At 47.7% G+C, this 56,755-nt stretch overlaps 1 protein-coding gene across 2 annotated transcripts; it reads left to right on the top strand.

Moving 5' to 3' along the window:
* Positions 1-12,478: 12,478 nt before the first annotated feature.
* Positions 12,479-45,071, top strand: GDAP1L1 (ganglioside induced differentiation associated protein 1 like 1). 2 transcript variants are annotated; one of them, XM_030825846.1, is made up of 6 exons: positions 12,479-12,777; positions 22,245-22,437; positions 23,457-23,630; positions 28,234-28,331; positions 29,449-29,563; positions 43,655-45,071. In XM_030825846.1, exons 1-6 carry the CDS (start codon positions 12,598-12,600, stop codon positions 43,996-43,998), a joined length of 1,104 nt encoding a protein of 367 aa, XP_030681706.1. In that variant the 5' UTR covers positions 12,479-12,597; the 3' UTR covers positions 43,999-45,071. The 2 variants fall into 2 exon arrangements, with proteins under 2 accessions (XP_030681706.1, XP_030681707.1); XM_030825847.1 differs by having other exon boundaries at positions 12,532-12,777; positions 22,194-22,437.
* The last annotated feature ends 11,684 nt before the right edge of the window (positions 45,072-56,755 follow it).

The following is a 56,755-nucleotide window of genomic DNA, read 5'->3' as shown; positions in this document are numbered from 1 at the left end:
TCTCCTGCCTCAGCCTCCCAAGTAGCTGGGATTACAGCCGCACAGCACCATGCCCAGCTAATTTTGTATTAAGAGACGGGGCTTCGCCATATTGGCCAGGCTTGTATCGAACTCCTGACCTCAGGTGATCCACCCGCCTTGGTCTCCCAAAGTGCTGGGATTACAGGCGGGAGCCACTGCACCCAGTCGAATTTATTAATAAATTTTTAAATGAGCAAATTCACACAAAAATCCGGATTTCCAGGTTCGTGAAAACCCAGAATCACTGGCACCTGGGTTTGCATTCCAGTGGCTGGACGAGGAGCAGCTGTCCTGTTGAGCGGAGCTCGTGCTCTCCAGTTTGCCACAGTCTCCACCACACAGCATTGCTTTATGCCTGGCTTGCCTCACATTCATGACACTTCTCTCATATGCCTACAGCTTCTCGAGTCAGTGAACCCTGATGCAATAGTTGTAGAAGTTACGCGTTAGCTGTTAAGATTTTTCACAGCAAAATTCAAGTGACTTCTTACTCTCAAGAAAGCCATTCTTGCGCAGAATTTGGAAGTAAAATCTTCTGAGTACTCCTTACAGGCTGAAAGATGTTCCCCACCCCGACCCTACCCATATCTGTGGCCATTTCAGCATCTGCTATACGGAGGCAGAGGTAAGAGATGGGACAAGCTCAACTGGATTTGGGGGTCAGATAGACCTGGGTCCCAACGCCAGCTATGCTTGCTTCCTAGCTGGGGATTTGGGGCCAGGCATTTCTTGTTTTCTTGTTTTCCTTCTTTCTCTCTCCCTTTCTTTCTCTCTCTCTTTCTTTTTTTTGAGACGCAGTTTAGCTCTTGTCACCCAGGCTGGAGTGTAATGGCACAATCTCAGCTCACTGTAACCTCTGCCTCCCAGGTTCAAGCAATTCTTCTGCCTCAGCCTCCCAAGTAGCTGGAATTACAGGCACCCACAACCACGCCCAGCTAATTTTTGTATTTTTAGTAGAGACAGGGTTTCACCGTATTGGTCAGGATGGTCTCGGCCTCCTGACCTCCGGTGATTCGCCCGCCTTGGCCTCCTAAAGTGCTGGGATTACAGGTGTGAGTCACAGCCCTGGTCAGCATTTATTGTTTTCTGAGTCTCTGTTTCCATCTGTCAAATGTGGACATTAATGCCCTTTCCATGAGATTTTGGTAAGAGGTCTAGCTCGGAAGGACACTCAGACCATGTGAATTCCCTTCCCTTTTCCTGCAATGTGAGGACCAGGACTGGCTTGCCCTCAGTGGCCACAGGGAAATCAAGCAGTATCTTTTTTTTCTTTTCCTAAGCAACTTGGATTTTAAAAATTAAAAAAGATGGAATAATGCATGTCTACAATGTCAGCTTGGGCTGCCATAACAAAATATCACACCCCAGGTGGCTTACACATCAGAAACTAAATGAAAGAAGTAGACAAAAAAAAAAAAAAAAAAATCAGAAACTCATTTTCTCACCATTGTGGAAGCTGCAAGTCCAAGATCAAGGTGCCAGCAGGGTTGGTTTCTGTTGAGGCCTCCCTTGCTGACTTGCAGATGGCAACCTTCTCACTGTGTCCTCACGGGGCCTTTCTTCTGTGAGCACTCCTGTGTCTCTTCCTCTTAGAAGAACAAGAGTCTTGTTGAATTAGGGCTTCACCCTTATGACCTAATCTAACCTTTATTATGTCCTCAAAGGCCCTATTTTAACCACATTAGGGATTAAACCTAATCCCACATATAACCACATTAGGGATTACTTCATCATATCAATTTTGAGATGCACAATTAAGTCCATAACAGAAGGAAAACCAGAAACTCCAATTAAGAAAAATAAACAACAGGCCAGGTGCAGTGGCTCATGCCTGTAATCCCAGCACTTTTGAAGGCCAAGGAAGGTGGGTCATTTGAGGTCAGGAGTTCAAGACCAGCCTGGCCAACATGGTGAAACCCTGTCTCTACTACAAATACAAAAATTAGTCAGGTGTGGTGACACGTGCTTGTAATCCCAGCTACTTGGGAGGCTGAGGCAGGAGAATTGCTTGAACCTAGGAGGTGGAGGTTGCAGTGAGCTGAGATTGTGCCACTGTACTCCAGCCTGGGTGACAGAGTAAGACTCCATCTCAAAAAAAAAAAAAAAGAAAGAGAAAGAAAGAAAGAAAGAAAGAAAAACAGTAACAAAAAAAATCCACTCATGATATCTTCTTACCCTTGTCTCCACCCATCTCAATATAACCACATGACTACTATTAAACTTTCATTGACTGCCCTTCTATAATTTAGACGTCTTAAAAAATTGATTGTACATACTTTTTTGGTAACCTGCTTTTTTTTCCTGTTTACATTTTAAAGATTATAATAACCTAAGCTAAATAGAATTTTTAAAACACCTTACATAATCAATACCTGTTCTTAAAATTTAAACGTATCAGGAACTCCTTCCTCATATTTAGTGGATATAAATTATTCCATGGCCAGGCATGATGACTCATACCTATAATCCCAACAATTTGGGACACCTAGATGGGCAGATTGCTTGAGCTCAGGAGTTCAAGACCAGCCTGGGCAACATGGTAAAACTCCATCTCTATGAAAAGTACAAAAGTTAGCTGGGCGTGGTGGCACAAGTCTGTTGTCCCAGCTACTCAGGAGGCTGAAGTGGGAGGATCACCTGAGCTTGTGGAGGCCGAGGCTATAGTGAGCCATTATTGCATCACTGCACTCCAGTCTGGGCAACAGAGTGAGACCCTGTCTCAATCGATCAATTCATCCAACCATGTTATAGATATACTCTAATTTTTAAGTCAAATCTCCTATTGTCTGGACACTTCAAAGTCCATTTTCTATGGACTTAGTGTTCATTAGCTCTTGACTTTAGGCTACTAACATTCATATCCAGATGAGTGTCAGTTTCCCGATGTATATTATCAGGATAATAACAATATATACCTCAATTAAGATAACATCTATAAAGTGCTTAACACACTATCTAACACATGGAAACCCTCATCGCTGTTATTATGATTATTATAAATCTGTACAACCTTGTATACCTAGCCAATGGTTTCTATAGGATAAATTCCTAACAGGTAAGTACATTTGATAGATTTTTGTTAAATTTCACCAAATTTTCTTCCTGAAAGGCTAAGCAAATCCACAATCTCTTATCTGAAATGAATTTTTGAATTTGGCTTTTGTGGGATTTTAGAAAGGTAATGTAGCGCTATACTATATATTATGTGAAATTCCCAGTAGGGGCTGGGGCAGCACCTCATAATCAAATACATTAATGTTTCTTTAGAGAGAGATAAATAAAGATCATAGTCTCATATCAGTTTAGTGCAGATGTTGCCACTAAATGAGTTTGTTTTAAATTTGTAACTTGTAGTCGGGATAGAGAAAACTTTTGATTTTATAATGTTGGACTTTAAAATTGCAGTTAGGGAATTATTGGCTTTCATAATTGGCAAGTTTAGTAGGCTGGAGCGGTAGGGTTGCTTAAGATAGCAACTCAGTTATTTCATCCAGAGGCCATTTGCTTCCGCCTCAGTACCCTGTCACTTGGTGTCTGCTTCATTCAAGTCTGGCTCCCTCAAGAATGGCTGCCGGGAGCAGTGGAAGCTACAGGCTTCCTGGCTGATGTCTAGCAGCCACATCTCATGGCCAGGCGCCGTGGCTCACGCCTGTAATCTCAGCACTTTGGGAGGCCAAGGTGGGCAGATCACCTGAGGTCAGGAGTTCAAAACTAGCCTGGCCAACATGGTGTAACACCATCTCTACTAAAAATACAAAAGTTAGCCAGGTGTGGTGGTGCGTGCCTGTAATCCCAGACGCTTGGAGACTGAGGCAGGAGAAACACTTGAACCCAGGAGATGGAGGTTGCAGTGAGTCAAGATCACACCTCTGCACTCTAGCCTGGGCAACAGAGTGAGACTCTGTCTCAAAAAAAAAAAAAAAAAAAGAAAAGAAAAAAGAGCAGACACATCCCACAAGCACTGCACAAAAACCTGAGCTTTGCATTAACAGGACCACCCCTGGACCACCAGCGAAAAGCTCTGGGCTGACTGGCTCACATATTAGAAACAATCACTGGAACAAGGGAGGCTAGGATTAACCTGACTGGCTTTGACCACTGGGACAGGAGTCAAGGTAAGCCCCACCCCACTCCCTTGGCAGCAACATGATGGGGTGGGGTGAAGGGAGGTAGATGTGTGTAGAATGGATGTTGGACAGATAATCACAGTGTCCACTGCAGATTTTAGTATGAATTGCTTGTTTCTAATTTTCACTACTACTTATTGATTTGTAGGAGCTCTTTATATATGATGAATATTATGCCTTGATATGGTTTGGCTGTGTCCCCACCCAACTCTCTTCTTGAATTGTAGCTCCCATAATCCCTACATGTTGTGGGAGGGACCTGGTGGGAGGTCGTTGAATCATGGGGGCGGGTTTTCATGTGCTGTTCTCATGAAAATGAATAAGGCTCATGAGATCTGATGGTTTTATAAAGCGCAGTTTCCCTGCACACACTCTTTTGCCTGCTGCCAAGAGAGTACATGTGAGACATGTCCTTGCTCCTCCTTCACCTTCCACCATGATTGTGAGGCCTCCTCAGCCATTAAACCTCTTTTTCTTTATAAATTATCCAGTCGCAGGTATTTCTTCATAGCAGTATGGAAATGGACTAATACATGTTTTCATGTAAATTGTGAATATTTCTCCCAGTCTATTGCTTATCCTTTAACTTTATTTTATAACTTTCGTGGTACAAAATTTGTTAAGCTTTGTGTATCAAATCTGTCAGCCCTTCCTGTACTCTTTTAGTCCAAGCAGGATTTGAAGTGTTTGGGGCAGAAGGGAAAATGATGGGGAGCAGCAGTGCCCTTCAAGACCTTGGAAATAATGTCATCTCTGGGAATTAAAATGACACTGAGTTAATGTGATTAGTGTTCTGGAAAAGAGAATTGAGAGACGGTGTAAAAGTGTGGAACGGAGACTTCAGGGTCACGGCAAACTTCCGTCAGGCTGACCAGAGGTCATCACCAGGGGCAGGCCAAGGGTCATTCATTGATTGACTTGTTTATTTAATACTGGACACCTACTCTGTGTCGGGCTGTAGGCTGGGAGCTGAAGGCAGAGGTGAACATTACCCATTCCTTACTCTCATGGAGCTTATATCCCTATCAGAGAGATAAATAATAACTGCATGGCAGGCCAGGTGTGGTGGCTCACATTTGCAATCCCAGCACTTTGTGAGGCCGAGGCGGGTGGATCACTTGAGGTCAGGAGTTTGCGACCAGCCTGACCAACATGGAGAAACCCCATCTCTACTAAAAATACAAAATTAGCCGGGCAAGGTGGCACACACCTGTAATCCCAGCTACTTGGGAGGCTGAGGCAGGAGAATCGTTTGATCCTGGGAGGCGGAGATTGCAGTGAGCCAAGATTGAGCCATTGCGCTCCAGCCTGGGTGACAAGAGTGAAACTCTGTCTCAAAACAAACAAACAAAAAAACCCTGCATGGCAGACCCCGTGTTGGTAAGTGCTATGGAGAAAAATAAAGTCACATAAAGGAGTGCAGGGTCCGAGTAGCTACCTCTTTTACATGGGCAGTCAGGAAAGGTTTAGCTAATTCTAAGGTGGCATTCACAAGAGCAGAGATATGAAGGTGGTGAGGGAGAGAGCTTGGGGAAAAAAAAATGAAGAAGAAGAGCATGGCAGGCAGTGGGAACAGCAAGTGAAGAGACCCTCAGCAAAGTTCGGGGCGGCACCCGCTGCCTCTATGGAAGAGTCGGGAGGCCGATGGGCTGGGGCAGCGGGCAAGGGAGGGCGGAAGGAGATGGGGAGGTGTGATGGGGACCAGACGAGGCCAGATCGGGTAGCACCTTTAAGTCATTAGGACTTTGGCTTTCCTCTGTGTGAGATGAGACACCACTGGAGGATTGACTGTGAGTCACTAAACACCCCTGAGATCTTTGTATTAAACCCTGCCTGGAGAAAGACAGGAGACAGAGACAGTCAGTAAAAAAACTTGGAAAGGCGGCCCCAGAGAGCCAGAAGTCAGCCGTGTGTCCTAGCCGTGTTCAGGGAGGAGAGACACTGGCTGGGAAATCCCAGAATGGGCCAACTGAACCATCCATCCCCACATCAAGGTGATAACAGTATCCACTTCATTGAGATAATGACAGTGTGGTGCTTAGCGAGGTATGGAGCACATGGAACATCCTCCTGGCTGTTTTATGTCATGATAACATATGATCATATGTGTAATCAGACATTTTTAATATACAGTCTGCCAGTATAGCTCTGGGCGAGATGTTCCCCAGGCGCCCCATCTCATTGTGCCCTGGGTTCACATTCAATGGCAACCACTTGGTGGCTGAGTCCATTTCTAGGTGTCACGGAAGGAGGGGAGGAGTAGTCCCACCCTGTGAGGAATACGTACTTCAGGCCTTTTGGGATTTCTGACACCCAAATTGGACAATAATTTCACCACTTAAAACTCTCCAGGGGGCCGGGCATGGTGGCTCACACCTGTAATCCCAGCACTTTGGGAGGCCAAGACAGGCGGATCACCTGAGGTCAGGAGTTTAAGACCAGCCTGGCCAACATGGTGAAACCCCATCTCTACTAAAAATACAAAATTAGCCAGGCATGGTGGAGCACGCCTGTAATCCCAGCTATTCGGGAGGTTGAAGCAGGAGAATTGCTTGAACCCAGGAGGTGGAGGTTGCAGTGAACTGAGATGGCACCACTGCACTCCAGCCTAGGTGACAGAGCGAGACTCCATCTCAAAAAAAAAAAAAAAAACACTCTTCAGGGACTCCCCAGTGCCCTCGGCACAATGTGATGACTCCTGCAGGTGGCCTAAGTGGCCTGGCAGTACCATTCAGCCTCACGTCTCCACTCTGCCTCCAGCAAATGAGTGGGCATCAGCCCGTCAAGCACTCCACTCTTGTCCCACCTCTGGGCCTGTGTCTCCACCTGAAGCATGCATCCATTCCACCTCCTTCTCCCCAGCTGGCTATGTCCCCCTCATCCCACAAGCCTCTGCTTCAAGTCCCTGAGCAGACGCTGATGATGCCTGCCTGTACGCCCCACTCTTCCCACTCAGTGCACATCAGCTGACCCCTAGCTGGCAACACCCATGTTTATTGCCCGAGGGCTTTCTGTGCCACTGGGACCCACTCTGCCAACTGCAGAGCAGGCCTGAAGTGCCAGGGAATTAAAACCTGTCTCAAGAAGCAGCCCTCAAACAACGATTGACAGGATTTGGTGTATAAATACCCCAGCTCTCTCCCTCTTTGGGCAGGGTAATGCTGAGGGCCTTCATGCAGCTCTCAGAATTTCCCTTTGGGATTAAGCCCTGGTCACCCACAGTAGTAACTTGATTGGCAATACACCTTATTTGGCTGTCTTTCCTGTCTTCCCCACTTGCCTCCCAGGATGTCCTTTTTTCTCCAAAGTTAATTATGTGCTCTTGAATACTTGTCTCAGGGTCTGCTTGGCAGGAACCCATACTGAGAGCCATTGCCTCTGAAAAGCCTTCCCTGGCATCACCAGTGCTTAGACAGGGGATCCAGATGTCCCCTTCTGGCTCTACCACACCCCTTTCCCATCCCAGTCACAGCACATATCACACAGTCCTATCATTGTACAGGTCCCCATGGAAACACAGATGATTCACTAGGAAAGAAGTTAAGTTGGCTTTTATTTGTTTGTTTGTTTGTTTGTTTGTTTGTTTTGAGACAGGGTCTTACTCCAGTTGCCCAAGCTGGAGTGCAGTAGCACGATCTCAGCTCACTGCAATCCTCCCATCTCAGCCTCCTGAGTAGCTGGGACTACAGGTGCATGACACAACACCCGGCTAATATTTTGTATTTTTACTAGAAACGGGGTTTTGCCAGGTTTCCCAGGCTGGTCTTGAACTCCTGGACTCGAAGAATCCACCCACCTCAGCCTCCAGAAGTGCCGGGATTACAGGTGTGAGCCACCACACCCGGCCTGGTTTTTAAACAGTTAAAGGAATGGTGAACTTCACTCATAAATAATGGAATTCACATAAAGAATGTCAGCTGACAAATGCAAACAAAAGGACAAAATTAGAAAATAACCATTTTCTAACGATAGTAACTGTTTCAGTCAAGGACCATCAATGAATGAGGAACTGGACACCCACAAGGTGCTGGTCAGAAGAGGAGAAATGAATATTTACCTAGAGAGGTGTGGTCACCACCTGAACCCCATGATCAAGCTTGGCATTATTAGTAGTGGGACAGTTAGACATGAAGTGAGGTGAAATGGAGCACATAGCACCACTCGTGAAATATAATTACTTCCTCATCCCCAGAATGTTCCACCTAAATCTAATCCATCCATTGGATCTAAATACTAGTTTTGGGGAAATATAGGAGAGAGTACAGGAAGTTAAAGGACACCACAGTGAAGCAACATGACAGAACATTGTCCAAAACAACTGGCCCAGTCTCTTCATGAGTCAATGCCATTGGGGGTCAAAAAAAAAAAAAGAGTGAGGACCATATTAGATTGAAATAGACTTAAGACTGCAGGAACAAAATCCATTACATGGTCCTTGATTGGATCCTGGTTGAAACTACTTGTAAAAACATTTCTGGCAAAACTGGAGAAATTTGAATATAAATATATTTTTTGAGACAGGGTCTCACTCTGTTGCCCAGGCTGGAGTGCAGTGGCACGATCTCAGCTCACTACAACCTCCACCTCCCAGGCTCAAACGATTCCCCCCGCCTCAGCCTCCTGAGTAGCTGGGACTACAGGCACATGCTACCCCACCTGGCTAATTTTTGTATTTTTTGCAGAGATGGGGCTTCATCATGTCACCCATGGTGGCCTCAAACTCCTGGACTCAAGTGATACACCTGCCTTGGCCTCCCAATGTGCTGGGATTACAGGCGTGAGCCACCATGCCTGGCCTTCATATTGTTAATTTCTTAATATGAAAATTGTATTTTATGTAAGAAAATAACCTATGTTAGATACAAATTATGTTGATACTTTATAAATACTACTGATGTATTTAGTTGGAGAAATATCATGATGCCTATAGTTTATCTCAAAATACTTCACTCCCCAATTAAACAAATATGGCAAATTTTTCACAATGCTTATATCTAGGTGATAGATATATAGATGTTCATTGAGCTACTTTCATATGTTTGAAATTGTTTTGTAATAAGAAGAAAAAAATGAAAGCAAACTAAAGACATACCATTTTCTACCCAAAGATTCACAAAGAAAAATTTTAAAATAGGCTGCATTGGCAAGGGTGTAGGGAAATGGGCACTTTGGTACAACCTCTTTGAAGTGATGTTTAGCAAAGCCATGCCCTTCAATCCAACAATTCCGCTTCTAGGAATTTAGCATACAGAGTATATAGAAATATGGGCAAATATGTATAAATAAGGATATTCACTGCAGCTTTATCTTTATTATAAAAGATTAGAAACAACATATATGTCCATCAGTAGAAGTTGTTAAATAAATTTTTTGTGATCTATTCATATAGTCCTACAGAGTCCTACAAAATATAGGGTAGACCTGTTGTGCTGATAGGAAACTCTTTCCAAGATGTCTTGCTAAGTGAACAAGCCAAAGAGCAGGCCAGTGTCTGTCTGTCTGTCTGTCTGTCTTATTGCTATATCTCTGGTGCACACACCTGGCACACAGTGGGTCCACAGTTAATATTAGTTGAGGGAATGAACACACATCTGAGCATGACTGCTGTGAGTCAGGCACCCTGAAAGCCACCAGTTTCAAGACACTGATAAGGGCCAGATTTTCCACCACCATCAAATTTCCACCCAACAGGACAGCCGCTCCTCGTCCAGCTGCTGGCATGCAAACCCAGGTGCCAGCTATTCTGGGTTTTCTTGAACCTGGAAATCCAGATGTTTGTGCGAAATTGCTCATTTTAAAATTTGTCAATAAAATAAAACTGGGTCAGGCATAACAGAACATATCTGCAGGGTGGGTCCAAGCCAACACATTGTCAGTTTGCAACTTCTGCATTAGCGCATTTAATTTTTGCCACATTCCCGGAGGCAGTATGTTCAGCAACATAGCACTTGTTGCTATAACAGATACAAACCTCAGTGGCTTAACACAATAGAAGTTTATTTTTCACTCGTATAAAGTCCAGTTCGCAGCAGGTGTGGGGAGGAACAAGGAGTTTTATCAACCTTCCCTTGGGGCTTTCAAGTTCCTCCAGGCATTGATATTCAATAGGCAGATGGGAAGAGAGAGTGAAGAATCATGGAGGTTTTATGGGCAGCAGCATTCCTCACTTCTGCCCACATTCATTGGCCACAAGTCAGTCATGTGGTCACCCCACCTCAATGCAAAGTGGAGCAGTCCCTGGTGAGTGGCAGCCACTTTCCAACAACTACTGTGTCCTATGGACTGAAAACACAGATCTCTGGGTGACAGTGATCCATCTCTGCCTCGTGCAGTTATCATCATCTCTATTTCACAGATGATGAGCCAAATCTCAGAGAGGGTAAGTGACTTGTGAGAAGTCGCACAGCCAGGAGCCCTATCTTACTGCCTCCAATCCAGGGATCTTTCCTCTAGCTCAGTGTTCCCCAACTGTGTTAGACCATTCTCACGTTGCGACAAAGAAATACCCGAGACTGGGTAATTTATAAAGAAAAGAGGTTTAATTGGCTCGTGGTTCTGCAGGCTGTACAGGAAGCATGGCACTGGCACCTGCTTGGCTTCTGGTGAGGCCTCAGAAAGCTTCCAATCATGGTGGAAGGCAAAGGGGAAGCCGGCATATCACATGGTGAGAGAGGAAGCAAGACAGAGTAGGGGAAGATGTGCCACATACTCATTTTTTTATTGTTTTTTATTTTTTTGCTTTCTTAATCTGTTCCCTATCACATACTTTTAAACAACCAGCTCTCACAAGAACTCACTGACTATTGCAAGGACAGCACCAAGCCAAGAGGGGTCCACCTCCATGATCCAATCACCTCCTACCAGGCCCCACCTCCAGCACTGTGGACTACATTTCAACATGAAATTTGGTGGAGACACAGATGCAAACAGTATCACCAACCTTGCGTCTCATGAGAATCACCTATGGCACTTGTTAAGCCTACAAGATGTGACCCTGGGAGCATACAGGATTGAATTTTCCTTCAAGACATACCATGCCATTTTTGCAAAATCGAACAGTGAACAACAACAAAAATTTCACAAAACAGTGACAAAAAAAAGTATGCTGAACCAGAGAGGCTAATGTAGCAACTGAGACTTGATAGAAAATGTAGCTACAGGTTTTGTGGCAGCCAAGGCAAAAAGGGAAACCCAGGGACCACAGAGCATCTGTTACCTGGTAGAAGAAGGTTCACTGGTTCCTTATGAGCCAGTCTTACAGCCTGGGGGATGAGGTACCCAGGAGTCCTTAGCAGCATGATGGATGGGGGTGGGCAGTCGGGGGTGAGAGGGAGGACTGAGCTTATCTTCCTAGTATATCTATTTGCATCTGTTGTCCCAGGGTCTGCTTCTGTATTTCCTCAATGGTAAATAAATTAAAACACAGTATTTATAGTAACGGAAGTATAGGTGTATTAAGGAACTTTGCTGAAGTTCTTATGAATGTTTAGGGCAGACTTTGTGACAGCAAAGGCATTATGGGCTTTCTTTGGGCTCATCTGGTTGTGCCTTGGTAGAAGATGCAACCTTGAACAAATGACTTGACATTTCTGAGCCTCGCCTTCCTCATCTGTGAAAAATGATTATTGTGCAGATGAAATGAGATGATGCATGTAAGGGGCTCAGGTTGATAAATGGTTGCTGTGCCATTGTTTATATTCTTACCATATTATCATGACCTTATGGCTAGGAGCATAGACTCTGGAGCCAGACTGCCAGTGTTCACATCAGCTCCACCACCTACCAGCTCGATGACCTTGGGCAAGGTCACTTAGCCTCTCTGTGCCTCAGTTTCCTTCTCTGTAAAATGAAGCTAATAGGACTATTGTGAGAGCTAAATGGGCTGATAGTTGTAAAGCTCTTAGAACAGTGCCTGGGCATACAGTAAGTGCTATGAAAGTGTCTGTTAAATAAATCATAGTCTGTTTCCTCCGCCCTTCGAGGCCCTTCAGGGGAAAAGTTAGAAGATAACAGATTCAAAGCGAGACAAATAATTTCCAGATACTAATTTCTAAAGGAATAGATCTCTAGAATCCCAGTTAAGAAATACTTGCCTCTTAGAAGACTGAGAGGCAGGAAAGCGTTGATGAGGGTGGAATCTTTGGCAGGTGCCTGGCCCAATACACTGTGCTGTTTGGGGGGCACGACCCACTTCCTCGGGCTCCTTCCACCCTTGCAGGGAGCCTGACACTGAGGGCTGGCGGCTTTTCTGGCACGGGCCAGGGGGAGGAGGAGGAAGGAGCTCCCGGGATCCCCTCGCCCCCTCCCCCAACTGCCCGGTGAGTAATGACATTCACGGAGCAGGGAGGGAGGGAGGAGAGGGGCAGGCTCGCGAGGCCATGTGATGCTGGGCGAGAGAGAGCCGCCGCGCCGGAGCCTCCTTCTTTCCTGCCTCTGATTCCGGGCTGTCATGGCGACCCCCAACAATCTGACCCCCACCAACTGCAGCTGGTGGCCCATCTCCGCACTGGAGAGCGATGCGGCCAAGCCGGCCGAGGCCCCCGACGCTCCCGAGGCGGCCAGCCCCGCCCATTGGCCCAGGGAGAGCCTGGTTCTGTACCACTGGACCCAGTCCTTCAGCTCGCAGAAGGTAGAGCCGGGCCGGGAGCCGCCTGCGCCGGTGGCCAGGAGGCTTGGGGAGGGGAGCCCCAGGGCTTGAGGGATCTGAGGGCGGCGAAAGACTGGAGGGGGGAACCTGGGGTTTGGGGGTCCCGGAGGTCGGGGGACGCGGGGGTTCCTTCCAGGGCTGCTCACCTGGGAAGCGACAGGCCCTGTCTGGGCCCCAGGAGCACAGTTCTCAATTTTAGGAGCATCCATTCTGCCTCTTTCCCTCCCAGAAACAGCCGGTCTGTTGGGGTGCGGGGCGGGTGGGGGGGCTGAGAAAAGAGACAAAGGCGAGGGGAAGGGAATGGGCACTGCTGGGAAGGCGACTTGGTGGGGTGGGAGGTGCTACTGTTGCGGGGAGGGAGAAGAAGCCCTTCTTGGGGTCCAGCCTCGGTAGCCCCATCTCAGTCCCTCCCTGCACGCTGCCGTCCCGTACACTGCAGGCCCCCAGGTCACAGCTCCTTTGCCCCTCTGTCTCTGGGCCTTCTTCTGGCTGGGGCTTGGAGGGTCTGTCCCCGGTCGTCGCCCACCCCCCACTCCGTGTCTTGAGCTGAGAAGGAAGGAGTTAAACCATCCCCTCACACCAGCTCGGCTCAGCCCATCAGGTCTGTTTTGCTCTTAAAGGCACAGAGTGGCCCCAGCCCCTAAAATGCTTCTAGGACCTAGGGGAGCTAAGGGGCAGTTGGAAATCCAACTGGATTCTCAGGGTTCCCGCTTCCTGGGGGTGAAGCTGTGAACTGCACCCCTTAGACAGGGGCGCCTCTAGGGGCGCAATCTCCCACCCTGGGCGGTTGTCCCGTCTCTGGGCCACGGATTCAGCACCATGGCCAGGGCCCAGAGGCCGGTCCTGCAGGGGCCGAAGCGGCACCACTACCTGACCCTCTGACTCCTCGTCTTCCTGGAAGATCCTTTTGTTCCATTCGTTCATTTTCCAGATGGAAAAACAGATTCCATGAAGAGAAAGGGCCTTGGAACCCAAAGACATAGATTTAAGTCTTGGTCCAGGCTCATTTCATCATCTGGAAAGCGGGATAGTAATATAACAATAGCTACTTCCAATCCCAACCCCTTCTCAGGGTTGCTGATACGGTTGTTGAAGAAGGGCTATAACTTAGGAACTTAATGTTATAGACTGGGACTACTCAAACTTGAGCGTGTATTAGAATCCATGGATGATCCTGGTTAAAACCCAGACTGCTGGATTCTACCCCAAGGATACTGATTCAGTGGGTCTGGAATGGGGTCCAAGATGCTGCTTTTCCAACAAGCGACCAGGTGATGCTGATGAAGCTGGTCCACCTATCATATTGCCCACTGACTCGCTGTGGAGCTGTGGACAGGTCCCTTTGCCTGTCCAAAGCCTCAGCTTTATAATCTGTAAAATGGGGTGAATGCAGTAACTTCCTCGGAGGGCTATTGTGAGAGTGAAATGTGATATGATGCACAAAAAGTACTGATGATGGCAGTGCCCGGCGAGGGGTCAAGACTCTGTTGATAATGAGTGTTATGATTTTTTTTTTTGAGACAGAGTCTTGCTCTGTTGCCCAGGCTGGAGGGCAGTGGCATGATCTCAGCTCACTGCAACCTCCGCCTCCTGGGTTCAAGTGATTCTCCTGTCTCAGCCTCCTGAGTAGCTGGGACTACAGGCATACGCCACCACACCCGGCTAATTTTTTTATATTTTTGGTAGAGACAGGGTTTCACCATGTTTGCCAGGCTTGTCTTGAACTCCTGATCTCAACTGATCCACCCACTTTGGCCTCCCAAAGTGCTAGTATTACAGGTGTGAGCCACCACACGTGGCCGTTATGATGTTATTAAGGCACTAGGTAAAGGAGGGGCCAGAGTTAATCAAGGTCATACTGGAGTCGTCCACAAATTCTGCACATGCTTGCACATGCCAGGCCTCCTTCAAGGAACCTGGGGATGGGGGCTTTGGAGATGAATCAGACTGCCCTTTAGATTCTAGAACCTCCTCCCTGCTAGAACCTCAGGAAGTGGGCCCCAGCAGCTGGGACCAGACAGGAGGCAAGGAGGTGGCATCTCCCATAACCATATCATGAGGGAGCCTCCTGTTCTTTGCCTCATGAAATATTTCCTATGTAGCCTGAGCTCAGGGCTGAGGTGGCCCCTGAGTCAGGATAAGACCATCTGCTGCAGCCCCACTTTTGACCAAGTCTCTGGCCAAGCTAACCTGGGCATCCTTCTGTCTCCCATACCAGGGCCTTCCCCCTACCCAGGGGCCCATGGTGGATTCTAGAAGCAGTATAGCTTGGCAGAAAGGGCATGGGCTCTGCAGTCATATAGTCCTGGGTTCTATTCTCTTCTTGGCTACTTACTGGCTGAGTGACCTTGGACAAGTCACTTTACCTCTCTGTGCCTCAATGTCCTTATCTGGAAAAGGGGATTTTACATCCTACCCTGCAGAATTCCTTTAAAAGACGTAGGCATATGTTAACTGCCTGGCATGTAGTAGGAGCTTAGCAGGTGAGTTTCCTTCCTTCTCTCCAATCCTGAAGGGCCTTAATTATATAAAGAGGGCAGTCCCCCATTGTCAAGCATCTAAATAGCCTGTCTTTAATGGCACATGAAATATTAATGGAAAAAAATAGCCCACCTCTAGGAGTGATGGTGGCTCCATTGGGCATCTGGAGATCATTCCAGACCCAGAGGGCAACAGGAAAGTGTGTGGGTCCAGGGCCCAGACTCTATGACCAGACTGCCTGGGCTTCCATCTCAGCTCTACCACTGACCAGCTGGGTAATCCCGTGCAAGCTGCTTAACCTCTCATGCCCCAGTTATCCACACCTGTAAATTGAGAATATTAATGGTGCCTCCCCAACAGGGTCGTTGTAAGGATTCAGCAAATGTATCCATGTCAATCACCTAGAATAGCACGTGGCACATAGAAAGTGCTCAGTTAAGTGCTGGGTGCTGTTATAAAGGCATGGATTTTAGAATCAGCCAGACATGCGGTCAAACCCCAACTCTGCCATTCCCAGCTATGTGACTTTGTGCAAGTGTCTTCTTTACCTCTCTAAGGCAGCTTTCTCATATATTTGGGGGAGAGGGTTGAGGAGATTGAGTGATATCATGCATGTTCACACACTTAGCACAATGCCTTAAACAATTGCCTGTTAATAGTGAGCTTTCAAGCACTATCATAGGTAATGGTTCGGGGCCACAGGGTTTGAAGGAGGCTCTAAATGCCTAAGGTCAATGTAAGGATACTTCTGAGGCTGCTCCTGCCCCCAGCCTCCTCCTCCTTTGTGGGGAAGAGTGAGGCCAGGAGGGGCAAAAATGCAGGGAGTCAGGAGACCAAGGTTCTAGTGCTGCCAGTCCCACTAACTGGCTGTGTGACCTGACCCTCTCTGGTCCTCAGTTTTCTCAACAGGGAAATGAACCAGTTGTTTGATACAACCTGCCTCTCTCCTCCTTCCCCAGGCAGGAAGAACTGCCCTACCTCTCAGTGCCCCCTGCCTTTGGGGCATCCATCTGTCCTCACACCTGCCACTTTTCAAAAACCAAGATTGCTACTTCCTAGCTGTGTGACTGGGCAAGTTACTTACAATCTCTGTGCCTGCTTCCTCTTCTTAAAAGTGAGGGTACTGGGAGGTACTAGTACCAATCTCACTGGAATTCATAGGGATTAAGATCTAATGCATGTAAAGCTCTACAACAGTGCCTGGAACAGAGGAGGTGCTAATAAGAGTTGGCTGTTGTTACTGCTGTTATTTCCACCAGAGTGAGTCTCTGAGGGTCGTCTCTGGCTCCCTGCAGCAAGCCTGGTTCATGGTTCCCTTACTGCCTCCTCTCAGGGTCTGCCCTGTCTTGGATGTACCTCTGGAGGGCCCCTGGCCCAGTCTTCAGATCCCAGAGGCAAGAGACCCAAGTCTGGGGCCTGCCAGAGGCCTGTTCAGACACCCAGGCATGGCAGGAGAGAGGCAAGGGGTGAAGGATGAGCTCTCTCTCCCACCCTGCCCTTGCCTTTCAAACTCTTAGGGCTGACCCTCCAACTTGTCCATGCTGCACTTTACCGTGTACCGCCTCCCTTCACCTGAGAGGAGCCCCACACAGGAGAGCTGATGGGGGTAGCAACGAGATGCATCTCCCCACTTCTCTGCTCAGAAGCCTGCAGTGGCTCCCCAGGTCCCTCCAAGGAAAACTCCAGAGTCCTCGCAATGGCCTCAGGCCCTCCTGCAGGGTCCTAACCTTGCTTGAGTCAAGACCTAAGTTGGGGGAAGCGTATGGGCCCTTCTCAGAATAATATTTTTAATTGAATAAAATAAAATATATAGGATTTTTAGATTAGAATGAAAACCAATCGTATTGAAGTACAGCGTTATATAATAATATTTATGTTTCTGTATTAACCCCTTATATAACACGGTCTGGTGGCTGGTCTTATAACAACTGTCATGTTGGAGTCGTGATGAGTGCACATGATATTTTGAGGCAACTGCAACAACTGTGAAGTGATGAAAATATCTGATTCCTAGTGGTGACAATATTGCAGGCACTGCTAAACGCTACCCTACTTTATCGCCTACATTCATAATTGAAGAAAATGCTAACTGTCAGTTTGAGATTACTGAAAATAAACATGTAATTTTCCCATCCTAGTTCAAGGAGTCCCTGAATTAATTCATGGACGCCTTGGCCTGGGAGTGTGGATTAAAAGATCCTGTGCACAACCCGGCCAGGTGTGGTGGCTCACACCTGTAATCCCAGCACTGTGGGAGGCCAAGGCGGGTGGATCACCTGAGGTTAGGAGGTTGAGACCAGCCTGACCAACATGATGAAATCCCGTCTCTACTAAAAATACAAAAATTAGTTGGGCGTGGTGGTGCACACCTGTGATCCCAGCTACTTGGGAGGCGGAGACAAGAGAATCACTTGAACCCAGGAGGCGGAGGTTGCATTGAGCGGAGATTGCACCACTGCACTCCAGCTTGGGTAACAAGAGTGAAACTCCAGCTCAAAACAAACAAACAAACAAACAAAAAACAAAAATTAGCTAGGCATGGTGGCGCATGCCCGTAGTCCCAGCTACTCGGGAGGCTGAGGCAGGAAAATCGCTTGAATCCAGGAGGTAGAGGTTGCAGTGAGCTGAGATTGCACCATTGAACTCCAGCCTGGACAACTGAGTGAGACTCTGTCTCAAAAAAAAAAAAAAAAAAAAGATCCTATGAACAACCTTTTCTGCTCCTAACCTCCTCGTCTATTCCTGACTGCCGTGCTCCAGACACACTGGCTCCCTTGCTGTCTTCTGAGTATGTCCAACATGCTTAGAACCTTAGCACTGGCTATTCTCTCTGACTGAAGCTCTCTTCCCCAGGTCCCTGTGTGGACAACTCCCTCAACTTCTTTCAAGCCTTTGCTCAAGTGCCACCTTCTCGAGAGGCCTGCCCTGATAGATCCCCTTAATTAAAATTGCTACCTCTCTCCCTGACACCCTGGTACCCCGATTCCCCTTCCCTGCTCTATTTTCTTTTTTCTGTAGCATTCACCATCTTTTGACAGACCAAATTGCTTGTCATCTGCCTGCCCCCACTGACATGTCAGTTCCCTGAGGGCAGGGATCATTGTTTTGTTCACTGCTGAGTTTCCAACAAGACCTGGCACATAGTAGGCACTCAATAAACAAGTGGTGAAAAGTGATGGATTTGCAAGCTGTAAGGTGTTATGTTAAAAAGCCATTTGACTCTGTAAATCTAAAACTGCTCTAAAAATAAGGCCTACTAATTTTTTTAAAAAAGAATTTGAAATAAACTGAGGTCAGAGATGCTAAGTGTCTTTTACAAAGTCACACTGCAACTAAATGACTAGGCAGAGATACCAACCCTGCCCATCACATAAACAAGGGCCTGGGTGAGGAGAGGTAGTGCCTGACCCATGACAATGGGTGATTTTCAGGCACCCACAGGGAAGTTCGTTTACCCAGAGATGGTTGATGTCTGATCACACTAAGTGGTGACCACCTAGGTCTGGTCCAGCCTCCAGGGGGCAGAGATGGCAGATGGCCTTGGTAGCTGAATGCCCTTCCCTTAGGCTTGGCTTCCTCTCTGGGTCCCCCTCCCCCACAGGGTGACACATGGCTCTGGCCTGTAGCTCAGCTAAAGGTGAAAGTATCCTTGGCCGCCTGCCAGGGTGACCCCAAAGCAGCTCCAAGCAGGATTATCATGCCTCTAAAGATAGTCCCCTCCCCAAATAGCAGCCCTGACACTTTCACGGGAGACCCAGGGTAGGGCATGGGAGCGGCCCCTGGAGGCAGGTGCCCTGCCAAGATGGAAGGCCAACTGTCTGGCCCTACCAAGGGCAAAGGCCTGGTTTGGGCTCTGTATCCACCCATTCAGAGGTCCCAGCTTGGCCTGGAGGATGGAGGGCCAGGTAAAGACAAGAGAAGGGGGCTTTCTGCTCCAGCCAAACTCCAGTCTCCACTACTCAGGGCTTCTCCAGGGCACAGGCCGCCCATGAGCTCAAATATACACATGCATACATGCTCCCACTCATGCACACTCACACTGACACAGGCAGACACAAGGCACACACTCACATGTGCACACATACACACTCTCACATCCATACACAGTCCTTGAATACTCACACTTACTCATACACTCTTCCATGCACACCCACACTCACACACACGCAGACACGCACACACATTTGCTCACTCATACACACGCACTGACACACTCAGACCCAAACAGATGCTGCCCCCAGCCTGCTCACTCTCTGCAACAGTTTTTCCCCCTCTCTCAGACAGAACCAGAAGCTTCCTCCCACTGCCGAGGAGGGAGGCAGAGCCAGCCCTGTCTCCTGCCTCCTGCAAGGTTGTGAGTGTAGTAGTGTCAGCTTGCAGCAGGGCTGTGGGGCACTCTGTGAACACTGAATCCAGCCCCCTTGTTTTGCGATGAGAAAAAGGAGGCTCAGAAAGGGGCAGTGATAGCTCTAAGGTCACACAGCATTGCTATGGCAGATCCAAGATGAGGACTTGAGTCCCTGCCTCCTAGCCCAGGGTCTCTACCTGCATCATGCGCCCCACCTATAGGACCTTCTCTTGGCTAATGGAGCAAATAAGTCTGTGAATGAATGTTGGGTGTTTCAGGGTAAGTTACCTTTCCCTTCCCATGATCCACCAAACAGGAAGAGGTGTTTATGTTCACTGTGAGGGTGGGGCATGAAGTACTCTAGGACACATCAGGGTGTGTGCGTGGTATGTGTGTGTAATAAGTGATGCTAGAACTCATGTATTAACCTTCTATGCTGGGGCTGTCTCAACAGCCCATTTCAACCTCACACTTGCATTCTTCACTTCACAGAAGCTAGAAATCAGAGAGAGCAAGTGACTTGTTCAAGGTCACACAGCAAATAAGCAGTAGAGCTAGGCTTCCAAGTCAAAGTCTGTCTGCCTCCAAAACCTGCCCTCATACCAGCGGCTAAGACACATTACCCCTACTGTGTTCCAGGCACCATTCCACAGGGACTAATGCATTTCATCCTCACAGCGGGCCTCCGAGGCAATTACTATAGGACTCCCACTGGATAAGAGGGGAAACTGAGGCACAAAGAAGTAAAGCTGCCCGGGCATGGTGGCTCACGCCTGTAATCCCAGCACTTTGGGAGGTCGAGGCAGGTGGATCACTTGAGGTCAGGAGTTCAAGACCAGCCTGGCCAATATGGTGAAACCCCATCTCTACTAAAAATACAAAAATTAGCCGAGTGTGGTGGCATGCTCCTGTAATCCCAGCTACTCCAGAGGCTGAGGTAGGAGAATCGCTTGAACCCAGGAGGTGGAAGTTGCAGTGAGCTGAGATCGCACCACTGCACTCCAGCCTGAGCAACAGACCGAGACTCTGTCTCAAAACATAAAAAAAAGTAAAGCTACTTGTAAAGCCAAGTCATCCAGCAAGTAAGTGTAAAGCTGGGATTTGAAACAACACCATGCAGGTTCTGCCCATGACACCGCATTGCCTCTTCTGGATGCTTAACTTGTCCCAGGAGCCACCATCTCAGCTGTGGGTGCAGACATTGATGCTCAAGGGGAATGGGCCTTTCCTCTTTTGGGGATACCCTCCCTCTCCCCTGGACCAGAGTGGAAGGTGGGGAGGAAGGCATAAGAATGGGGCCACTTGTCATCTTGCCAGGGGATCTTGGACAAGCCCATCCTTCCTTCTGAGTCTCAGTCCACGGGCAGGGGGCAATAGGACTAGGTGATCTCTAACCATCTTCTAGCTCAGAAATATTGGGCTGGGTCAGGAGCATGCTCCAGCCTCAAAGCTCTCTGGCAGCTTCTACCAGCTCAAATGTTTGGGAGCCCCCAGAAATATAAAGAAACACTCAGGAAGGAGCAGGCCCAGAACTCCCTGGAAGGAGCCCTCAGGGCAGAGAGCACTGGTTTGGGAGTCAAGAACCTTGCTTCCAGTTTTAAGTCCGCTGCTGAATTGCTGTGTGACTTTGGGTAGATTACTTGCCCTCTCTGGGCTTTAGTTTTCTCATCAAGAAAAATGGGGAGACACTCACTATTCTACCCTCCTCTAGAGGCTGTTGTGAGTTTCCAACCAGGCAACCAGATGAGGTGTTTGGAGGAAATAAAGGGCTCGACTAATGTTGGCAAATTACCTTTCCCCTCACTTGGTACCCCAAATAATTTGAGAAATTTAGCTATTGATTATGATAATGAGTTTCTGACCAGGCACGGTGGCTAATACCTGTAATCCCAGCAGTTTGGAGGCTGAGGTGGCCAGATCACTTGAGATCAGGAGTTCAAGACCAGCCTGACCAACATGGCAAAACCCCATCTCTACTAAAATACAAAAATTAGCTGGGCATAGTGGTGAGAGCCTGTGGTCGGGAGGCTGAGGCAGGAGAATCGCTTGAGCCCAGGAGGCAGAGGTTGCAGAGAGCTGAGATTGTGCCACTGCACTCCAGCCTGGGCAATAGAGCAAGACTCTGTCTTAAAAAAAAAAAAAAAAAGTTTCTGTGAATGTCCTGGCCAGATCCACTCCTAGAGCCCCAGGCTGAGTGTTCAACTGTGATAACGACGATCACAAATTGAGTGCCAACAATTTGTCCCAGACACTGGGTTGGTACTGTTAATACTCTCATTTTTAAAATAAGGAAGCTGAGGCTCAGAAAGTTTAAGGACTTTGCCCACACTCACACAGCCAGGAATCCTATCCCAGGTGTGTCCAGCTGTCAAATTCAGCCCCTTAGCCACCAGGCAGCACTGCCCTTTGTCCCCCAAGCAGAACTGCGCTCCTCCCTCCACCAGGCACATGCCCCTGGGAGATATCCCCCCAAACCCAGGTTCCCAAGAACGGGCTGAAAGCAATCGTGTCCCCTCCTGTGTGTGACCTCTGACCTCCCTCCCCGCACACCCCCGCCCCACCTGGGCAGAGTGTCCCCTGTGTCCGCCCGCCTTCCCCGCTCTGACCCTGGCGCCTGCAGGTGCGGCTGGTGATCGCCGAGAAGGGCCTGGCATGTGAGGAGCGGGACGTGAGCCTGCCGCAGAGTGAGCACAAGGAGCCGTGGTTCATGCGGCTCAACCTGGGTGAGGAGGTGCCCGTCATCATCCACCGTGACAACATCATCAGTGACTATGACCAGATCATTGACTACGTGGAGCGCACCTTCACAGGAGGTACGGCCTCCCCACCCAGGGCCCCACTCCATACCACAGATCCTCAGGGGCCCCCACGGGCTCAGACAGGGTCCCAGAACTTTGGGAAGTCTGGGAAATTCACTGGAGCCATGGGCAAGGCCCAATCTCCCCAAAAAGGAGCCACAGAGCCACAGGCAGGGTTCAGATGCCCCCGAGAGCCCCAGAGCCACAAGCATGGTTACTGATCCATACAGAGACCTCCCCTCCCCTGGTACTGTAAGGGCACGACCCAGACACCCCCCCACCAGGAGCAGTGGGGCTATAGCCCTTTCCCCCGAGCTCCGGAGTCACAGGCACGGCCCCTTCAGCATGAGTGGCCCCAGACCACCCTCTAGGTCCCCACAGACAGGGTCCAGATCTCCCAGGGGTTCCAGAGCAAGGGCAGGGCCCAGCTCCCTCTGGATCATAGATTCCCTAGGAACCCCTAGGAACCTGAAGACATGGTCCCAGACACCCCAGAACCCCATGGACAGGGGAGGGCCCAGATACCCCAGAACCCCGCAGGCAGGGGAGGGCCCAGGTACCCCAGAACCTCGCAGAGCCCCCCGTCCTCTCCCCTCTTAGGCCCTCCTCAGGCTCTGGAACTTACTGCCCATTGCAGAGGCTCAGACACCCATTGGGAGGGCATCAGGGCCCAGACATGCACTGTTTTAAAAGAATGTGAATTGGTTGTCAACGTTTAAAAGTCAAGGGGACCCAAGCATTGAACACCCAGGTTGCAGCTTCTCTTGAATCTCACAACACTGGGCCTAGGCCCTCACCTGGCAGCAAGTCTGGAGCTGAGAAGAGCTAACCCTCGGGGACAGCTTGGCAGAGCCCAGTGAGGAGAGATGGCCGGGCCATCACTAGGATCCCCTGTCCGCCAGCAGCCGAGCCCGAGCATGGGGGGGCCCTGGGGCTCTGGGCAGAGACATCTTGGGGCTCAGGGATGCTGGGGGCAGGTGGCCGGGGCAGGTGCCCCTCTGGCTGCCCTGCCCAGCCCCTGGTGGTGCCCACAGAGCACGTGGTGGCCCTGATGCCCGAGGTGGGCAGCCCGCAGCATGCGCGGGTGATGCAGTACCGGGAGCTGCTGGACGCGCTGCCCATGGATGCCTACACGCACGGCTGCATCCTGCACCCCGAGCTCACCACCGACTCCATGATCCCCAAGTACGCCACGGCAGAGATCCGCAGTGAGTGCCAGGGTGGCGAGACAGCCCCTCTGCTTTCCCCCTTCGCTGCCGCTCTTTTGTTCCAAAGGAAGTCCTCCCTCTCCTGGGCCTCTCTCTGTCCTCCCCTTCCTCCTCCTTCTCTCCCTCTTGCATTCTTCATTTGTCCCTGACTCTCTCTGAGTGCTCGGGGTTGGTTTCTGACTCTGCTGGTCTCTCTCTCTCACTCTTGCTCTTTCTCTCTGTGCCTCTTGCTTGCCATCCCCTTCACCCCCGACTTCCTGGCCTTCCATCTCATTCACCCAGTTTCTAACAGAATATGTCTCTCTCCTTCTCTACCAGTCTCGCCCCCTCCCCATCCCCTGCTCCCTACTCTTGTCCTGCCCTCCCATACAGAGACTATGGGGCTGTCTGTCCCCACAAGGTTTGTTCTCCCCGCACGAGTTTCAGTCTTAGACAGTCAGGGCTGTGCTTGGCCAAGGGCACTGAGTGACCTCAGGGTTAGGATTACCAAGGAAGGCTGTCCAGATGTGGCAAGGCCCCCAGTGGGGTCTCGGATTGAAGGCCACCCATGAGCATGTCCTGTCCTAATGGCCAGCCTGGACATGCTTACAGCCTACTTCATCCTTTTGTATCTGACATCCAGTGAATGGGTGTCGGATTAAATCAGATAATCCCTCAGCAGCTGTTTACAGACTACAATCTAGGCTTTGAACAAACACCATGGGGTCCTACAGCCAAAAGACACCTGAAGATTCCTAGTAGATAATAGGTGCTCAGTAAATGGTCATGTCGTCCCCCTCAAAGGAACGTGGCTAATGTTCAAAGGCAGGGTTGGGGCGGTGTTAAGTTGTAGAACTCAACCCTGTCCCTTGAGAACCATTGTCATTGAACAAGACTCAGAATTTTTTTTTTTTTTGTGAGACAGGGTCTCCCTCTGTCATCCAGGCTGGAGTGCAGTAGTGCAATCTTGACTCACTGCAACCTCCTCCTCCCAGTCTCAAGCGATTCTCCCACCTCAGCCTCCCAAGTAGCTGGGACCACAGGCACATGCTGCCACGCCTGGCTAATTTTTTGTATTTTTGATAGAGATGAGGTTTTGCCATATTGCCCAGGCTGGTCTTGAACTCCTGACCTCAGGTGATCTGCCTGCCTCAGCCTCCCAAAGTGCTGAGATTACAGGCATGAGCCACCATATGTGGCCAAGACTCAGGCTTTACCTATACATCCGGCTCCCAGCAACAGCCCCCTCAACAACATTTATGAGGCCCTGGGCAGGGGACTGGGGACAAACAGGAATAGACACAGCTTCTGCCATCCCAGGGTCAAGTTCCATGGAAGGAAAGACAAGTCACCAGGCAATTACAGCACAGGACTAAGTGAGTTTGAACAAGCTCTCAGGAGGGCAGCCTGGCACTCTATGTCAAACATGAAAAAGCCCACATCTTGGAGATTACCCTGCAGTTACACTTGAACATATGCACCAAGAAGTATGAACAAAGGTATTCACTGCAGCATAGTTGGCAAGAGCAAGAATATCGCTGGAAATTACCCAGCTGTCATGAATTGGGAACTGGGTAAATAAGTTATAGGTACTTCCATACAATGGAATACTGTGCAGATGTTTTTAAAAATTAATAGGTGTATGGAATGCTCCCTAAGATATATTAGTGAGTGGAAAAAAGTGAAGGGCAAAAAAAAAAAACGCCATCTAGTGTGCTCTCATTAGTACTCAGAAGGGGGTTAAATGGACACACAGGTGCTTGCTCTGCAAGGAGTATTTTTGGAAGGACGCACAGAAGCTGCCAATAGTTTGTGTCTTTGGGGAGCAGAACTAAGAGACTGCAGCTGCAGAGGACAGAGATTTACTTTTACAGTACATTCTTCAATGTTGTTTGAATTTCAACAATATACATGTATATCCTGCTCAAAAATAAATTCATTTAAAAATGTTTAATCTGGGACATGAGTGTTACGAGCAGGAGATCAGGGAGGGTGTGGGCACACACGACGTCCACCCCAGCCTCTGGGGCCACAGAAGCCTTCCAAAATGCAGCAGCGACTGAGGATGTGTAGCAGGTAGAAGGGGAGGAAGAGGGAAAATTATTTCATGTTCTGGAGTAGGACAGGGTGTATGGTGTTTGGGGAATGCAGGAAGTTCAGTGTGGTGCAAGTGTAGCCCAAGGTGGGGTGGAAATGGTCGTGGTGCGTGTCTGGGGAGGAATTTGGGTTTTGTCCAAAGAGCAGTGGAGAAACGGTGATGGGAAGTGATGTGATCAGATCTGCATTTTACAAAGATCTCTCCTCTGAGGGAAGAATGAACCGGGCAGGCCCCGGCTGTTGGTAGGCAGGGGCATGGCCAAGGGCTGGGGGCAGTCCCCAGGGGCTTCTGGAAATTAGGGGCACTCTCCCTCAATCTTGCCCTGAGCCATTTGACAGTGCCTAGAAGGCACTGGGAGTCCAGAGCAGACCCAGCACACCCCCTCTCTCCCCATCTTTCTCTGAGGAGGCAGAGAGGATCTCAGGGCTCCAGCCCAGCTGGGGGATGAGGGGAAGGAGGTCCCAGAGTGCAGAAGGAGTTGAAGCCAGCCTGCAGTGACGCCTTAATCAGTCTCAAGTCTTCTCTTGAGCTGGCCTGCCCTCCTGGAGTCTAAAGCCACCACATGGGCAGCACTGGGTGACAGGCAAGAAAGAAGATGCTGTCCTTGACCTTCACATTCATAAAACATCAATGAGACTTAATATAGCCCTGAAGCTGAATGATCTGGGAGTGTGTTTACTGAGATTTGTGTCAGGACAGGAGATGGGGCAGTGGGTGGTGAAATCTCAGAGGACAGAAGCTAAACAACCTAAGTCACTCACTCATTTCATTCATTCATTCATTCAACACTCACTGAGCTCCTGCTCTGTGCCAGGCCTGTGTTGAGTTTTAAGGGAACAAAGATGAATCTGACATAGCCACTGCTGTCCAGAAGCTCAAGTGTTAGAGGGAGACATACACATTCAGCGATAACTACGTTAGCACCAAAATCTCCATGTACAGCAAGCAGGCAGGTCGTGGACTCACAAGCCCAGGAGGGCTCTTTTCATATGGACAGGAAGGTTAATGGAGTTGTGAACGGCAGCTCTGATTAGTGTGTTTGCGTTCCCTGGCAGAAGTCTGTAGGGCGTAAACTGGGGAACAAAGACATTGAGCGGGCAGACCTCCTAGAGGGTCAGGAAGGGCTTCATGGAGAAGGAAATCTTTAGCTGAATCTAGAAGGAGGCTTTCAGGAAAGGAAGATAAAGCTATTTTAGGAAGAAGTAGTAGTATGAGCAGAAGCCTGGAGGTGTGGAATGGTCTGGCACATTCAGGGAACAGCAAGCATGTAGAGTGGCCGAAATATACACATTGGGACAGGAACAGTTGGGAAAACTCAGTGAAAGATGGAGTAGGTGAGAGGGAGGGCAAGTGGATCCTGAAGGCTCTTTGAAGGCAAGTTGAGGAGCTAGGATGTTATCTGAGGGCAGTGAGGAGCCAGGGATAGGTTTTAAACAGAGTGACATGGTCAAGTGTGTGAAGAAGATATCTCTGGCAGGGGTGGGGAGAAGGGCTTGTAAGGGAGAGAGGGGAGGTGACAGAGGGTGGGTGAAATCATCTAGGTGAGACATTAATGGGGTCTGAACTAAGAGATAGTCAGCTAAATGGAGGAGGTTAAATGTGAGAAAATATGAGAAAGATGGAGGAGGAAGAATCAACAGGACCTGGGAATGACTTGATGTGGGGTGAGGTAGTGGGAGGAGCTGAAGGCAAATCCAGGAATCTGGCTGGGCTTTGTGTCAGGGAGGGGATGCTGCAATTTGGGAAGAATGCAGGGGGAGAAGCAGTGAGGCAGGGAAGATGACCAGGTCTAGGGTTGGGTCTATCAGTTTCTGGCATCTCCTACTCGTCCTCAAGGGTACAGTCTCCTCCTCTGTGAGGTCTCTCAGTCCCTTGGGCCCCAGGCAGGCAGCCCCTGGGTCCCTCTGCCTTGTGTTCATTCTTCCCTACAGATTAATCATGCTGTACCATAGAGTTTGTTTTTATTTTTTTAAATGTGTATTTTATAATATTGCTGATGTGTATTATTTATTTATTTTTGTATTTTTTTTAGAGTAAGCATCTCACTCTGTCGCCCAGGCTGGAGTGCAGTGGTGCAATCATAGCTCACTGCAGCCTCGACCTCCCAGGCTCAAGCGATCCTCCTGCCTCAACCTCCTGAGTAGCTGGGACTATGGTGTGCACCACTACACCTAGCTAACTTTTTTTTTAAAGATGGGTTCTTGCTATGTTGCCCAAGCTGGTCTTGAACTCCTGGGCTCAAGTGATCCTCTCACCTCAGCCTCCCAAAGTGTTAGGATTACAGGGGTGAGCCATTGGCCGAGATTTCTTTATGTGCCTATCTCTCCCACCAGCCTGAGCTCAGGGCAGGATGGCATCTCATCCATCACTACGGCACAGCCTGCAGTGCTCCCTAAGTGTTGGCTGTTGACAGTATTACTCCTCTGACCAGTGTTTGGATGGGGTCTACTTCAAGTTGTGTAAGGGAGGTGATGGGGGAGCAACTGAGGTATCAGAGGGATGGGACCTTTCCTATTATCTCCCCAGGACATTTAGCCAATGCCACCACGGACCTCATGAAACTGGACCATGAAGAGGAGCCCCAGCTCTCCGAGCCCTACCTTTCTAAACAGAAGAAGCTCATGGTGAGTACCTCCCAGCCTGCTGAGTCCCCTTCCCTACCAGCTCTTCCATGGAAATGAACAATAGGAGAAGCTAAGTAGAAGATCAGCTGATGATGTGAAATGGAAAAGCCCCTGGCTTGCTTTTCCAATCCTGTCCCCTACCATTTACTAGCTGTTAGACTTTGGGTAAGCCACTGCTGCCCTGGGGCCTCAGTTTCCTCATGTGTTAGGTTGTGTCTTTAAAAGCAGAGCATTGGCCAGGCATGGTGGCTCACTCCTGTAATCCCAGCACTTTGGGAGGCCGAGGCAAGTGGATCACTTGAGGTCAGGAGTTCGAGACCAGCCTGGCCAACATGGTGAAACCCCGTCTCTACTACAAATACAAAAATTAGCCGGGCATCATGGCGGATGCCTGTAGTCCCAGCTACTCGGGAGGCTGAGGCGGGAGAATTGCCTGAACCTGGGAAGCGGAGGTTGCAGTGAGCTGAGATCGGGCCACTACACTCTAGCCTGGGCAACAGAGTGAGACTCTGTCTCAAATAATAATAATTACAATAAATATATAAATAAATAAAAATAAATGCAGAGCACTGAACAGGGGTTCTTGGGAAAGGAGGTATTGAAGGATTGCTCTGAGGGGGACCCCAGAGAGACGGGAGGGATAAGGAAGAGGAAGCTGCTAAGCCTCAATTGATTCCACAGGAAGCTCTGGAGCACAAATGGCACCACAAAGGTGATCAGCCTTGAAGTAAGGGGCCAGCCTTTTATCCCCTCATATCAGTGGGACATTGGCTACAGATTGTTGGAGGGAGGGGTGCAGGCAGGTAACCTCCCAAGTATTTGTGGGCAATGCAGTTCCTTATTGGCTGAGAGAAGGGGCAGCTGTGAGCCACTAGCAGCCAGCCCTCCCAGCATCTGGGTGTAAGAACATACCAGGGATCTAGGCAGGACAGCCAAGCTCACAGGACAGTTGTAGGCACCAGATGAGGGTGCTTCATAACAGGGGGGCATCCTGTACACTTGGGGGGCATTTGGAGACTGGGTTTGCGGAAGAAGTTCAGCAAAGCTCCTTCCATCCCTGAACATCCGGGCTCTATTGAGGCCAACTCAGCTTCTCTTGGCCCTGTCCTGCCCCCAGGCCAAGATCTTGGAGCACGATGATGTGAGCTACCTGAAGAAGATCCTCGGGGAGCTGGCCATGGTGCTGGACCAGATTGAGGCCGAGCTGGAGAAGAGGAAGCTGGAGAACGAGGGTGGGTGCCAGCCCTGGGGGAGGTGGGGGCTGTAGCCCACCCAGCCTACTCTGCCCCTGACCATTCTCAGCCTCTTTTTTTCCCAAAAGTCTCAGAGGACCTCCCAGGTGGTTAAGAGGATGGGCTATGGAGTCAGACTAAGGTTCAAGTCATAACTTGGCCACTTCCTAGCTTAGTAAATATGGTCAGGTTCTCCCCTCTCTGAACTCCAGTTTCCCATCTATAAAATGGGGATAATAGTAGGACCTGCCTCAAAGAGCTGTTGAGACATTGTATGAAATAATACATATAAAGTGCTTAGATTAGGGCTTAGCACATAGTAGGTGTTTAATAAAGGTAGGTGAAGATGATGATAAGAGTGGTGATGGCCACTACCCACCACACCATCCCACTTGCCCTGCCCAAGAATGCATTATGGCTCCTTCGTGCTCCAGCCAGACATCCAAGCTCACCCAGACTCTCCTCGACCTTGACTCTTCCTGCTCCCAGCTGGGCATCTAGACTTGGACATGCCAGCTTCATTCTACCTCCACACTTTTGCTCCCACAGCCCCTCCCTCCTGGAGCACCCTTCCTACATCACTCCACTCCATTTTGCCTGTTACACACCACCTTTGCCACAGCCCTTCTTCAAATCTCATTCTGAGCTTCCCATCTTGCTCCGTTTAAGACCTGTGAGTCTTGTGTCCTGAACAATGCAAATTTATGGTGCATTTGCAACAGCCTTCTGCACATGCATAGCTATGTGTATGGGAAGGCCGTAGAGCCCAGGGTCTAAACAGATGGGGTTAGAGTAAGAACAACTTGAATTAGAGTTCCAGCTTTGCTGCCTCAAATATGTAACCTTAGACAAGTTGCTTTCCCTATTGAAGCCTCAGTTTCCTCATCTATAAAATGGGGTGGTAATAACACAACTTAACCCTGTCTTACTGGACTCTTGTGAAAATTCAATATACTCAGCACACTGCCTGTCCTATTACTAGTTTAATACATATGGCAGCTAAAGGCACACACATTCTCCAGATGAGAAAACTGAGGCTCAGAGAGATGAAGTGAGTTGCTCAAGGTCAGGCAGCTCATAGATGTCATGGTTAGGGCCAGAACTTGTTCCCTCTCGATGGGTCCAGTGTTGTTTCCAGCATCTCACAACTGATGCCACAAGCACAAGACCTTATGTCCTGAACAGAGACATCATCATGCATACTGAAGCCAGCTGCCTTAAATCCTTTCTGGAAACAAAGCCTGGTATGACTAAGTGAGTAAAAAAAATAACACACCTCAAAGGGGAACTTTTGGCTGCGCACAATGGCTCACACCTGTAATCCCAGCACTTTGGGTGGCCAAGGCGGGTGGATCACCTGAGGTCAGGAGTTCGAGACCAGCCTAACCAACATGGCAAAACCCCGTCTCTACTAAAAATACAAAAATTAGCTAGGCGGACTGCTGGGTTCCTCTAATCCCAGCTACTCGAGAGGCTGAGGTAGGAGAATCACTTGAATCTGGGAGGTGGAGGTTGCAGTGAACCCAGATTGTGCCATTGCACTCTAGCCTGGGGGACAGAGAGAGACTCCATCCCCTGCCCCCCAACAAAAAAAAAAAAAGGGACTTTCCTGTTTCTATCCTAATGGTAGCTAAGGGGAGCTGTTGCAGAGTTAATGGCTCTCAGGGGCCAAAAGGCTTGGTAGTTCAGAGATGGGCCTTTAGGGGACAGAGTCCCAGCTCTGCCATGCTCTCGGTAGGTGACCTTGGACATCAGGTATATGTTATTCACTTATGCATTAGTTTCTTAGGACTTCCATAACAAAATACTATAGACTGAGGGGCTTAAACAGCAGAAACCTATTGTCGCACAGAGCTGGAGGCTAGACCAAGGTGCCTGTGGGGTGGATTTCTCCCGAGGCCTCTCTCCTTGGCTTGCAAGTGGCCGCCTTCTTGCCGTGTCCTTACATGGCCCTTCCCCTGTGCTGCACATGCCTGGTGTCTTTGAGTCCAAATTTCCTCCTATAAATACTTTAGTCTGATGGAATCAGGACCCACCTTAAGCTCTTCATTTTAAGGTAATCATCTCTTTAAAAGCCCTGTTTCCAAATACAGTCACATTCTGAGATTTTAGGGGTGTCCAATCTTTTGGCTTCCTTGGGCCACATTGGAAGAAGAGTAATTGTCTTGGGCCACACATAAAATATGCTAACACTGACAATAGCTGATGAGCTTAAAAAACATCGCAAAAAAATCTCAGAATGTTTTAAGAAAGTTTATGAATTAGTTTTGGGCCACATTCAAAGCCATTCTGGGCTGCACGCGGCCCGCGGGCTGCAGGTTGGACAAGCTTGTTCTAGGGCTTAGGGCTTCAACATGTGAATTTTGTGAGGGTCACAATCCAGCCCAGAAAAATCTATATATTTAATAGACCTTACTGTGTGTCAGGCACTGTTCTAGGTGTTTCACAGATTTAAACTCACTTAATCCCCATAACCACCCCAGGAGGTGGGTAATATCAGCGATCCTGTTTAACAGATGAGGATCCTGTTTAAGAGATGAGGAAGCACTAGCTCTGGGCTCTTTCCTATTCTATAAAAGGGTGATAGGTTGGGCATGGTGGCTCACACCTGTAACCCCAACACTTTGGGAGGCTGAGGCAGATGGATCACTTGAGGTCAGGAGTTCGAGACAAGCCTGGCCAACATGGTGAAACCCTATCTCTACTAAAAATGCAAAAAATTAGCTGGGCATGGTAGTGGGCACGTGTAATCCCAGTTATGTGGGAGGCTGAGACAGGAGAATCACTTGAACCCAGGAGGCAGAGGTTGCAGTGAGCCGAGATCGCACCACTGCATTCCAGCCTAGGCACCAGAGCGAGACTCTGTCTCAAAGAGGAAAAAAGAAAAAGGCAAGGGATGATAACATGAGTGCCTACGTCCCAGGGCTGCTGCGAGGATCAATGAGCAAATGCATGTAATGGGCTTAGCACAGTGCCCGGCACACAGTGCAGAAGTGTCCATATATATTGTGATCCAGAGAGACCTAGGGTCTGACCTGGACGGAGGCTAGGGTGGATGGTTCTGGAGAATAGCCTCAGACATGCATTCCTTGTGGGATTCCTAGGCTGGGACCCTACTGCCGACCCCTGTCCTGAGGTCTTCTGAGAGGAGCCAGCATTGCACTGTCCCATGGTGAGATAAGTGGGGTTGTTCAAGATGGAGAGGTGTCGACAGTCCTTGCATCCCTCTGAGGCTGGGGGAGGTAGCAGAAGCCCCAGGGAAGTGGTTATGGATTTTAAAGGTCTGACTGGCTAGGCCCACATGGCCTCCGTTGCTCATCCAGGTTCCCTGAACCTGACTGGGTGAAACACTTTTATGCCTTCCATTTCTTCCCTCGTGGGCAGACCCCAGTGTTGGAAAGGATTTTAATGTCACAGTTGAGACCCCTTGCATAGAGCCAGATGGCTTTGATGCAGATTCCTGATCAACCACCTCCTAGCTCTGTGACCTTGTGGAATTCACTTCATCTCTCTGAGCTCATCTGCAAAATGTTGATAATAATAGAATCAAATCGTAGCAGGGTTGCTGATAGAAGATTTGTTAAGATAGTAAATATCGAGTACTTTGCACAGTGCCTGGCTCAAGGTAAAATGTTCTAAAAATAATCATTATTGCCATTCTTTTTCATTCATTTATTCAAATATTTATTGAACACCTACTAGATGGTAGGTCCTAGGACAAACTAATGAGTAAAACTCAGACCTCATTCTTGGTTTCATGGAGTCTGCAGTCTTACAGAGGAAAAAGACATTAGTCAAATAATCCCATAAGTAAACACAGAATTGCACACAGCGATAAGTGTTGAGATTGAGAGTAAATGAGCAGGATAAAGTGGATAAAGTTTCCCTGAGAAGGTGATATTCAAAGTGAGACCTGAAGGATGAGAAGGAGCCTAGAAAAGAATCAGGGCAGATATGACCCAGACTGAGGGATGCCATGGAGTGGGAGAGAACTGGGAACTCTTCAGGAACGGGCTGCTGTGTGGGTGGAGAGTCCTGGGGAAAGTGGTGGGAATGAGGGGAGAGCTGGAGCGGGTGAGGTGAGATCATGGGCCTCAGAGCCTACATTTACAAGTTTGGGTTTTATGCTAAGTACAATGGGAAGTCCCTGGAGGGCTTTGAGGAGAGGATTGTATCAATTAGTTTCTGCTGTATAACAAACCATTGCAAATCTGAGTGACATAAAAGAAGGGCCATTTATTTGTTCATGATATGTGGCTTGGCAGTATGGGCTGGGCTCAGCTGGGACAGCTTGCCTCTCACACATGGGGAGTGGCTGACCTCATTCCTGCATTTGGGGCCAGCAAATTTAAGACAGTAAATGTGATTACTTTGCACAGTGCCCGGCTCAAGATGAAATGTTCTAAAAATTATTATTATCACCATTCTTTTTCATTCATTTATTCAAATATTTATTGAACATCTCCTAGATGCTAGGTCCTGGGGATAAATTAATGAGCAAAATCTAGACATCATTCTTGCTCTCATGGAGTTTGCAGTCTTAGAAAAAAAAGAAACCATGAGTCTTAGATGGCAGGAGGAGCAAAGCCATGAAGACACACACATTGCAAAGTGGCACGCGTACAGGAATGGGAGGAACTAATGGCCCTGTTTGCAGTCTCCACGGGGCTGAGTTGTTCCGGTTTTATATTTGAGAGAATTCCAACTGCTGTGTGAAAATGGATTTCAAGGGAGACAGAGGGGAGGCTGGTGCAGCAGCTCAGGTGAGAGATGATGTTGGCGTGGACTGAGATGGTTGCAGTGGAGATGGTGAGGTGTGAATGGGCTTGAGAGGTATTTTGAAGATAAGATGAGCAGGAATTTACATGGGGGTTGGGAGTGAGGTAAAGAGAATCAAAGATAACTCCTGGGCTGGGCACGGTGGCTGACACCTGTAATCCCAGCACTTTGGGAGGCCGAGGCAGGTGAATCACGAGGTCAGGAGATCAAGACCATCCTGGCTAACATGGTGAAACCCCATCTCTACTAAAAATACAAAGAATTAGCTGGGCGTGGTGGCACGTGCCTGTAATCCCAGCTACTTGGGAGACTGAGGCAGGAAAATTGCTTGAACCTGGGAGGCAGAGGTTGCAGTGAGCCAAGATTGTGCCACTGCCCTCTAGCTTGGGCATTTGGGAGACAGTGAATTTGTGACACCCAAGAGAGGTGTCACAGAAGCCATTAGATATTCTAGCCTGACTCTCAAAGGAGAGGTCAGAATTTGGAGATTCAGGAGTCCTCAGCCAATACATGGTGTTTAAAGCTATAGAATTGGATGTTTTCATGCAGGAAGAGAGCAGAGACAGACAAAAAGAGAAATCAGGACCTGCTGTATTAGTTATCTGTTGTGGCATAAGAAATTGCTGTCAACCTCAGTGTCTTAAATTTTAAAATCATTTATTATGTCACACATTTTCTCTGGATCTGGAGTTCTGGAGCAGCTGAGCTGGGCAGCTCTGAGTCAGGGTTGCCTGATGCAGGTTGCCTTCAAGCTGTCAGCTGGGGCTGCAATAATTTGAAGGCTTGACTGGGGCCGGAGGATCCACTTCCAAGCTGCCTTACTCATGTGGTTCTTAGCTAGCGGCCTCTATTCCCTGCTGGCTGTTGGCAGGAGACTTTAGTTCCTTACCCTGTGGGCCTGTCAATAGGCTGCTTGGGTTTCTTTACAGCATGGCTGCTGGCTTTGCCTGAGCAAGTTATTCCAGAGAAAGAGAAGACACAGAAGCCACAATGTCTTTTATGATCTACTGCTGGAACTCACTCTGCCCCATCATTCATTAGAAGTCAGGAAATACAGCTGCTATTCAAGGGGAGGAGAATTGGGCTCCGCTGAAGGGAGGAGTATATCAAGTAATTTGTGGGTGTACTTTAAAACTGTCATGCCTGGGCCAGGCATGGTCATGTGCACTTGTAATTCCAGCTAGTTGGGAGGCTGAGGCAGGAGAATCACTTGAGCCCCAGGAGTTCAAGACCAGTCTGGGCAACATGGTGAGACTCTGTCTCTACAAGAAAGTACAAAAATTAGCTGGATGTGGTAGTACATGCCTGTAGACCCAGCTACTCAGGAGGCTGAGGCAGGAGGATTGCTTGAGCCTGGGTGGTTGAGGCTGCAGTGAGTCATCTTCTGGGGGACAGAGTGAGACCCTGTCTCAAATAATGATAATAATTAAAACGTAACTACCACATCTATGCAGAGGTTCTCCCACCTAAGCGGGTATCAGCACAGAGGAGTCAGCAAAGCCCACTGAGGAGTGGCCAGTGAAGTAGGAAGACCCTCATGTTAGGAGGAACTGTGGGAGGATTGGGTTTTAAGGAGACAGAATGGTGTCAGTGCTGCTGGGAGCTTGAGCAAGCCAGGATAGGAAAGCGTGCCCTCGGCTTTCTACCATGGATGTCGGCGGTGACCTCGCCAGAAGCCTTTCACTGCAACCTGGGGCAAAAGCCAGATTGGAATGGACTGAAGAGTGCATGGGAGGTGAGGAATGAAGGTGGTGAGTGTAGATACCTCTTTTGAGAAGGGTAGAGGTGAACAAAGAAGGCGGTGGTGGCTGAAGAAGGACGTGCGGTGACAGGAGGAATTGTTTTTGGACAGGAGATGTACAAATGTGTTCTCATGCTGGTGGAAACAGTGCAGTGGAAAGGGGGAACCGGAGGTTCAGGACGGCGATGCAGAGGCCACGAAGACAGGAGGGGCGTGGTTCAGGCAGGGGCCCTATAGAAAACAGAGGACATCTTCAAATGGGGGAAATGGAAGACGGCTCAATAAAGGGACTCTTTATCAAGGCACAGGCAGGATGCAGGGACATCCCAAGGCAGAGAGGAGTACCCCAGGCCTGAAGTCTTGAGATCACAGGGTCATGAGAGCAGATTCAGGAACCTGGACAGAGGTGGTCACTGCCAGCCGTGATGACTCGCAGAGAGGAGCTGAGGGAAGTCAGTCCGGCATCACTGTTGCTCTCCCTCATCTCCCACCCCTGCTTCCTACTTGCCTAACTTTCCGAAGCCAGAGGGCATGAGCCCTTGGGGGGTGGAGCCAGCAAGTGAGCTTCCTGGGGTGCAGAACAACATGGAGAAGGGGGAGGAGGACCTAGAAAGACAACCTGAAGAGATGTGGAGACGCAGCATGGAGCAGGTGCAGAGGGCCCATGGAGGGCTTGGCCTTGGGGTTAGGACACACCCTGCATTGTGTCCACATCAGCAGCATGGAGCAGTTTTGCAGCATCGAGGTGGGGAGTGTGGGCTTTCATCTCTGAAAGCTGCTATCTTCTGAATGAAGCATGAGGTGATGTCATTGGCTGAGAGGGAACTGGGGAAAGGATGTGAGAAGTGTGAGAAGAGAGGATGAAAAGATGCAATTGTCTCCACAGGGAGCAGGAAGCACTCAAGAAATATAATAGGACCCTAGGCAGCACGGAGTGCCCTCCTGGGCTTTGTGGTCCTGAAATTAAAGTGTAACCAGTTGGCCTCATTGTGAGATCGCCTCCAGCTGGCAGACCCAGAGAAGTGCAGAAGGGGCTCATCCAGGCCTGGGGTTTGCAAAGGGAACACACAAGTGGAGGAGAAGAGAGGAGAACAGGGAAGGGGTCAGATACCAGATTGCTGCCCAGGCACACACACAAACATGGACACACATAGAAGGCCATCAGCATTTGCCTACAAACATAAACATAGGCATGAACATAATAGTGAGCATGTCTGAGGCAAACATCCAGATTCACCTGGGCCTAAACTGCACTCACATGTGTGGTAATCCCACACCACGTGGACACAGATGCCCAGGAGAGTGGATATCCACGTACATATAAACAATCGGCTGCATGGATTTGTGCAGGCAGACACAGGCAAACGTGCAGTCTATGGAGGTTACAGATGCATGAAGAGATCTGCACACAGACCTGGGTAAAGAACTCACGTACTGAAAGGGGCCTGAGTGGACGTGGAGAAACCTGCTGTGTCTATGCTCATTTGCATGTGGAAATAAGTAGCTTAATAGAGTGGTTACAACCACAGAATCTGGAACCAGATGGCCTAAGTTCAAATCTAGGCTCTGCTCTGACACATATTAGCTGAGGTTTGACTAAGTTACTTAACCTCTCTGTGCCTCAACTGCCTCATCTGTAAAGTCGGGATAATAACATCACCTACTTTATAGAGTTGTTGGAAGATCCAGGGAATTACACCACACTTTCCTGGTTCACCTCCTATCTCTTGGGCTGCTCCTTCTCATGTCCCTTGCTGGTTTCTCCATGTTGCCCAGTATCTAAACCTAGTCCCTGGGCCAGTTCTCTGATCTGTCTACCCACACTCCCTTGCTGGTATCATGCAGTCTGCAGCTGGGGACTTAAGTCACTTGATCCTTTCACTGTCCCTCACTCCCATCACAATGGCACCTCCCTCCATACCTAGTGGTGATTCCCTGGTTCATCATTAGGAGAACTTTCGTGCCTGCACATTCAACGCCCTGGCCCTCCATACTTGCTTTGCAAAACCTCAAACCTTGTTGAACCCAGCTCTCCACCTACTCAGTGCCTTCACCTGTGAACCTATATGTGGCTGGAGAAACACACAGGATGCTGGGGGGACTCACTTTGTATTTACAACTGCAAGCCTTAGGTGACCTCAATGCTGCCCCAGACCTCCCCGCTTCACTCCCTAGATGACTCCTTTATGCCTTCTCCTTCCTCCTCAGCCCTCCAGCCACCTCCCCAACATTCTCACTCAGAACTGATCACTTTAGGTTAGTGCAAAAATAATTGTGGTTTTGGCCGTTAAAAGTAATGGCAATATATCACTGAGAAAATCGAAGCATTAGAAAGAGATCTTCACAGCTCTCATCCCCACAACGACCCACCCACTGTATCTCATCAATTCTAAGATGCATCTTTGTTAGACCACATCTTAGCATCTCTGAAACTGGAATGTTTATTCCAGTCAATAGTTTAATTCTCCTTTCTTACTTTTGGATAGGTGTCTTATATTTAATAGTAACTTAGATTTGATGAAATGCGGTAGCACATATGCCCTCTTGTTACCAAGGATGGACTGTTCTTGTCCTTGTCCAAGGATGGAAGGGATTGTCCTTTAAAACCAATCCCTTCCCTAGTGCATCAGATCCCATCCACTCTCATCCCTGTAAGAACACCACATCCGTAATTCTATCCACTCTTCCCCATAGAATCTTTCCCTTCTCTGCGGCATCATCCACAAACACATGCTATTTTATTCCTCCCAACTTATGAAAATGCTCTTGACTTGTCTCTCACTACTGGCCCATCCTCCCCATTCTAGCAAAATTCCGTGGCAGAATGATCTTTGTTCACCATCTCCAATTCCTCTCCTCCCTTTCTCTTTGAACTCCCTCCAAACCAGCTTTTAAGTCAGCATTCTACTCCAGCTGCTCTTGCCAGGGTCGCCAGTTGGTAAACACAGTCACCAGTTCTCAGGCCTCCTATTTGACCTCAACACAGCGTTTGGACACAGCTGAGCACTGTCTCCTCCTCAGAACCCTGTCCTAAGTTGGCTTGCTGGACACCACACTCTCCTGGTTCTTCTCCTACCTCAAAGGCAGCTCCTTCTTATCGTCTTTGCTGGTTTCTCTTGGTGTCAATATTTAAAGTTTGCAGGGGGACCCCGGGTTCAGTCCCTTGCCCTATTTCCAAGTCTGGCTACACTGATACTGTCCACTCTCCTGGCTTTAAATACCACCTCCACATTGACGGTGCTTCTCTAAGCCTGGAACCTGTATCACTAACTCCCAACTCATTATTGCCCCTTGGGGGCCCATCAGGTGTCTTGTTTGTTTGTTTGTTTTTAAGATAGGGTCTCACTCTGTCACCCAGGCTGGAGTGCAGTGGTGTGAAAAAGGCTCACTGCAACCTCGACCTTCTGGGCTCGAGCCATCCTCCTGCCTCAGCCTCCCTAGTAGCTGGGACCACAGGCGCACATGCTACTGATTCAGCTATTTTTAAATTTTTTTATAGAGAGGAGAGTCTCGCCATGTTGCCCGGGCTGCTCTCAAACTCTTGTGCTTAAGCAGTCCTCCTGCCTTAGCCTCCTAAAGTAAGGGAGAGAGATGTGAGCCACTGCACCCAGCCTCATCAGGTGCCTTGAAGATTACCTATTCAAGGATAACCTTCTGATGAGAGCCGTCATTACACTTTACCCCTTTCCCTGTGACTGTGAGCCTCTTGAGGGGAGACATTGTATTGTGTTGTGTCTTCATGCCCAGCACATACTGCCATGTAACCACTTGCTGAATGAATGAATCCATGACCAAGAAGATGCAGAGCGGAAGGAGGGGGCTCAGGTTTTGACGGTAGGGAGCATTGGACTCATGGAATTCCTGAACTGAAAGGAACAACCTGTTCAAAGGTGCAGAGGCAAGCCTCCCAGGAAAGCAGCCCTCACAGGAAGGGAAGGAAGAGGGGAGAGCATTCCGGGCATGGGGTACAGCAGGGACAAAGTCCTGGAGGCTGAAGTGGGCAGCTCGTTGGGGAAGACAGTGGACCAATGGGCAATTCATGAGAAGTCAAGATTAGAGACACATACTAAAGCTAAACTAACTCTTGAAAGGGCTTAACGGCTAGGCATAGGAACTTGGACATTAAGGTGTAGTCAGTGGGGAGAATTAAAGATTTTTGAGCAAAGAGGAGATGTAAGGGACCAAAGAAACTCCAGAATTTCAGGTCAAAACAACTAGGAGAAAATATTGCACAAACAAGTGTTTTCTAAAAATGCAGGCTAATTTTTTCTTTCTTAATCCCAAATGTGATAGTCAAGCTAAATTTAGATGACACAAAAACATGGTGATAAATAATGTAAAACCACGTTGTGTGAGTTATCCTCTTTTGATTACATCAAAGAAAATTAGTAAGATGTTAGTGCTTAACCCCTTTATGTGTTTAACATCTGCCCCTTTCTTAAAAACAAAATGAGGCCAGGTGTGGTGGCTCACACCTGTAATCCCAGCACTTTGGGATGCCGAGGCAGGCAGATCGTCTAAGGTCAGGATTTCGAGACCAGCCTGGCCAAAGTGGCAAAACCCCATCTCTAGTAAAACATACCAAAAAAAAAAAAAAAATTAGCCAGGCATGGTGGTGCATACCTGTAGTCCCAGCTACTTGGGAGGCTGAGGCAGGAGAATTGTTTGAACCCTGGAGGTGGAGGTTGCAGTGAGCTGAGATTGCGCCACTGCACTCCAGCCTGGGTGACAGAGTGAGACTTTGTCGAAAGAGAGAAATAAAAGAAAGAAGAAAGAAAGAAAGAAAGAAAGAAAGAAAGAAAGAAAGAAAGAAAGAAGAAAGAGACAGAAAGAAAGAAATGAAAAGAAAGAAATGAAAAGACAGACAGAAAGAAAAGAAAGAAAGAAAGAGAGAAAGAAAGAAAGAGACAGAAAGAAAGAAATGAAAAGAAAGAAATGAAAAGACAGAAAGGAAAGAAAGAGAGAAAGAAAGAAGAAAGAGACAGAAAGAAAGAAATGAAAAGAAAGAAATGAAAAGACAGACAGAAAGAAAAGAAAGAAAGAAAGAGAAAGAAAGAAAGAAAGAAAGAAAGAAAGAAAGAAAGAAAGAAAGAAAGAAAGAAAAGAAAGAAAGAGAAAGAAAGGCAGAAAGCAAGCAAGCAGGGACGGAAGGAAGAAACAAAGAAGCCAGTCTTGGGAGCAGATACTTTGACGGGCAGTAGTATCCAGCTGGAATTTAATTGCATTTGTTTTGTTTTTGTTGTGTTTACTTTTACCATTGCAGATAGTTTATAGCGAATCATTTAATACTACCGTTAATGATACAGTTTATTTTTTCATTCATCAATCATTCAGTAAAGATTTACTGAGCACCTATTGTATGCCAGGCACAGTTCTAGATGCAGAGGATACAGCCACAGACAAGACAGACCAAAATCCCTGCCCTCATTGAGTTTCCACTCTAGTAGAGGACAACAGACAATAAACAAAATGAGAATGTCAAGTAGATGGTGCAATGTGGCGCTATGTTCTACGGAGGAAAACAAAGCAGGAGAGGGGAGAGTGACTGCTGGGTAAGGTCTTCCTCCACCTCCTTCGCATCTTTGCTCCCGTGCCAGCTTCTCCTGGGCTTCACAGACTACCAATTTATGATTTCCATTTAAAACTTCCATTTTATTTTTTATTTTTATTTATTTATTTCGAGATGGGGTTTCGCTCTTGTTGCCCAGGCTGGAGTGCAGTGGCACAATCTTGGCTCACTGCAACTTCCGCCTCCCGGGTTCAAGTGATTCTCGTGCCTCAGCCTCCTGAGAAGCTGGGATTACAGGTGCCTGCCACCATGCCTGGCTAATTTTTGTATTTTTAGTAGAGCCACCTCGGCCTCCCAAAGTGCTGGGATTACAGGCGTGAGCCACGGCACCCAGCCAAAACTTCCGTTTTAAATTGGCGGTCTGGGAAGCCCAGGAGAAAATGGCATGTGAGCAAAGATGTGAAGGAGGCAGAGGAATGAGCTCTGAAGCTATGCAGGAAAAGACTGAGGCAGCGGGAACAGCAAGGGCAAAGGCCCTGTGGTAGGAATGTCCCTGATGTGAGGAGTTGCAGGAGTCTAGTGTGGCTGGAGAAGAGTGAGGAAGGGAGAGAAAAGCAGACTCTGAGGTCTGAAAGGTACCTGGGGGCTAGATCACAGAGGGCCTTACAGGGCTTGGGAGGGTTTCCGCTTTTACTCTGGCCACAACGGTGCATCATCATTAGAGGGTTTTGAGAAGGGAGAAGTGACATTATCAGACATTTAAATTTTAACATGACCACTTTGGCTGCTGTGCTAAAAATAGACTCTAGGGGATAAGGGCAGAAACAGGGAGACCTTTTAAAAGGACATTGTGATAACTTAGAAGATAATGGTTGTTTGGACAAGGACGGTACAAGTAGAGGCGGTATCAGATTCCGGAAGATATCTGAAGTTATCTGAAGATAACGCTGATGGAAATTGCTGACAAATTGTATGTGGGGGTGAAAGAGAATTCATGGTGGGGCCGGGCGCAGTGGCTCATGCCTGTAATCCCAGCACTTTGGGAGGCCGAGGTGGGCAGATCACCTGAGGTCAGGAGTTCAAGACCAGCCTGGCCAACATGGTGAAATCCTGTCTCTACTAAAAATACAAAAATTAGCCGGGCATGGTGGTGCACACCTGTAATCCCAGCTATTAGGGAGGCTGAAGCAGGAGAATTGCTTGAACCTGGGAGGTAGAGGTTGCAGTGAGCTGAGATTGTGCCACTGCACTCCAGCCTGGGCAACGGAGTGAGACTCCATCTCAAAAAAAAAAAAAAAAAAAAAAGAAATGAAAAAGAATTAATGGTGGCTCCGAGGCTTTTGGGCAGAGCAACTGCAAGGGTGGAGATTCCATTACTGAGATGGGGATGAGCATGGTGGCTCTGGGGGGAATTCCATTTTGAATTTGAAATGCAGAGCAGACACCAAGTGGAGCTGTCAAAGGAGTAGTGTATATGTGTCTGGAATTTCATGACACATATTTGCACTTTCTTTATTTGAGACAGATTCTCACTCTCACCCAGGCTAGAGTGCAGTGGCACTGTCTTGGCTCACTGCAGCCTCCATCTCCCAGGTTGAAGCAATTCTCCTGCCTCAGCCTCCTGAGTAGCTGGGATTACAGGTGTGCACCACCACACCCAGCTAATTTTTATATTCTTTGTAGAGATGGGGTTTCACCATAGTGGCCAGGCTGGTCTTGAACTCCTGACCTCAAATGATCTTCTCACCTTGGCTTCCCAAAGTGCTGGGATTACAGGTGTGAACCACTATGCCTGGCCACGCATTTGCACTTTAAAAGTCAGCTGATGTATCAGCTGTAAAATGAGGATAAGAAAACAAAAGAGAAAAAAGTCGATTTAAAGAAAAAAATAATAATAGAAGTAGCATGAGGATATGGCAAAAATCACTGAAGTTGTACAGGAATGAATAACCCTCAGGAAATACTGGGGCAGGCATGCAGAAGCCAGAGGAGCTCATGGAGAGAAGTGAGTCTGTGTGTTAGGGGAGATTGATCCCCTTGCCTCCTCTTTCTTCCACTCTAGGGCAGAAATGCGAGCTGTGGCTCTGTGGCTGTGCCTTCACCCTCGCTGATGTCCTCCTGGGAGCCACCCTGCACCGCCTCAAGTTCCTGGGACTGTCCAAGAAATACTGGGAAGATGGCAGCCGGCCCAACCTGCAGTCCTTCTTTGAGAGGGTCCAGAGACGCTTTGCCTTCCGGAAAGTCCTGGGTGACATCCACACCACTCTGCTGTCGGCCGTCATCCCCAATGCTTTCCGGCTGGTCAAGAGGAAACCCCCATCCTTCTTCGGGGCATCCTTCCTCATGGGCTCCCTGGGCGGGATGGGCTACTTTGCCTACTGGTACCTCAAGAAAAAATACATCTAGGGCCAGGCCTGGGGCTTGGTGTCTGACTGTCGGTGTCTCTGTGCTGTGTGTTTCCCCGTGAGCTCTCAGTAACTCACTGTCTCATGAACACTTGGACAGCCCTCCCCGCCCTTCGTTCTGAGTAATAATATCGTCAGTGTGAAAACATTCCATAGTTTAGAAGTAGACGTTGCCAATGCCGTGACTCAAGGCCACGGCTCTACTAAAAGAGAGAGAGGAAGCGAGAAAGAGAGAGAAAACAAAACACAGAAACAAAACACGAATGCCTTTTCTATCGATTCAAGGTCTCAAGATGGAACTGTGGGGACTGGTTAGGATCTTAGGTGAGTCCCAGGATGTTTCATCCACCAGGGCCCAGGTTCTGGGAGGTGCTGGGGACTCAGAGGGCCTTACCCCTCGCCCCCCCTTCCCTCTTGCCCAGGGAACTCTTCCACAGGACAAAGCCAACATCAAGACTCGACTCCTCTAACCCGTACCTCTGAATGGGGCTGGATAACCGGAGACCCCATGGGAGGTCCCTGAAGATCAGAAGGGGCTTCACGCTTCTCCTGGACATGGACTGGCTTGAGCCAAGGCAGTGGCACCCAAAAACCAGGCTGCGGTGGGGACGGACACCATGAGCACACCCTCTCATTGTCCTTCTGATTTTGCCCATGTGTTGGGTTTGGCTTTAATAGAAATCTCTGAAGGCAGCAGCCATCATCCTCTTCCTACCTTGAGTTTTTCTACCCTGTGAGGTGGGACTTTCAGTAAAAGCCATGTTGACCCTCTCTCAGAAGGTCAGTCCAGCCCAAGTGCAGGGGCGGATCTGGAGGTGGACAAACCTAGGTCCCCCTCCTAGCCTCTGTCCAAGCCATCTCCTTCAATACCCCCCCTTCCTGTCACTCCTGGGGCTGCCCCCGTGCTACACCGTTTCATGGAGCCGGGGACAGGGGGGAAGTCTCTGCATCCACGCCACCCACCCCAGTCGGGTCTCACTTTCCTGTGCCTTTTGCATGTTGGGAAAGGGTCTTGGTGTCACTGCCGCTCATGCATAGAAACCACCAGAAGCCCCAATAAAGCATCCAGGAGGAGCAGTTGCTTTTCATTTCTAAACCTGTGTTGTCCATCTAGTTCTCATTGCCAAGCGCTGGAGCCAGAAGGGTAGAGATGTGAGGTTTCAGTCTCAGTTCTTCACAGGAGCAAGCAAGAGTTGACTCCCGGTCTCAAGTTGCTGGGTCTGGGGCTGGCTTCCAGATTGACTTTCCAGGGCTCTGACCTTAACATCAACCCAGCTCATTTAGGCTCAGCCCTTTACAGGTTACATGGCATGTTTACAACCCTTTGTTCTCATTAACCTGTGCAAGGGCCAGGTGTAGTGACTCACATTTATAATCCCAGTGCTTTGGGAGGCCAAGATGGGAGAATTGCTCCAGGCCAGGAGTTCAAGGCAAGCCTGGGCAACATAGCCAGACCCTATCTCTAGAAAATAAAATCAAATAAACCTATATATGGACTTCAGGGGCACCCGGGGCACATGCCCCCCACCCCAATTTCCCAGAGGGAAAACTATTTAAAATGCCCAAAGAACATTAAATCAGGAGTATAATATATAGAATATAAGGCATAGTTTTACTTATTTTGCAAAAAAAAAAAAAAAGTATTAAGAATTTGCACATCTTTTTTCATCAAGGTAAAAAGAAAGCTTAGTCATCCAGGGCCAAGACAGGGCAAAGGTGGAACTTAGAGACCATGAACACTGTCTGGCACCATCCATCCCCTTGGCTAATCAAACATTCACACAGGCCGGGTGTGGTGGCTCACGCCTGTGATCCCAGCATTTTGGGAGACCAAGGCGGGTGGATCACGAAGTCAGGAGTTCAAGACCAGCCTGGCCAACATGGTGAAACCTCGTCTCTACTAAAAATACAAAAATTAGCTGGGTGTGGTGGCACGTGCCTGTAATCCCAGCTACTCAGGAGGCTGAGGCACAAGAATCGCTTGAACCCAGGAGGCAGAGGTTGCAGTAAGCCAAGATGGCACCACTGCATTCCAGCCTGGCAATAGAGTGAGACTCCACCTCAAAAAAAAAAAAAAATCAAACATCCACACAGACTCTCCCCATTCTTCATTCAATTTCCACTCAAGAACAACAGTATAATACTCAATCCTCACAGGATTTACTGCCTCCTGCAATGAGGACGTGCTAAACCTCTCTCCAAAATGAGACTCACAAAGCCCCATCAGTCAGTAACATCACTCTGGATAATGGTAGATTCTCTTCTCATTCCTCCTCTAGCTCTAGAGATCACACCCATACCTCAATCTACTATAATATTCAGATGAAAACATAAATTTGACCATCACTAGCATTCCTTATATTCAATTACACACACACACACACACACCCCAAGCAAAGAAGAAAATACTCAGAATTGCTATAGGTTTCATTTCTGTAATTGATTCCAAGGCCACTGTTGATATCTACAATTTCTCTTTTTTCACTAGCTATTCTAGTGAAAAAGAGCACCTCAGTTAGTTAGCGTATTTTACCTGGTGACATGACTCAGACTCTGGTGGTCCTTAGATTACCATGGTCTTCCATTAGTATCGGATGTGGAAGTATTATGGGACACTGCAGACAATCCCCTATTCTTCCATGCTATCGTTGTGCAGGAGCAACCCAGTTTAGCCCTGGTAATCAGCTCAATCATCCTAGCCTGTAGAGAAACACACTACTTTGCCTGTAGTTTCGAGGGCATGAGGAGCTCAAAATGGCCAAGGGGCAGTCTCAACTCCTAACTTAATCAAACCATTGAATTATTCCTCAATAGATGTACTCCTCCCTTAGGAGCTATAATTTCTAAGCTATCAAAATCCACAGTCTCAGGGATGGGAAGCAACAGTTCTAAGAATGGGTTATTTGTATAATAGTGAGAGTCACTTCCACTTCCACCTTGGCATTGTTAGACCTGTGTTCTCTGGCAGTGGGAGAAACAGCACTGTGGTTGGTTCAAAGTACATACCGTATCCTGTAGGACAGCACTCCACATTGCAGTGTCTCCTGGCTGCCACTGTAACAGTCTTCAAGAGGCCATTTCAGTGTTCGATAAGACTAGCTGCTTCTAGATAAGAGAGTACTTTCTTCTAGATAAGAGAGTACATGGTAAGGCCACAATATCCCATGGGTATAACCACATTGCTGAATTTTTTTTGCAATAATATCAACTTTTTGGTCAGAAGCAATGTTATGTGCAATACCAACACTGGGACCAAGGCATTCATAAGTCCATGGATATAGTGGTCGGAGAAGGCAAACCCATACAGAGAATAAGTGAGTAGAAACTGCTGCTTCCTCTGTGATGGAAGGGGTTCAATGTGATCTATCTGCCCTCAGATAGCTGGTTCCTATGGCAAATGGTGTCATATTAGGAACTGTGCACACTGGGCACTCTGCAGTGGCATTCACTAAATCAGTCTTAATCAGAGGAAGTCCGTGTTGTTGTATCCATCTATAACCTCTAGCTCAATTACCACGGCCCTTTTGTACATCAGCCTATTGAGCAAGTACTAGAGTGGCTGGGGAAAGAGAATGACAGACAGCTGCAGAACAAGGCATCTTGTCCATTGGTTTCTTGAACAATGGTTTCCTCTGCAGTGGGTACTGTTTGGGGGAACATGTGCATAGGACACAAATATCCTCCCATTCTGTGTCCATTGTTAGGGGCCTATCCACATTCCTTCTCCCACAGAGCTCCTGGTTGCCAATCTTCCAATCTTCTTTCCATGTTCATAAGCATCCGGCCAAACCATCCGTCCCATGAATATGTACAGATCTGTATTCCTGGACTTCTGTCTCTATCTTGATAAGGCAGACAAGGAGACATACTGCTTGAAATTCTGTTCACTGCGAAGATTTGCCTTCTGCAATGTGTTTCGGGGAATTCCTGTAGTGCTGCAACCATCCACTTCCAGGTGGTGCCAGGCCTGAGTTTTTTTCTTCCTCCATCAACTGATTATAGGGCATTTGCCAAGAGGCCTCTGGTGTTGATTGAGGAAGAGGCAGCAATGTGGTGGAATAGATGCCATCGTCTGAGCTATGTAACTTTCTCTTGATGATAGAATGATGCTGCTGTGTATGCCTAGCTTATGGCATGATGGATCAGATGATACCCAGTTCATGATGGGGAGATCAGGTTGCGTAGTCACCTGGTGTCTCCTGGTCAGGTGTGTAGTCTCTACCAGGGCCCAGTAGAAAGCCAGATGTTATTTCTCAAAAGGACCATTATTGTTTGCAGAAGAGGACATGACTTTGTTCCAAGCCCTAGGGATGTGCACTGAGATTTTCCTATTAGGGCTTGCTGGAAGCTCCATACCGGATGCCTATGTCACAGGTAATTTAAATACCACTGGATCTGCTGGGTCATAAGGCTGAACTCGCAGAGCATCTTACACTGTAGCCTGAATTTGCTTTGGGATCCATTCAAAACTGTCAGTCTTATGGGTTACTCAGTAAATGGTTTGGAGCAGTGTACACAAATGGATGTATTGCCAGGTACAGTGGCACATGCCTATAATCCCAGCTACTTGAGAGGCTGAGGCAGGAGGATCACTTAAGCTCAGGAGTTCGAGACCAGACTGGGCAATTTAGTGAGACCCTCATCAAAAACAAAGACAAAAATAAAAACAAATGGGTGTATGTTGCCTCCCAAATCCAAAGAGGGCCACCAATTGTGCCTTTTTCTTAGTAGGAGGTGCAGCAACTTATCTTTCACTTGGAGGGGATATCCTGACATTTCCTAGATCCCTGGGTTGCTAAAAACTTTACCAAGTTTCCAGAACTCTGAATGTTCATGGGGTTTACATACCACCCTTTGGCATGCCTGGATCTTAGTGAATCATCTGGTGTACTTGACGCATCCTGCTCATTAGTTACAGCATGATGTCATCAATGTAGTGGATCAATGTTTTTTACAGATGATCAAGATAATCAAGGTCTCTACACACTAGATTATGACAGAAAAAGAAAAGCTGACATAGTCCCATGGAAAAAAGTGATATGCTACTGCCCTGCCAATTAAGGCAAATGAGCATGAGCACGGTGGCTCACACCTGTAATCCCAGCACTTCGGGAGGCCGAGGCGGGTGGATCACCTGAGGTCAGGAGTTCAAGACCAGCCTGACAAATATGGTAAAACCCCATCTCTACTAAAAATACAAAAATTAGCTGGGCGTGGTGGCGTGTGCCTGTAATCCCAGCTACTTGAGAGGCTGAGATAGGAGAACTGCTTGAACCCAGGAGGTGGAGGTTGCAGTGAGCCAAGATTGCGCCACTGCACTCCAGCCTCAGTGACAGGGCAAAACTCCATCTCAAAAAAAAAAAATGACTTTTGGCGATTCTTATTAATTTGATATATAGAATAAACGTTTTCTAGACCAAGAGCTGGATACAAAGTGCTAAAGACTGTGTCGATTTGCATTAATAAAGAAACCACATCTGAAAAAACTGCAGTTTGAATTACCACCTGAGGGGGTTCACAGTAAAACCTTATCCTTCTTCTGGACCCATCCCTTTTACAGTATTGCTTTTAGTTTACTAGTCTAGTGTGTAAGGTGGTGGTGGTGTGAGGTTCCAGGGGCTTTGTCTTGGTCCTTTTACCTAAGTAGTCCTCATTCCATGGGTCAAGGAGGCCTGTGTAGGCTCCGCTAGCTGTTAAATTTGTTTGTTCCAATAACATATTCAGGACGTGGGGTAAAAATCACAGATGGGTCCACAGAGCCACTGGTCCAGTCACTATGAGATGTTTTCAAACCAAAACTCCATTTATCACCTAATCCCAATAAGCCTTATTAAAAATTATTTGTTAATTTATTTACTTTTACATTTCTGTGGTATATATGGGGTACATGAGACACTTTGATACAGGAATACAATGCATAATAATCATAACTGGGTAAACAGGGTATCTATCACCTCAAGAATTTATCCTTTCTTTGTGTTACAAACAATCCAATTATACTCTTTAGTTTTTTGTTTGCTTGAGATGGAGTCTCGCTTTGTTACCCAGGCTGGAGTGCAGTGACACGATCTCAGCTCACTCTGCCTCCCAGGTTCAAGTGATTCTCCTGCCTCAGCCTCCCAAGTAGCTGGACTACAGGCACGTGCCACCATGCCTGGCTAATTTTTTGTATTTTCAGTAGAGACGGGTTTCACCACATTGGCCAGGCTGGTCTTGAACTTCTGACCTCAAGTGATCTCCCCACCTCATCCTCCCAAAGTGCTGGGAGGCACAGGCATGAGCCACTGTGCCTGGCCTCTTTAGTATTTTTGTTTTAAAATTTTGTTTGTAGAGACAAAGTCTCACTATATTGCCCCAGCTGGTCTCAAACTCCTACACTCAAGCAATCCTCCTGCCTTGGCTCCCCCAAATTTTGGGATTACAGGCATGAGCCACCATGCCCAGTCTTTTAGTGTTGACACCCTTGTTGAAAATTAGTTCGGTGTAGATGTACTGATTTAATTCTGGGTTCTCTATTCTTTCCCATTGGTCTATTTGTCTGTTTTTATGCCAGTACTATGCTGTTTTGGTTACAGTATAATTTGAAGCCAGGTAATGTGATTTCTCCAGTTTTATTCTTTAGCTTTGGCTATTCTGGATCTTTTGTGGTTCCATATAAATTTTAGGATTATTTTTTCTATTTCTGTGAAGGATGTCATTGGTATTTTGATAGGGATTGCACTGAATCTGTAGATTGCTTTGGGTAGTATGGACATTTAAACAGTATTAATTCTTCCAATCCATGAACATGGAATATCTTTCCCTTTTTTTGGTATGTCCTCTTCAACTTCTTACATCAATGTTTTGTAGTTTTCATTATAGAGTGCTTTCACTTCTTTGGTTAAATTAATTTTTAGGTATTTTATTTTACTTGTAGCTATTGTAAATGAGATTATTTTCTTGATTTCTTTTGCAGATTGTTTGCTGTTGGCATACAGAAATGCCAATGATTTTTGTATGTTGATTTTGCATCCTGTAACTTATCAGTTCTAAATTTATCAGTTCTAATAGTTTTTTGGTGGAGTCTTTTGTTTTTTCCAAATATAAGATCATATTATCTGCAAACAAGGATAATTTGACTTCTTCCTTTCCAATTTGGATGCTCATTATGTCCTTCTTTAGTCTAATTGCTCTAGCTAGGACTTCCAGTACTATGTTGTATAACAATGGTGAAAGTGGGCACCCTTGTCTTGTTCTAGATCTTAAAGGAAAGGCTTTCAGTTTTTCCCCATTCAGTATGATACTGGCTGTGCATCTGCCATACATGGCTTTTATTGTGTTGAGATATGTTCCTTCTATCCTGTTTTTTGAGGTTTTTTATCATGAAGGGTTGTTGAATTTTTCAAATGCTTTTTCAGCATGAATTGAAATTATCATGTGGTTTTTGTCCTTCATTCTATTGATATAATGTATCACACTGATTTGCATATGCTGAACCATCCTTGCATCCCTGGGATAAATCTCACTTGGTCATGATTAATGATCTTTTTAATATGTTGTTGGATTCTTCTTGCTAGTATTTTGTTGAGGATTTTTACATCAATGTTCATCAGGGATATTGACCTGTAGTTTTCTTTCTTTCTTTCTTTTTTAATGTGTCTTTGTCTGGTTTTGGTATCAAGGTAATACTAACCTCATAGAATGAGTTTGGAAATAAGCCCTGCTTTTGCTTACAGTAGCATTTAGCGTCCCCAGGGAGTAGCTTCAAATCAGAGCCAGTGTAGAATATACCTTGAAAGCTCTGTGTATTTCCCTCTTTCTTGAAATTTCTTCCTTTTCTCTGGGATACACCCAGGTATGTGTCAGGCTCCTCTGAAGAGCTTAGAGGAAAACAGTTTATACTTGTGACAGTCACAGGAACTTTTCTCAAGGAGATCTAGCCTTCCCTACATTTCATGGGCCCCAGGACACTGAACTGGGTAAGAGATTACTTCTGCAGGACAGTTCTGTGGGTGTCCTTGGACTGACCCAGTTCTCCCCACTTTCTTGTTTACAATTCTCTAAAATAACAGTAGAATGTGCTGGAAGGTAGTATCTTGACATAGGAAGGGACTAGCCAGAACTTCCTGGGCTCTGTTCCAATCCCCCCAAAGCTCACCCAGAACAGGATGTCCTTCAGTGCTTTAGCCCAGTGATCACATTGCCCTGGGGCATAAAACCCAAGCCAAGCTACTTCCGGGGTCCCACTGCTGCAGTGCAAGTGAGGCATACACAGTCAAGGCATTATCCACCTTGGGCAGCATTCCTGAGCCTTGGGGGACCAGACTTCTGTTGTTCTTTGCTGCCTATCTGTAAGTAGTAAATCTGCTTCAAGTAACTTGTGAATATGAGTGTTCTGTCCCACCAGACTCAGACAAGTTGGTAGCCAGTGCATGGTGAGCCTGTTTCACCACTTTATTAGTCTGTTTTCACACTGCTGATAAAGACATAGCCAAGACTGGGCAATTTACAAAGGAAAGAGGTTTAGTTGGACTAACAGTTCCACGTGGCTGGAGAAACCTCGCAATCATGGTGGAAGGCAAGGAGGAGCAAGTCATGTCTTACATGGATGGCAGCAGGCAAAGAGAGAGCTTGTGCAGGGAGACACCAGTTTTTCAAAACTGTCAAATCTTGTAAGACTTACTATCACAAGAACAGCATGGGAAGGACCTGCCTCCGTGATTCAATTACCTCCCACAGGTCCCTCCCACAACACGTGGGAATTCAAAATGAGATTTTGGTGGGGACACAGCCAAACCGTATCTCCACTTAAAGTTAGGTCTCTGCTCACTGGACCCAAAGATTTTCTGACCATACAGAGCAAGTAAGACTTTAGTAAACTGCTCAAATGTTTGATTTCTAGGGACAATATGATGAATTCACCTCCAGTAAAAGTCCCTGTGGGTCAGAATATTCCAGTGGTTGCTATGGCTCTGCTGCCATGATGGAGTTTGCACCCAACTCATCTCTGGCAGTAAGTGCTGCCACTTAGACTCTGCCACTCCTCATTAAAACCAGGAAGCCCATTTCAGCGGCAGCACTTCCCACTGTCACACCTAGGCTATAGAGGAAAGTACTCCAGGTCTTTTGAATGGTACTAGTGCTTTCTCTGCCAGTGCTTACTCAATGCGTTAGTGAAATGAGTGTCCTCTGGGCCCTCCTGGTAGACTTAAAGTAGGTGATAGGGTCAGGGTCAAGTCATACATAACAACTAGGTGTGGTGGGGCGCCTGTAATCCTAGCTACTTGGGAAGCTGAGATGGGAGGACCAATTGAGCCCAGAAGTTTCAGACCAGCCTGGGCAACATAGTGAGACCCTGTCTCAAAAAAAATTAAAATTAAAATTAAAAAAGAAAGATGTCACTCCATGATATTTTTAAAAACCGTACATAGTAAATCCATCCCAACATTTCTATTTCCTTAAAACTTTGAATTCCTCCCTTAACAGTATCTTAGGGAAATTCTGGCATCTCAACTTCAATGAACGTAGACCACCACTAAGTCCAGGTTTCAGTCAATCAATCCAGGAAACCATTAGAATCACTTGCAAATGCTGAGATAACATATTAAATATAGACTCTCCAGAAAATGCATGAATATCCATACATTTAACCCAGCCTAACATGGTTTGTTCTTCTTTGTCTGGCATCTTCATGTTCCATTGCCACACATACTCCCCCAGGTCTCTGTCAACATACATCAACAAAACATTTTTATTCTTTGGTGTCATAGACTGTCTTCTGGGTCAGACTCTGAACTTGCTCTCCTGGGGCATGTATGAGTCTGGAAGCAATGAAGGGTGCTGCAGTTGGCCTTGAGATGAGGCACCCCCTTGCAAGGAAACTGTCTTGGATGAGGTCATTACAAGTCTTCAAGCAAGAGAATGATCTTCTCAGAAGAGGAGAAGGGCTGCTTCCACTGTTAAAGGGGACCTGGGTTGATTTGGAGGTTCAAGGTTGGCAGATTCATCTGATTTCACCCACAGGGGTCCAAACTGTATCTGAATAATGGAATGGAGCCCATGAGCCTGCCATTGCTACTGAATGACTGGGGGCACTGCTGTTGCTACTGAAGCTCACGGAACTTCACTGCTGCTGCTGAAAAAAAAAAAACAACCAGAAACCCCCGCTCCTGCTGAATGCTAAAATGCTTTTCATGTTGTTAGAGCCCAGGATCATCTATAGTCAACTTCAGTCACCTACTGCCACTGTCAGAGCCCATTTCTAGAATTAGAGAAAAAATTTAAAATGTCCTCGTTTCCTCTACCTCCCAATCTCCACCAGTGTCTTCCACTGGCAGAGCCCAAAGGAAAGCAGGATGAGAAATGCACAATGCAGGCTTCCCATCCTGGGGATACAGAGGAGCATGCAGAGGGGAAGGGTGGAGGTCAGAGGCAACGGGCATCGCCCAGGACACTAACCCTGCTGAACTTCAGGTCCCTTGCCTCAAATACAAAGTTAAAAATTCACCCCCTACTTACCTCAGCAGATTATGTGAGATTACTTTATAAATTAATCAAGTGCTGTACATTTGCAATAGAATGTTATTATTCCAGTTATTATTACAGTTGCATGGGTTATTAATATTGTTGTTGTAATAGGTACTGGGACTGCCACCCTTGTTCCCCCAGTGGCTGGGAGGATTGGCTGTTAATGACTCACAGCTGAGTCCCTCTTGGGGCACTGCCTCAGCTGAAGGGAGCTGTCTCATTCAAGGTTACTCTACTTCCCTAAGGATAGCTTAAATCCAACGGCTGGTAGGTACAGAGATAGAAAGGTCTGATCCTCCTTACTTCAATTTAGGACATCTCTGAAGGGCCATCTGAGACCCACAACTCTCCACAGGATCAGCTAAGGTTCTGGAACAACTGCATCATAGTTCAACTTCTCTCTCTGCCCTTCCCTGCTTGTCTCACTCCCTTGCAGGTGATGTTTCCAAGAGCGCTTCCCAATAAACCTTCTAAATGTAAATCTCATCTCAGAGTCTGTTTCTGAGGAAACCATGCTAAAGCAATTATCATGGTGCTTTCAAGCACCATCACAAACATTTGACCCTTAAGACCACCCTAAGATGCGGAAAGGGCACAGAGTGTTACACACACTCCTTGTTCAGATGAAGAAGTTGAGGCTCAGAGAGATTAAGTAGTTCACCCAAGGTTGCACAAAAAGTCAGGGTGGAGTCAGATCTGAGCACAGCTCTCTTGACTCTCTGACAGGTGTTTTGACCACTTCATTTCCAGGGAGAAAGCACAAATGCCTGTTTGGGGGGGCCCAAGGATTAGAGCTGGGAGGATGCTTCTAGAGTCAGCCTCTTCTGTCTGCTGGAGCAGAAGCAGATTAGTGTTGCCCTGGGCTCGGTATCCCTAGCAGGAGGATGAGGAGGAGAATCCATTCACAAATACTCCTGATGCACCTACCCCGGGCCAGAGTCATTAAATAGGACCCAGTCCCCACCCCCAGGGAGCCTCCAGCTTTGGGGCTGAAGAAGAGAGCAATATTGCTTGAAGGTAAGGGGAACTCTGGAAGCAGGATGGAAAGCAATTTTGGCCAGGACAATAAGTGAAAGACTGATCAGCAGGAAGAGGGGGAGGTTGGTTTGGTACTGCTGAGATTTGGGGATGACTGCCCACAGCAAAGACAGAGAAACTTCCATCTCGGTTTGGAGACAGGGAGGGTCTTCAGTTGTTAGAAGAGCTGGCAACTCTTCCTAGAACCTATGGAAAGACTGTTGCCCAACTGAGCTGTCTCCACTAAATGGCCAACACACTGTAGCTTTTCTAAGGATATCTGCATGAAGAGAATAGGAACCCTAGCCTGGAGAAGTGGGAACAAAGGAGATGGAATACAGGGGCTGGGAAGTGCAGAATCATTAGGGTGAATGCTGAGCTGTTTTAACAAGAGGGAAGAAACACCTGGAGCTTAAGAGAGTAAAAGTTCAGGGCAGGTGTGGTGGCTCACGCCTGTAATCCCAGCAATTTGGGAGGCCGAGATAGGCAGATCATGAGGTCAGGAGTTGAGACCAGCCAACATGGTGAAACTCTGTCTCTACCAAAAATACAACAATTAGCTGGGCGTGGTGGGAGGCACCTGTAATCCCAGCTACTCTGGAGGCTAAGGCAGAAGAACTGCTTGAACCTGGGAGGCGGAGGTTGCAGTGAGCTGAGATGGCGCCCCTGTACTCCAGCCTGGGCAACAGAGCAAGACTCCATCTCAAAAAAAAAAAAAAAGAGAGAGAGAGTAAAAGTTCAGTTATCTTGGGGAGGCTGAGGCAGGAGGATCGCTTGAGCCCAGGAGTTCAAATCCGGCCTGGGCAACAAAGTGACATCCCATCACTAAAATCTTTAAAAGGGGTAGGGGAAGTTCAGTTATCTCCCATTAACAAGCTCAGTGGTGCAGACTGGCTGGTGTCTCTGTTCACTGCCTGTTACTCCACCTTCCAGTGCATTGCCTTCATCTGCATGGTCAAAACTCGGTCATGAGAAGCCAGGTTTTATGTGATAGGACAGGAAAGAGAGGATGGAGGAACATATGCCCAATAGTTTAAGGCCTAGACTTGAAAGAGCAACATCTCACTTCTGCTCACATTCCAATGGTAAGAATGGAGGGCCTCACCCAGCTGCAAAGGAGGCTGGGAAATGTAGTCTCTGGCTGGGTAGTCTATTGCTAAGGAAGAAGAGAACAGATTTTCCTGGACAGCTAGCAGCCTCTGGCATAAGGAATAACTGAATGAGAAGAAGATCAG

The sequence above is a fragment of the Nomascus leucogenys genome, chromosome 13 (assembly GCF_006542625.1).
Source record: "Nomascus leucogenys isolate Asia chromosome 13, Asia_NLE_v1, whole genome shotgun sequence".
Taxonomy (NCBI): Eukaryota; Metazoa; Chordata; class Mammalia; order Primates; family Hylobatidae; genus Nomascus; species Nomascus leucogenys.
This window is presented reverse-complemented; position numbering and strand designations above follow the sequence as displayed.

Bases quoted from the DNA above. Each gene is read 5' to 3' on its own strand.
- GDAP1L1 (XM_030825846.1), top strand. From the start codon at position 12,598: ATGGCGACCCCCAACAATCTGACCCCCACCAACTGCAGCTGGTGGCCC. The intron at 23,631-28,233 runs GTGAGTGCCAGG...TTATCTCCCCAG, and splicing joins CGCCACGGCAGAGATCCGCA to GACATTTAGCCAATGCCACC. The intron at 28,332-29,448 runs GTGAGTACCTCC...TCCTGCCCCCAG, and splicing joins CTAAACAGAAGAAGCTCATG to GCCAAGATCTTGGAGCACGA.